Below are 72,089 nucleotides of genomic sequence, written 5' to 3' on the forward strand. Positions count from 1 at the left end.
TTGCTGGACTATTACTTGCTGGGATGATTAATCCAGAGATTGAGTTTAAGTCACACAATGGCAAATTGAGAATTTGAATTCGCTCTGCTTATTAAGAAAAATCTGGAAATAAAAACCTGGTATCTGGCAATAAGAGTGCCTGTGAAACTGTTACATTTCCATTTAAGAGAAACAACTGGTCCCTGCAGTGAATAAGCCCTCAAGCCCTTACTCAGTCTAGTCTACATGTGACTCCAGTTGCATACCAATGTGGTTGACTCTTAACTTTCCTCCCAAGCCAGTCACTGCGCTGTAAGGTTTGCACACAGCACTTGAAGAAGATGACCCATCACCTTCTAGGCAACTTTGCTCATGGACAATAATAAAAATAGTTCATACATGAATTTAACCAATTAGAAAATGGTTCCCGTTTCTGTGTACACAGGCAATGCTTAAGTGAAAGGATATTATAGAATATTGGTCACATATGACAGAATTATTTGACAATTTTTATGAATCAAGGAGTAAGCATATGGAATTTCTCCTTGGGACTCTGTGTCAGATTGAGCTCATTGGTCTGAGTGGGAGAGGGCTTGATGGGCCAAATAGCCTTTCTCCTCATCTCATGCTTTCATGTTTCTATTGCTTTCAGTTGCCAAAGTTAGATCTTTTGAACCCTTTGAGTCTGAAAACAGCAGCATAGTTCAACACAGAGATGTCCTCAGGGACATGGCTAAATATCATCAGTGCCCTTCTGAGAAATGATTCAAAGAAACAAGAAGGCCAACAGGTACACAGTATTTATTAATAACACTCCTTCTCTGTGAGTTCCAATCCCCATCTGTAAATGGACCCACAGCCAAACATCATGTTTTTCAACCACTATTAAATTCGCGATCGGAGGGGATTCATTTTTTAATGCTTAAACGCTACTGCTTCACAGAGCCAAACGTTTCTCAATAATGGCACAATCTTTCATCTAAAATTACAGATTACAAACTTCTTGTGTTCTCTCTATATATAATTGTTCACACCACTAAATATAAAACTCTCTCTTACATCCTGTGACTAACACTGAGTCTGCTAATTCTCTTTCTTTTGCATTCTGGGTAACTTAGCACTTGTCTCACCGTTCTACCAAAAACACTCACAAATTACCCACAGTCATCGCTGTTTTGAAGAGTGCGGGCGTCTCTCTTTATTACACTTCAGCGTGCTGCTTGACTTCCATTCTTATTCCTAACTCCCTCACTTTTAATTTATGCCTCTTGCTGTTGAACCCGTAACTATAGAAACTAATTAAGCAATTTCCCTGAATCGGTTTTGTGACTCCTTTATAATTTCGAAAATATTAATGAGATGATATTCATTTATCTTTTTCTCATAACTTCTCAATCCTTGTGATCATCTGTATCTTCTCAAAGGCAATAACATGAAGTAACTACAGCACTCCACTACCGAGCATTGGAATTGGTTTTAGATAATGATGTTAAACGCCAAATGGAAAAGACTTCAAAACTTTATTTGAATATGCTGCATGGTGAGGTGCACCTCAGGGCCTATTGCACTACCAAACAGCCACTAAGAACATTGGGTAAATCACAGAACTGTTACAGCATGGTAGGATGCCATTCAGCCCATCTTGTCTGTGCCAGCCCTCCGAATGAGCAATGCACCTGGTGCCATTTCTCCACCTTCTCCCCATAACCCTGCACGTTCTTCCTTTTCAGATAATAATCCAATTCTCTGAATTGCATGCTTTGATTGAACCTGCCTCTCTCGGTCATCGCATCCAGATTGTAATCACTCGCTGCGTGAAAACGTTTCTCCTCATGTCTCTATTGCTTCTTTTGCCAATTGCTTTAAATCTGCTCTCTCATTCTCAATCCTTTCACAAGTGGGAACAATTTCTCCCTGTTTACTCTGTCCAGACTCCTCATGATTTTGAATACCTCTATCAAATCTTCTCTCAACCTTCTCTTCTCCAAGAAAAGTCCCAGCTTCTCCAATCTACCTACGCTGCTGAAGTATAATAGCACAGATTTTGAAAAGATTGGAGATTGAACACCAGACAGTCTGTGGGAACCTGGTATAGTACAGGGGTCTGGCACATATTCGGTTAATGTGAGACTGAGTACAGTACTGCCCACACATTGATGTAAAGAGCACATGACCCCCACATAAGGGTCAGTGCGGTGTCAGATAGAGCTGGGTGCAGATCCAAGCATGGAGACAGCTTTGAGCTTGTACTCCTTATATCTTTGTAAATTGTTCTATTAGTTAATAAAGATTTATAGTTAACCCACTAAAGACTATGGGCAGAATTTTGCCCTTGGTGGGCGTGCGGGCCCCACTAGCTCGGCGGCGGGCAGACAGCCGACCCCCTGCAGCCGAAATGGGGCCCGCCGCCATTTTGAGTGGGCGGGCCAATTAAGGCCCACCCAGTGGCCTTCCCGACGGGAAGCGCTATGCTTGGTTGGCGGGCGGACAGCTGATTTCGCCTTCCTAAAAATTTAAAGGGACTGAGATGACGTTGGGGGTTCCTCCCGACGTCATTCCGCGCCATTTTCCCATCAGCGAGCGGGCCCCGCCCCCAAATCGCCGACGGGAAAATCCTGGCCTAGGAATACTTCCTCAAACCTACCGAGATGTAACTAACGCCCCACAATAGGCATCACCAATGAAAATTTCACATTCTGTTGGTGTATCTCCGTGTGTCGTGTTGTAAACCTTCCTCATCCCAGCCTCAGTCTATTGGCACTATGAGAATTTTGTACTCTGCTATTTGAAGGGGTGCATGTCAAACAATGAATTCATGTGTTGTTAAATATCATTGGTACAGCAATCCAAGTTAGCCTTTTTTTTTTAACCACTTGGCTGCTGGCAGATTTCTAGAAAAATGGAGAACCCAGCTGTGTGTTTTAATCTCTTGGGGATAGAAAAGAAAACGTCAGCCGAATCTATCCAAGCCCCAGGGCAGAATTTTTACCTTGTCCGGTGGGCGCAGCGGGCAGGCCTGGGAGCAACCACAAAACCGACAGCTGCCCGCGATTGGGCCCCGACCGTGATTCTGCCTGGGTGGGAGCGGGAGGAGCGTGAGCGCTGAAGTGCGTGCAAGCACGCGTGTGTGTGCACTCAGTGAAAGCTCCCCGAGGGCACAGATCGGTTTCGGGGAGCTGAAGATTTTTTAACATTAAAAATAAAGATTTCAAAAATAACGAAAACGTGCCCCCTCGTGTGATTCTGTCACATAAGCAGGGACCTGTTCGAAATGGAGTTTAAAAAATCTTTTTGTTTCTCGGGCAGGGAAAATTTCACTTTGATTAATTGGTTAATGAGCCTAACGGCCCTTTTAATTGTCAGCAGGCGTCTTGCCCGCGCCCGCCGACTGAAATATCACACGAGTGCACAATGACGTCGGGATGCTTGTTTTCACGCTCGTGTGTGTTGAGCGCACACCCGCATGACGAGCTGAAATTCCTGCCCCCGGTGTAGGGTCGCAGTACCCCTTTTGTTTAGACCTCAAGGGAGCTTTCTTGATTGTGGATAGAGGAGACAGAAGGTAAAAGACCGATTTTCCTCTGCATGATAGTTTTGGTCCATCCTCTCTCGCCGTTCCATTGGTCTCTCTGTTATCTTAATGCGGTCCTCAGCTTGTTTATTTTAAACATGTTGATGTATTGGTTAAGGTATAGCACGACAGAGATAAAATTTGCTAAAGAGAAGGGAAAGCTGGGAGCCTCAAATTGTTTCTGAAAACGTACATCTAGGTTTTAATGAATAGTCCCACCTGCATCATGGCAAATGTTAACTTTTAAAGAGACCCTGTCAAATAAATAGGATGGCTGCCATAATTAGGTTATGTACCAGCAAAGCAGTAAGGCAGATTTTGGATTTGTGCCACAGTTGCAAAAGTGGGCGATGGCGAGTCAATAGCCTGTTTTCCATCCTCCCAAATGGGAATAATAATCAGGAAAGAGGCAAAGCAGCTGCCAACTCACAGCCATTTATTTTAAGCTATTGCACACAGCCGAAATCTACCTCAATGTAATTCTCGTGACCCGCGGTGGCTTGTGAGTTCTCATTGTGCCGGAGTGTTCATCAGACAGAAATATTTGTCAAACACTGTTCAGCGAAGGAGGAAGCTGTTTAATAATTCATCTCAGTTGCTCATTTTAACAGCTTGTTATTTGGGGATGGTTAAAGCAGCCTCACAGAAAAATGTTTGACGAGTTATGGGGATGGAGAGGCACCACAAAGTGTTTTCACTGTTGCAATGCCTACAAGTGATATTGTGATATATTTGATGTGATTTGTTCAATCAGTGTTTTTAACAGCAAGTTATGTTTGGTAAACACTTTAAAATGTAAACAGTATTCCTTTAAAGGCTTACCAATTTCTATTCTCACACATTTTGAACAATCTGAAAGTATTCCATTATAAATCTAGAAAAGTATTTTTTTTCAAAATAGCTCTGTGTGACCATGATCTTTTTACATGAGATCAATTTTTAAATATTAACTAAATGCAGTCATTTGCCCAGATTTCATACACAGACAATTTGTTCTTCTAAATGTATCACAATATCTTGGTCTCCAGCACTTCTGCCTGAGAGAACAAGGAAACCCTAAGAATTTCCTTGCTTTAGTGGTCACTGATGAGGACATTATTATGGCTTGAAATTCTTTTCTTTCAAATTTTCGTCCCTCCAATGGGGCAGGAGATGTGTTCAGTTCCTCATCTTAACTGCGGGACTGACGATCAGGAACAAGTGGAATCTTGTGACAAACAAGGCACTGCCCCTGCCATTGGAGGGGCAGAGGCCATGTTCAGCTGTTCATCCAGAGACAGCAATGCCAACGGGTACCAAATTGCAATGGTTGCTGCTAGGAGTGTGTGGCACCCTTCTTCCTAGCTGTGGGGCAGACTCAATTGACCAGACAGGCCGGCAATTCATTCTGGCCTGATGGGCACATGCAATGAACAACCAATGGGCAAAATCCAGGCTTGGTACTGTTATTCCCAATCAAGTGAAGATGCGTGAACCTGTGCATGCATGGTTGTTGTTGCATTGGTGCCCTTGCTGTAGAACCTGGTAAGTGGCAAAGTAAATCCAAAAGATTCCATCACACCATGAGTCCCAGCATGTTATGGAAGTTATGTTACAATTATACAAAGCTCTGTTTATATGTTATGTAGAGGACTTCATTCAGTTCTGGGCACTGCACCTCAGAACAGATAAATTGGCCCTGGAGGGGTTGCAGTGCAGATTCTCCGGAATGATACTGAGGCCAGAAGGGTTAAATTGTGAGGGCTAGAATAGATTCATATTCTCTTGGGGAAAGGAAATTAAAGGCGACCTAACCGAGGTGTTTAAGATGATTAAAAGATTTGATAGGGTTGATAAGGAAAAACAAATTTCTCTGGTGGGGGGAGGACAGGTCAAGAGACCTAGCCTTAAAATTAGAGTTGGGTAATTCAGGAGTGATGTCAGGAAGCACTTCCTGACACAAAGGGTAGCGGGAATCTGAAACTCTGTTCCCCAAAAAACTATTAAAGCTGGGGCGGGGCGGGGTGGGGTGGGGGGGGTCATTCAAAACTGAGATTGATAGATTTTTGTTGAGTAAGGGTATTAAGGGATAAGGCAGGTAAATGGAGTTAAGATATAGATCAGCCATCACTTAGTTGAATGCAGAGCTGGCTCAAGGGGCTGAATGGCCTCCTCCTGTTATGGCAGCACTCCTGCAATGTAGAGAGGCATTATTTTGTGTCAGAATATTGAGAAAACATTTTTTTCTGCAGACAATCATTTCTGGAGAAATAAACAGCAGCAAACATCTGACTTTAATTAAGGCAAAACATTTTAAACATTATTTTTGAAATCCTTTCAGTCTTGTTAGGAATAATACAATCAAAACCCTTTTCTTTCTGAGTTATATTTCAAGTCAAAACTTCTGTGGCACTTCCAACTAATTTATTAATGTGAATGTTATTACAAAATATATACATTGGGCTAAATACATTTTAATTACGCTGCAGACTGGAGAATCTGATGAATGTCTTCTTAGCTAGATGATCAGAGGTGGAATCCATGTTAAAAAAAGCAGCCAGGTGTATAAATTATGCAGTTATTTATATTTCAGCGTTGAATTAAAGTACAATATTGTACCACAAAATTAAGTATTTTATTTGTGAGGACCAGCACTTTAAAATGGATGCATGAGCAATATTTTTTCCCCAGTTTTTAATTACTGCGTTCTATTAACTAAAGTGTCTACCTACAATGGGCATCAGTGATCATTATATGGGCGGTTTAGTTTATGAGTCTAATGGAGTATTGCAGTTGGAGTTGGGAACTGCGCATGACCATCCAAGTGAAGACGTGATGTATCTGTGAACAGGAAGCCTATTCCTATTATACACAAAGTTTTGCTTCCCCGATCAGCTGTGTTAAGTGTGGCTCAGTTGGTAACTTTTGTTTTATTCATTCACGGGATGTGGGTGCCACTGGCTAGGCCAGCATTTATTGCCCATCCCTAATTGCCCTTGAAATGGTGGTGGTGAGCCCCCTTCTTGACCCGCTGCAGTCCATGTGGTGTAGGTGCACCCACAGTGCTGTTAGCGAGGGAGTTCCAGGATTTTGACCCAGCGACAGTGAAGGAACGCTGATATATTTACAAATCAGGATCATGTATGGCTTGGAGGGGAACTTGCAGGTGGTGGTGTTCCTATGTGTCTGCTGCCCTTGTCCTCCTAGGTGGTAGAGGTCATAGTTTGGAAGTCTCTGAGTTGAAAAGTTGTGGATTCAAGTTCCAATCCAAGATTTGAGCACAAAAATCAAGGCTGATACTCCCGATACAGTACTGAGGGAGTGCTGCACTGTCAGAGGTGCTTTCCTTTGATTAGATATTAAACTGAGGCCTTTACAGTCCTCTCAAGTAAAAGACCCCATGGCACTGCTTCAAGGAATAGCCAGGGGAGTTATCCCTGGTGTCCTGGCCTATATATACTCCTCAATCAATGTCACAAAAACAGATATCTGGTCATTGTCACATTGTTGTTTATGTGAGCTTGCAGTGTGCAAATTGGCAGCTGTGTTTACTACCTTACAACAGTGACTATAATTCAAAAGTACTTCATTGGCTGTAAAGGCAATGAGTGTCCCATAGTTGGAAAATGTCCTATATGAATGTAAGTCTCTTTCTCTTTTAATATTTTGTAAATTGTATTTATGCAACCACACGTATAAACAAAACCAGTTTGAATTTGTAGGGGACTTTAGAAGGTGTCTCTCTGAGTGTGGCAGTGAGAGAAAAGAAGCATAATTTGCAGGGCAAGGACTACAGGCCTAGATGACCAGAAGAGTACCATTTTGGTAAACGTGTTCAGAACTGCTTTACAATTCTCTACTCTATTAATCTTGGGTTAATTTGGTCTCATTAGCCATCTATGTTAGTGCCGCCATAAGTGAGACACTCATAATTCAACTCTTGGGGTTTTTCCTTCAACATCATGAATCTTGTTGCTTGGTTGACCAACAGGAAGTGATATTGTCAGGCGGGAGAAGAAACCTTGTCCAATAAAGTTTCTTTTCTGACCATGCATGCTTCTCTTAACTGAGGCTTGTGAATCCTGCCCCGAGAGCTAGATTATCCAAGCTTCTTGATTTCATGGGCTGCTTATGTAACACCATGGAGCTTCAGAGAACCCATGGAAAGTTTAAAACAAATGCCTCTTGAGTTGCACATGCAGATAGCTCTCTCGAACGTCCATCAGCCCAGAATCCTCCAAGATCTCTGTGCTTCTCTAATTCTGGCCTCTTGCACAATCCTGATTTCCTTCACTCCACTATTGGTGGTCATGCCTTCAGCTGCTTAAGTCCTAGACTCTGGAATTCCCTCTCTAAACCTCTTCATCTTGCTCTCCTCCTTTACTCTATCAAACCTACTTCTTTGACCAAGCTTTTGGTCACTGTCCTAATACTGTATCTCCTTATATGCGGCTTGTGATTTTGTGATAATGACGCTGTGAAGTGCCTTGGGCAGTTTTATTACCTTAAAGGTACTATATTAAAAAAAAGTTGCTATTTTTGCCGTGTCCAATTTCGCGGTTATCTCCCAGTAAGGCAACAGTACGAAAGACAACCCTTTGCAAATCTCTAAGGCTTATAATATTCAGAGAGTAACAGAGCAATCCAGTGAGTAAGCTTCGTGGGCTGGATCGATGGAGTTGATAGGTGGATTTTGGCAAATACATGTGCGTTGGAGCTCCTGAAATCAGGAGCACAAATAGCAGTTAATATTGGCATCCCAGCTGATATGTCAGCATTTTAGGCTCTTCAGTCAACATTTTCAAAGACCCATATATTGTTCCTTCACTGGTCTCCTACTGTGTTTCTCTACACGGATGGTCTTGAGAAAGACATGCTTCATTACTCTAGATATTGGGTTATTTTTGGCCCTGTCCAACACACCATAACTGCGGAAAATGAAGTCTAAGGCTTATCTTGCTGCTGGCAGCATTCTTCTCATTCCCTCCCTACACCCCTCACCAACCAACTGCCTCCTTCAATCCAAAGTGAGCAGGCAACTGATCAGCATTCCAACAAGAACTGATGTTAAAATCTGTATCCACTGGGAATTAAAATTGGTCTTCAGATGTCAGATGCAAATAGGATTCTGTGGAGTATTTTAAAATGTACTTATTTCAAAGATATGCTGAGAGAATATTTAGTTAGGGAAAGGGCTCATCCTTTTCTAACTAACTTAGCTCTCACCTTCCTAAATGACCTTGCTTAGAAAGTTGGAACAGCCAAACTCCATGACTTAGTGTAGGAACACATTTAAGGACCAGTTTTTCCTCTACTGCACCCAAAATTCTGGACAAATGTGGAAACACATTTTCGGGAAACTCGAGTGTGAATTCCAAGTGAGAGTAGACTTTGGTCTTGGATCAACCAACTGAGATATGCTGTTACCAGGCAAAATCTCATCAATATATACATCAAGTCATACTGTCACCCATTTTCTGTCAATAAAAACACCTGATCACCTGGATTATGCTTCATCATTAAAAAAATATTGGATGCTAAACAAAACTGTCCTCTTATTTATTCTTAGCTCTGCGATTTCCAGCTTTTTAAAAATTCTTTTTTGGGATGTGGGTGTCACTGGCAAGGCCAGCATTTGTTGCCCATCCATAATTGCCCTGTATTGAATGATTTGCTTCAGAGGGCAGTTACTGAATGGCTTGCTAGGCCAATTCAGAGGGCAGTTAAGAGTCAACCACATTGCTGTGGGTCTGGAGTCACATGTAGGCCATACCAGGTAAAGGCCACAGATTTGCTTCCCTAGAGGGTATTAGTGAACCAGATGGGTTTTCACAATAATCAATGGTCGCCATTACTGAGAATACCAAATTTTTAAAAATCAAATTTAAATTCTACCAGCTGCCATGGTGGGGTTTGAACCCGTGCCCCCAAGGCATTAGCCTGGCTCTCAGCAGTGATATTACCACTGCCCCTCCCCATTCATATTTAGCTCCTTTATGCCGCTGGCCATCTTGTTGGATGGTGCCAATGTACAGGGTTCATGGATAATTTCCAGTATTGAATGTCAGTATCACTTTACCCTTTTTATGAGAAAAAGCATAGAGAATAAAGCCTTATGGTATCAGGTCTTTAAAAAAAAGTTAATGTGTATAGGGCAATATTAGGATTGTCAGTTAGTATTTTTCTACCGCTTGTGACTATGCATAAAATGGCGGTGCAGGTATTGAGACTTCTTTGGGTGTAATTAATGCTGGCTCATAACCTCCAAAATGGATTTAACTTGATAAATAGTCTATACTAGTGGAAGTACTGAATAGATCAATTCTATGGTGGTGGATCCAATTAACTTCAATCATGCTGCCTGGCGTAACACCATACCACTGCACCTTGCTTGGACCAAGCCTTCAGAATGCCAATAAACTAAAATCATTGTTATTCAAGTCATCTTTTTTAACCATGTACAGAATTTACTATTGCGTGAGGAGGCATCATACATTAGTACTGCATGCTGCAATGTATGCAACAGGCCTCCATGTTTGTAATTGCCTTAAAGTTGGTTTTAACTGATCTATACAAAATTGGCTTCTCTATGAAGACACGTGCAATGATCAATTAATTCCTTTGGCTGACACTTGCATTGAAAAGGACTCATGCAAATGCCAGTGATAGAGAATAATTTATATAGTTCAAGTAGAGCAAAAGAGTATTTTCATGTGCTTTCATGACTTTGCAAAAACATAACATTGTGAACAATGCTTTTGTTATACGTTTACTCTATAGGTAAATAGTGGAAATCACTTAATAAGGTTTACCAAGCAACTATATTCTGTGGAAAATACTGTCCTTCTTATCTAAAAGTTTGAAATGTTTGGTAACAATGTAGTTTGGCCAACCAAGTCTTTGTTTTTTGTTTTTCCCCTTTGAGATTTGGTTTCATTGTAATTGAATTATCTCCTTGCCACTCTTGGGAGGTATTTGATATGTTTAAATCAATCCCAGGCATTTCACGGAATCTTCAAAGTTTTGTTGGCTCGATGTGGCTTCACGATCCAAGCCTTCGCCTCCCTGTGGTTGGGAGGGGGAATACATTCTGCTCAGGGAGGGCTCCTTTGAGAAATTATTTGACCGGGACAAACAACTTGACTTTTTAAAAACTGTAGTCATCTTTGCAGTCTGACTTTTTTTTCCCTGTTTCCCACCTTCATGTGGCCCAATCACTTCGCTTTCATTTGTTGAGGCAGCTAATTTAGATAATTTCAACTAACAGCCGACTGTCGGTGAACTAAGATATTAGAATTTGGGGAAATAGGCATCATTTTTGACTGCGTAGTGCTGTGGGATGCTTGTCTATTGTATCCAAGTTTTGTTTGTCTTTGTTCGTAGAATAGGTGTGATTTCTGAAGACCTGTGGGCTCCAGAGAGGGGAGTGAAATTGGTCTCCGCCAGAAACATGAAATAGGCCCGTAGTGAATCAACAGCCGATTTTTCATTGCATGTGATCCTCTTTCCATGAAGCTCACAGAATAATAGTTCACTCTTTTTGGAGGCTCGTTTCCTAGCCTCACTGGGTTTGAGATTAAAAACCTTCACATTATTTTCCAAGTCAATGGGAAATAAAAACTGGCAGGGTGAAAAATTAACTGCCACTTCACTCTGAGCCCATTTTGCACTCCTGATGTAGGTCAGTTTCGCTCCAATAATGTTTGAATCAATGTTCCCATTAACTTACATGTACCTTGAGTTGTGGATGCCATACAGCCCTCAGTGGTCTGATGCAGACAACAGGACCAAGCATGCAGGCCCCAAAAAAAATCAAACAGGATAAGACAGAAAGTAAGAAATATAGACACAAATAAGACTGAATTTCCCAGGCTTTGAGGGCCAGATTTCCAAGTTTACAGTTTGAATACTTTTGGTCTAAAATATCTTAATAACTGATGACTGAAAATCACCCCCTTAATTCTTATCTCAGTGTTGATCTTGGCGATCAGGCACTCAACTTTAAATCCTGATATGAACATTAAAAATCATCAATATTTTCTATTTTCCCAATATTTATGCAAGCAGAGGTGTTCGAGATCTAAAGTGGTGCTTCTGATATGGTTCCAATTGGTAGCCCTGATGACATGAAATGGCTACAAAATCCTTGCAAACTACCCTTTTACTAAAATCACAAAATACCATCACCCTTTTCTGAAACTGCACCAAGCATTAAGGAAATATCACACACTGTCAAGAAATGTCTGAATACTGTACAATACCCCCCAACCCAATGAAATGGTATAGATTAATTGAAATATGATTCCAGAGAATTAATTCATAGCATCATCCTATCTTAATCTGTCAATGTTGCCTCTGACTTGCTCAAGCTGTGCTGTTGGTATTTTTGTTTCTTTTTGAATATCCTTTCCTCCATTCTGTTGAATCTTGTTAGGGGGACGCTTTATAGGTACTGACCCCCTTTAATACCCCACTCAAATTTTAAAAAAATGATTAACTCTCAGGATATGGGCATCACTGGCAAGGCCAGCATTTACTACCTTTCCCCTTGAAGAGTGGGTGTTGAGGGCCACCTTCTTGAACTGCTGCTATCTGCGCTGAAGGAGTTCAATCAACCATTATTAAAACGGGCAGCTGGACATGAGGGTCAACGGGTTTTCCAACCTTGGGCGGGGGGGGGCTTCATAACCTCACCTGACACTCACACCATTCCTGTTTCCAGGAAAAATCCTTGGATCAGCAGCTGGAATCCTAAATGATGTTTTCCCTCGCTAGAGGAGTAATATTGAGACAAATAGTAATAGACCAACTGCTGATATCAAACTATCACAGTTTATGACGCCCCCTGGCTTCTCTTTATTCTACACACTTGAAAAGGGGCATGTCGAAATTTGCATTTTTAACTTGACAATTTAGTTTGGCTGCCATCTAGGAGAGCCATTCCTATCTTTCAATACATCATCACTAAGTGAGATATAAACAAACACTGAACAGTCTTAGTTGTGGTTGGCCTAAGTGAACAGTAATTCAGGGTTTTGACAACCAGTCCATAATAATTCAAATAACAAAATTTTCCTTGATCCAATACTAATTTCAGTAATTACATTCAAAGTATAACATAAACTCTTTACATCCTGTTATATTGGATCGCTATCTCTTGTTGACCTGATGCTGGGTGGAGGTTCTTAATTCTCCAAGTTAATGTTCTGAAGTGGATGAGAGAAAGGTGACCAAGTCTGGTTTTCACTAGTGAGAATCAGTTGTCTTTTCCAGTTACCAATCCAAAGCTCATCGGTCCATTGATCCACCAGATAGCCAAGTTCACTGACCCTAAACCAATTTTTGGCAGTCATGGAGTAGTAGTTACATGGAAATTTCTAGCCATGTGGATGGACTTATTTTACATCACGCTATTGACTCTCAGTGCTGAAAGGACAGGTGACATCAGCGGTAAAGAGGCACAAAGCCCCTTAGTGTCCTCAATGATTGAATTTCGTTTTTCTCCATTCTTTTTCCAATCCATTATGACACATGAGTTAGATGCAGTTCTTTTATGAAGGAGAACATACACAAAGTGTGTCATAGACGAGAGAAGCTATCCCTGTACACTTTCAGGTTGGAGCTTAGAGAAATGTGGCATAATTACATCCTTTGGGCAAATTCTTCAGCAGTGGAGGATTTTGATGAAAGCTTTTCTGAATTCTACATTGAAGGTCGTGTAAATGATTGGGTTCACAGCGCTATTGACATATCCCAGCCAGGTGACAGCACTGTACATTGCTGGAGAGATCAAGCATTTTGTGCAGTGCATATTGAGGATATGGGTGATGAAGAATGGCAACCAACATATAACAAAGACACCTAGAAACAAGAGGAGCAGAGATTAGTATTCAACATCGATGGCAAAATACATTTGAAATCTGATTACATCTTTGAGGAAACTTTTCGGATTCAACAATTCTAATGCTCTTCTGGTTGGTCTCCCACCTTCCACTCTAAAGCTCAGCCAAAACTCTAATGCCCATTTCTGGCATGCACTAAGTTCTGTTTAGCCATCACCTCCCCGTGTTTCCCTGGATTGCATGACTTCCTGGTCTATTGATGCCTCAGATTTAATGGCCAGGATTTTCTGGTCCTGCCCGTGACAGGAATCACCATGGGCAGGGTGGAAAATCTGGAGAGGCAGCCGAAAGTCCACTGGCTTTGGGCAAGAATTTCAGCAGGACTGGAAAATCTTAACCATAGTTTTCATTCTTGTGTTCAAATTCATCCATTGCCTCACCCCTCCCTATTTCTGTAATCAATTCCAGCTCTACAACCCACCGAGAACTCTTTGTTGCACCGATTCTGGCCTCTTGTGCATTCCCAGTTTCCTTCACCCAGTCACTAGCAGCAACGTCTTTAGAATCTAGGTTTTAAGCTCTGGAATTTTATCCTTGAACCTCTCCACTTATTCTTCCAAGGGCACTTTTTTTTTGTTCATTCACAGAATATGGGCTTCGCTGGCTGGGCCAGCATTTATTGCCCAGCCCTAGTTGCCCTTGAGAAGGTGGCGATGAGCTGCCTCCTTGAACCGCTGTAGTGTAGGTACACCCACAGTGCTGTTAGGGAGGGAGTTCCAGGATTTTGACCCAGCAACAGTGAAGGAATGGCAATATATTTCCAAGTCAGGATGTTGAGTGGCTTGGAGGGGAACTTCCAGGTGATGGTGTTCCTATGTGTCTGCTGTCCTTGTCCTTCTAGATGGTAGTGGTCGTGGGTTATATGATGTCTCATATGATGTTTCTTACACCCAAAGTTATTAAATTTTAATATTGCACAAGGATTTTCTAAACACCCAGTATAATGTTATATATTTAATTGAATCAGATTGAGCACATACAGGGACAGGTTATTGAAAGAGAAGTTAGAAGGATGGATAGAAGGAAAAAGATAAAGGGGAAGGAAAAGACCACCTGAAGAATTGGAGATTGTATGGACAGTTAAAAAGAGAAGCACACACCGGAAAGGTTTGGAGAAGACAGAATAGACCCAGTAGCTGCCTTAGGCAACTACTAAAGATACTCAGTATACACTCAATTACAGGGTTCCTTGAAAGGTAAATAGTGAGTATAGCCTATGTGCCTTAATATACCCTCACTACACACCTGACTATGTAGCACATCCTGAATTTAGCCATGATCTATAAGCAGGAGAACTTTGGTGAGATCTTTGGTTAGGACAAAAAGCAAATGCTTTCTTAAGCTCAGGTTTCTGATTTTCAATATAAAAACTCATTTTGTGTTTTTGTCCAATGAATCAGAATGCTGATTTGATCTTTTTGTCGACAAGGCTTAGAGTTTTTTCTTTCTCTGAAAAATATTATAATTGTATTGATTTTTACCTCTAAATATGTCAGAAGTATGGAACAAATTGTAACGCAGATAATTTAATATCTGCAGCTTTTTGCTTGGTGAGACAATATGAATCTGCTCATTCAATTTTTATTATGTGGCTGAATGAATGGAATCTCTTTATAGTCATGAATAAACGTCATTTATATTTGATCACGTCTAGCTGACACCTGAGTCCAGTTGAACTAGGGAGACTGTGCAGAGGAAGTAAGGGCATAAACACAGTGCACTGTATACATTAGAATCATTGGCACGTAATGGAATGTTACAGTGCCAAATCTTCGGTGTGTCAGTTAGCCCATTGAGCCTATTGTTTAGCCATAGCTACTTGAAGAAAGACCTCTGCTTTAATAGAGACCTTACACATCCTCAGGATGTTACAAAATACTTCTTGACCATTGAATTACTTTTGAAATGTAGGCACTGTTGAAAGAGACAGCAGCCCATTTGTAAGGTGCCACAAACAGTGAGGTATATGGCTGGTTAATCTGTTTTAGTGACAATGGCTGAGGGATAAATATTGGCCAGGGCACCATGGAGAACTCTCACGAGGCAAGCCTGAGTATGTTGAGCTAAGCTCATATGTATAGAGAGGGCTGAGGAGTGACCTAATAGAGGTCTCTAATATTATGAAAGGGTTTGACAGGGTCGACACGAACGTGGACATAATTGCCCTGGAGAGAGTACAGAGGAGATTTACAAGAATGTTACCAAGGCTTGAAAATTGCAGCTATGAGGAAAGATTGGGTAGGCTAGGGTTGTTTTCCTTGGAATTGAGGAGGCTGAGGTGTGACCTGATTGAGGTGTACAAGATTATGAGGGGTTTAGATAGAGTAGACAGAGATGCCCTGTTTCCCTAGCAGAGAGGTCAATTACCAGGGGTCACAGATTTAAGGTGATTGGTTGAAGTGTTAGAGGGGACATGAGGAAAAATTTCATTGGTAGTGGGTGTCTGGAATTCGCTGTCTGGTTTGGTGGTGGAGGCAGAAACCCTCAACTCATTTAAAAGGTACCTGGACCTGCACCTGAAGTGTTGTAACCTGCAAGGCTACGGACCAGGTGCTGTAAAGCGAGATTAAAATGGGCAGCTGGTTTTTAAAATTCTTTTATCGGTCGGTGCGGACATGACGGGCTGAATGGCCTCTTTCTGTGCTGTAACTTTTCTATGGTTCTAAGGTTCTAAGGTTTCCACTTTTTAAGGTGTTCAAAACTGAGGGTCATAAATGTAAATTAGTCACTAATAAGGAATTCAGGATAAATTTCTTTGCCCAGACAGTGATTAGAATGTATAACTTGCTACCACCAAAAATATTAAGGTGAATAGTTCGGATGCTGCTAAAGGGGAACTAGATTAGCACATGAAGGAGAAGGAAAATAGAAGGATGTTCTGATTGGGCTAGCTGAAGTTGGTTGGGAGAAGGCTTGTTCATCACGGAGCATTAACACCTGTATAGACTTGTTGGGCTAAATAGCCTTTCTCTGTAGTGCCGTTTCTATGTAACTGTATGCAAATACAACTTCTTTCTATAACTGACTTAGCTTGAACTTTTAGGGCAGAACCTTCGGGTCAGCGAGCGGGGGCAGGCCCCACTTGCCGATGCATAAAATAACGCGCTGTGATGCCACCACACGTCATTCAGATATTCAGATTGGCGGGCGCGCACCAGAGTCGGCTACCCGCCCGCCAAACTGTCAAAGGCCTATGAAGGCCATTTAAATATCAATTAAAATACTTAACTGAGCTGCCCGTCCAACCTTAAGGTTGTCGGGCAGGCGAAGAGCCCAGGCGGCCTTTGCATTTATCATGAAACATCATCCGTGGGCGGGATGAGGTTTCATGAAGGTTTTTAAAGTAAACTTTTTAAATAAAATTTATTGACATGTCCCAGCTCTCGTGACACTGTCGCATGAGGGGACATGTCTTAAAATTTTTTTTTGGTCTTTATTAAAATTTTTAAAAATCAAACTGATCTCCCTGAGGCAGCTCTGTGCCTTCCGGGTGCGCGTCACGCTGGGTGGGCCTTAATTGGCCCCGCCCACGCAAAATGGCGGCGCGCAGATGATAGTGGGTGGTGATCAGCTGCACGCCCACCCATGCCCACTCCCGCCCAACCCCCCACCAACAGGGAAAAAATTCTCCCCTTAGGCTGTGATCCCTCAATTTCGATTCCTCTATTAATTGTAAAAGCTATTTCCTAATTTCCCTATCAACTTTCTTCATTATTTTAACACCTCGATCAAATGATCCTTTAGCCTCCTCATCCCTAGCGAGTGATTAGAGCTGAGATCTATCATTGAAGCAGTATTGCTGGACCTATGCCACATTTTGTAATAAGATAGTTTGGTTAAGAGGTAATGGGACTTTTTTTTTTAAAGCTGTTAGTTTTAAACTTGTCCATATAAGCCGCAACATTAGCTGGGTACAAAGTCAACTTCAACATTGTTCTTTAGGCCAAACTCCGACAAAAAAACCCTCAACTGTTTAATTTTATACATTTGCCACATTGTGCCACTTCTGATTGAGATTGTCAACTTGGTCTCAAATTATGAGCACCTTCTAGGAGGTGGGTGCTTGGTTTAGGCTTTCCAAACTCATTTTGCATTAGACCCTTACAGCGAGGAGGGAGAGGTCACCGTGACCTGGATATTGATGGTAGGAATTCGCCTGTAGTAAATGCTATGGATTCTTTCCTCTCCATAGTCAGCCAAGAGTGGCATTGACCAGAGGTGAAGCATCTCGCCATTCCAATTTAGAAGTGCAACAACTTACCAGTGGGGCAAATGGTCAGTAAGGGAAATGAGAGAACACACTTGCGGCAGCCCTCAGTTACAGAAATGAGTGAAGCAAGGGCAGTACTAACCGAGGACAATGGCCAACATCTGAGTTGCCTTTTTCTCCTTTTGCTGGGACAGCTTCCTTTTGCTCAAGCTCTTGAGTGAAGTTCTTGTTTTGCCATTTGGCAACGACTGGATTTCGAAAGCTTTGGGTGCTTTGGTTATGTCTTTGGGGTGTCCGTTCTTCTCACCTTTTACCGGGCTGCCGCCAGGTGACGGCATGCAAGAGCTGGCGCCTTGCTTGGAGGGAGTTGGCACAGTCAGCTGGCGGTTGACCATCTTGTGCTTGGGCTTCTCCAGCGGGGGGCTGGCAGATGACATCATCTCCATCTCCAGGTCGTCTTGGTGGTTGACCGCTTCCTGGACCAGGATCAAATATCCCAAAACAAAACCAAATAAATATGCAATGTGCATGTTAGGCCACTGAAAATCAATGCCAGTAAGAATGGACCCTGTGAGGACATTGAATAGTAAACTTACACAAAGATAAGACATCAGTTGTTTTAAAATTAGTAACAGCAGTAGGCTATTAAACCCTTTGAGGTTATATCACCATTCAATTAGATAATGGCTGATCTATACCTCAGCTGCAAATCCCTTAAAACCCCACCTAATAAAAATCTATTAACCTCAGTCCAGAAAGCACTAACTGGAGGGGGTGGTGGGGGGGGAATGTTTCAGATTTCTACTTTGGTGAAAAAATACTTTCTAAATTCCCTCCTAAATGGCCCAGTTCTAATTTTAAGTGAATATCCCCTTATTCTTGATCTGCCCTCCAGGGGAAATATTTTCTCCTCGTGTATCCCATTGAGTTGTTTTAACATTTTGAATGCGTTAGTTAGATCACCCCTCAATCTTCTATATTCAAGGAAATACAAACTTAGTCTACGCAATGTTTTCTCATAACCTGATCCCCTAAGACCTGGTAATCAATCTGGTGAATCTGCACTGCACTCTCTCCACGACTGATACATCTTTCTGGAGGGCAGGATTGCCAACTCGATAGGTTTGCCTGAGGGTCCCTGGACTAGAAGATGACTTTCACTAGAACTGCTGCTAGTAACCCGGGGCAGTAAAGTAGAACATAGGTTGGTGCCTGTGTTCTTTCTTCACCCACTCATGTGCTGGCTCCGAGTTCTAGGAACCTCCCACAGGACATCTGCTAGACTATAAGGAAATTAACTAAACTGCAGGTTAACACTTTGCAAATGTCACATCATCAGATGTCACAAGATTAAACACCACATGACTAAAACCTCCAGGAACAGCTTCAACTAGAGTTGGCAACCCTACCTGGGATACAGTGCCCAAAACTCAAGGCGACACTCCAGATGTGGTCTGGTCAAAGCTCTTTATTACTAAATTATCAATTAAAAAACAACTTCTTCATTTCTTCAGTTTCTTGATGATCTATATACTTTTTATCTCCTCTCCTGTATCCAGTAACTAGGTTGCATTGGCTCAGGACCCTATACCTCTTCAGTATCTCACCCAAATGCTAATTTTCATGTATGATCCTGGACAGTAAATGTTTGCGAGCTATTCGACTGTGGAGGCCTTTGTAGTCAAAGCCCGTGCCATCCACAGCCACTTCTCAGTCGCTGGATAATGATTGAGGTATAGAGGACATAAAATAATTTCTTTCAGTAGCAGCTGAACTATTCTGAAACAGCATTCCTACATCCCTCAAAAACTATTGTTTTCTTTTAAGAAGTAGTAATGATTCGATTGAACTTTATCTTTCCTGACAGTTTTCTGACCTCAGGACAAAGGGCAGGGTTTTACAAGCAGCTGCCAGCCTACAGAAACTCCATCCACAAATGACCTTGAGATGTAACTAAACAGACCACGTCACCACAGGGTGTACACGAACAGCAGAACTGAAGGGAAATGCCACATTGGACAGCGTTGTTTGCAGCTAAAACATCAGAAGCAGGCTGCAGAGGTCTGACCATGCGTGAGCAACAACAAGGAGATTAGCTAGTAGGGCGCTAAACGGAAGAGCAAAGGAAATCCTCAAAAAGCACGACAATGGGCAGAGGTTCAAACTGGTGAATGGCAAGTTTTAGGCTGAACTCAGGAACCTTACGCCAAACAAACTGTGATCACACTTGGAAGGGAGATTTGGGTAAAATATTGGAGGCAAAACATCTCACTAGCTAATGGGATGCTTTGATGGGGCTGCTGTGTGTTATTTTGGATGGATGGATTAGCTAGGGGAGCTGGATTATTTGATCAGTGTTTCTTCATGCAGTCCTATGACGGGACTTTAATGTACTGACATTGAGCAGTGTTTAAAAAAAAAAAAAAAAAATTCTTTGAGCCACTCTTCAAATCCAATTCTCCCAGGACTTTCTTCAGACCTGCTACCCACTAAACAAGGGCAGAATGTAATCTGCCCAGCAATGACTTGTGCATAAAATATTCATGTTCAGAATCTGAAAAAGAAAATTGCTTTCAGAGGGCTGAGGGGTTTCAGTTATCCAGAGAGACTGAAGAAGCTGGGGATGTTCTCCTTCAGGCAGGGAAGGTGCTTGCGGGTGATAGAACCATAGAACCATAGAACACTACAGCACAGAAAACAGGCCATTCGACCCTTCTAGTCTGTGCCGAAATATTATTCCGCTAGTCCCATTGACCTGCACCTAGTCCATAACCCTCCAGACCTCTCCCATCCACGTATCTATCTGATTTAATCGAGACGTTCAAAAGTCAGCAGTGCTTTCGGTAGAGTAGAGGGGGAGAAACTGTTTCCACCGGCAGGAGGGCTGGCAACTAGAGGACACAGATTTTAAGATAATTGGCAAAAAGAACCAGAAGGGAGATGAGGAGAAATGTGCTTCTGCGGAGAGTTTTTGTGATCTGGAATGTGCTGCCTGAGAGGGCAGTGAAAGTCAATTCAATAGTAATTTTCAAAAGAGAATTGGATATATACTTGAAAGGGAAAAAAAAATTGCAGGGCTATAGGGAAAAATCAGTGGAGTGGGACTAATTGGATAGTTATTTCTGAAAGCTGGCACAGGCATGATGGGCTGAATGGCCTCCTTCTGTGCTGTATGGTTCTATCATCTACTTTTGGAGCATTATGCTTAACAAAGAGTTCAGGTACAGTTCCATTTTTACAATAATTCTAGATGTACAATGACACTTGTAATAATCTGATGTGTAATATACCTTTAAGAAAGTATTGTAGTGTAAGGTCACATGATCTTAATGCCCAATAACAGAGTAGTGGGGGCTACCTCTATGTGAAAGAGTCTTGAGTTAGTCACTGATGAGTGAAGACAGAGTTTTATGTCATGAGCACACAAGTGTAGCTACCAAGTTTATTTTATAAATAAACAGCGTGTGTTTGTTCTAACAACGATCTCCTGATGTTCTCTGTCTCTGTACCAAGTCGGTCACTCTGAAACAAACGTTTAACCCAGATCCTTTAGCCCCAACAAACGAAAAGCACTGGATCCAACAACACCACAGTTGCTGGAAATCCTGGGACACCAAAATTAACTTTTGTTGATGAGGAGAAGAAAGGTTATCCAGCCTGTGCTTACCTAATAACCTTAAAACTTGGCTCCAAATAAGTGCACACTGAGCTCCTTTATAGGCGATATTTAGGTGACCCACAGTCAATGTCCACTTAAGGGTGTAACTTGGGTTTCCCATTATGGGTTGCACTGGTCTGCTATTAGTAGCTGGGATATAACTGCAACAAGTCAACAAGGTAATAGAATTATTGAGACTCACCACTTTCTTCTTATTAACTGGGAAGCTACCGTTTGATTTCACGATTACCGTGCACAGCTTCACATCCTCCGGGTGGGTACATTTATCCTAAATGTACAAATAGAACGTTTATTCCAGCAATGAAAGAATTCCGAGTATTTTTTTTTTCCCCATTTTGAACTATTTCCTGCACATTCCGCCAGCTAATTAGTAAGTTACTTCAACATCATATAAACATTAAAATACAAAATCCTCCTTAAAGTGATGGGAAATTGGTTACATTTACTAAAATGGGTGACAGGTCCTCAAAGTGGCTCATGGGAGTGCATCACTGTTGCCTAGGCAAACTGGGCAGCAATTTCTTTGAAAAGTAATAGCCCAGAAAGAGGAAATTAGATGAATGATCAGGTTATCTGTTTCCGGTAAAGCTGGTTGGGGGAGGAACTTTACCTAAGCAACTAGGACAAATCTCTGACCATCAAATATTGCCACGAGGTCCTTTTAACAGACAATAGATCCATTGGGAACATGGATGCAGCACTTTGGCTTAATATCCTGTCTAAATGATGTTACTTCCAGCATCATAGCGCTCCCTCAATAACGTAGTGGAGCCTTAACCCTGATGATGTGCCTAATTCCCTGGCATGAGCATGAGCCCAGAAATGTCCATTTGATGTACAAGGAAATTTGACAGATGTGCAATGGTCACCATGCCACGACAAATTTACCTTTAGCGGCGCCCGGATTTCCGACTCAAACCTGCTACTTCTCTTCGTGTTCACCCGCTTCCTCCTTTTCCGCAACACTACGTAAATTTGGACATACACCAGCAGTGTGACGATGAAGGGGATGTAAAACGAGAAAATGGACGAGTAGACAACAAAGTCGGGATTGATAATGGTGCAGATGGCATCGTCCCTGGTGTCTGTAATTTAGAAATGATTGAAAGATTACTCCCACTGTCACTAAATAGAACTGTTGCATAATATTGCTCTAAGTTTGGCTCATTTGTGACAAATGTAACATCAGAGACTACTGTTGTTAGGCTTCCATTATATTCCATGTTGGCTTTGACCAACAGTCACATCTGCTCAGTGCTCCTCCTTTCAATAATTTCAGAAGCAAAATTGGCTTGTCAACATATCTCTTGGGTGGAATCACTGTAGATTTGCACTAAGTGTGGTAGTGGGCGGGTCAAATGACGTTTTACCCGCTGGCTGCGATGGGGAGGTTTTCACGCCGTATCGTCCCAAACCCACCACATTACTCATGCATTCCCAGGAAATATGCCATTTCCATGGCAGGCTCTCATTCTGCCCGCCACGCCATCACCTCACCGCTTCAACACACTGGGCACCGTATTTGAAGTCCAGCCACATGCACACATCTCAGTGCTTCCAGCCCAGGACTGCTGCAGGGAAGATGTCCACGAAAGGCAAAAAGACTGCAGCTCCCAGGTTTAGTAACGTGTCACTGGAATGCCATTTGGATGCCGTGGAGGCCCCTTGGGAAGTCCTCTACCCCAACCTTGGCCACAGATGGGCAGCGGTGTGATCAACTAGGCTTGTAAGGCGATGGCAGCTGTGGCCAGTGCCAATGGAAGAGGACAGCCACCCAGTGCCACAAGAGGATGAATGATCTTTGTTCTGCCAGGGTAAGTCACTCTTCTCACACTCTCAACTCACACACTCACAAACCCATCACACATCCACAGGGATCTCACTCATTGCCAGTTCAAGAGACATCACCATTCACTCTCTCACACACCTTCATTGTCTTCATCCAGTCCATGGGACCATTTAACACTCACACAGGCCAGGTATACTTAGCATCTAGATGTCCTGCTTGCATTCTCTCCATCTCTATTCATGCAGGTTAAGCTGGCACACAGCAACAGGGAGAGGTCACAGGCCGATGGAGGAATGCCTGAAATCAAGGTGCTCACGGACTTTGAAAACAGCCATGCAGCTGGCCGGAGAGGATCTGGACCGGACCTGTGCTGATGGTGAGGTCGGCGCTGCTGTACCTAGTGAGAGTTCAGCAGTGCTACATCCATTAGACAACCATGCTGTGAGTGATGTGTCTTGTTTCACAGGCCATTGCCATGCGCTAATTATCCCCCTTTGCTTCTGCAGGCACATCTGGGAAATAGCTGACAGAGTCCTTGACCAAGGGCCTCCAATCAAACCCCGAAGAAACCTCTGAAGAGGAATCTGAAGGCACCCTCCCTGAAGTCCCATCGCAATGCTCACCCACACCCTCCAACAGCGCAGAGGCACACACCTCGGTGGGACCTAGCTTTAGAATAGATTCAGGATCACAATCTGGTGAGCACATCACACTGTCTCATCCACAGCAGGCAGCAGCAGTGACTTCCCAGGTGTCCAGCACTTGGAGGACTGCTGGAGGCCGGAAATTTGCTGAGTCTGAGTCAGATGATGAGCCTCTGGCCTTGGTCATGTCTCAGTTGCTGGAGCTGCAAAGGCAAGCTCAGGAACACCAGGAGGGGCTGTTCTCTGCACTCCTCAGATTGCAAGGCGCAATGGAGGAGACCGTCCACCTTCAGGCTGAGGTGACAGCGCCGGATTGCCAAGGTCAACACTGGTAGGATGGCGGCCGCCATGGAGACCTTGGTCCAGGACTTCGCTCCTGCACTGCTGCGCGGGCTCAACTCCATCGCTGATGCCATAGTTGGCCTCCAACAGTGTGTACATGAGAGGAGTGCTGGGCAGTTCGATCTCACTACCCCTTCTCCTCAAGGAGTCAGCTTGGGGACCTTGGGCACCCATAGAGAGGAGGATCAGCAGGTGGTTCCCCCTCTCCCCCGGGGCCATCCATTCAGGTGACTCCAGGAGTGTCCGGCCCATCCGAGTCCCCTCTTCCCGTGACCTCAGCAGCTCCAGCTCCACAGGCCGAGGAGGGAGCCACTGCCACACAGCAGGACTCCGAAAGCAGGCCAGGGCCCTTCAGGTCTTGGCCCTCCAGAGGACACCCGCCAAGGGCATCACAGACAGGGCGTGGCGGTCAGCAGGCTGCCTCCACCTCCAGTGTGGATGTCCGGGGAGCACCAAGGCTTAGTGGCAGTCATCTTCAGGAATGAAAGGTGGTGTCTATAGACCCTGGGTGTCACTAAGCGCTGACCAGCGACAACTCGCTTTTTTAGCTCTTCTGTGATGTGTGCAGCCGCCCCCTTCTTCCTGAGAGTGCTGCCCCTCTCTCTGCACAGACAGGCACCTCAGTCACTCCCTCCTCTGTTGTCTTCGCTCTCTGTACACCACAAGAGATGTAGCTAGTTCACCAGGCTCCATGATCCTGATACACTCCTCCTGCAGGATGAAAGGGAGAGACACGTGGTCAGCATGGCTGTACTAAGAACCTGTCCTGGTTAAGTGTGACAGCCCCTTAACGCTTCCCAGAGAGTGCTGGCCACCACTTGGATGGCCAGAGATTAGTGCGCTGCATGGCTGCCCGAAACCCCACCAACTCCGCCCCACTCCACCCCACCAATTGGTGGCAGCTTTTCCCTTTGGACTGTATGCTGTACTCTCACCTCAGGCGCACTCATTCTCCTAACCCGTGCTGCAAGGCTGCACTGTTAGCTTGAATCATGGGGGACACTGGTCCAAACTGGGATGATAACCTTGCAAGGGGCTGTGAGCACCTCCACCAGTGACTGCTCCATGGTCAGCTTTAGCAAGGAGATTGTACACCGTGTGCAGTCATCCAATGTTCTGCAGTCCACTAAAACACTCATTAGTTTGCAGTCTGTGCCTGAGGGGTGAAAAGCTCTGGAGCACTAGGTAGCACTTTCATGTCTCTGCGTTTCTTGACTGGGCAGATAAACTAGAAACCCGACTCAAATCATATCAATGTGGCTGTGCCTGAACTGGATCAGTTGCAGAGGAATGGTCACTTTATATCAGGTGTCCCCAGTGAATGGCCGCTTCCCTCACCCACCCCCCACCCCACCCCCTGGATGCTTATGCACCATATTCAACCACAGGGCAGCCCTAGCCCACCCCTCCTCCCCAATGCACCTCAACTGCAGGGCTACCCTTGCCCCCACCCCCCAGCGCACCTCAACTACGGGGCTGCCCTGGCCCCACCCCACCAACGCACCTCAACTACGGAGCTGCCCTCGGCCCTCCCCACCAACGCGCCTCAAGCTTGAAGTCCAACTGGTGAGCGCTGTGCAACATTACTGGGCACTCACCTCTGAGTTCCCCTCAAAATGCAGCCCGCCAAGTGCACACCTTTTATTTGCTGCTCTGAAACACGTCGGTGAGAAGGCGGACGATCCAGCGGCGTGGGTGGGGTGGGGGGGTGGAATGATTCTGGTGGGCAGGCCTAATAATGATATGCAGATGTATTAAAATGATGTATTTCCAATGTCCGATGGCGGGAAACGTGAACGTATGATCGCAAATTGGTTTCACGCCGTCGTGAAACCGATAGCACCATATTGTCCGCTCACGCCACTGAACACACCTGACGCCAGCGGGCACGGAAAATCCTGGCCCTTGTCTATTGTTGTAAAATGATCAACAATTCCCCTCGTGGAAGACTTGCATTTACATAGCATCTTTTGCAACCTCAGCATGCCCGGAGTACTTTGTCGTCAATGAAGTATTTTTGTAGACACTGTTATAGTGTAGGATACGTGACAGCAAATGTGATGGCGATTAAATAATTGACTTTTTTTGGTGTTGGTAGAGGGGTAAATATTGGCCAGGATACTGCAGAGAACTCCCCTACTCTTCTTTGAAATGTTGCCATGAGATATTTATAAGGGCATATAGGGACTTGGTTGAAAGTCTCATCTGAAAGATGGCACCTCTGCCAGTGTAGCACTCCCTCACTGGGGTGTCAGCTTGGATATTGTGTTTGAATTTCTGGAGTGAGAATTGAACCCACAACTTCTGACTCAGCAGCGATAGTGTGCTTCTCACTGAGCCATGGCTGACACTACATTAGGGACTGGAGAATTGAAACTGGCATCATACCATCTTGTAGCATGGTGAACTGATACATTGGCATCTTGTGTCACTGGACTGCCCCTTGGGGTTTAATTTTCATTCATAGATAAGTATTTTACACAACATTAGTAGTTTATTTTATATGGGCTAATAACTGTGTAAAAATATCCTCATAAGGGCTTTAATGCAAACGTGTTGGTCAGTTTGCTATCAGGGAGATTTAAACCCTCAAAAAGAAAAGAAATTCAACTGAGGGAGCCTTAAGTAGCACGTAATATTCCAACCTCATCATAAATGGAACAAGTGAAATTACCTGACTAAAATCAATTCTTTCTTGGAGTTATAGATTTTTTTTGTTTCTTTCTAAGAAGTGCTTGACCTCCCATTTAGCAACTGCCCCCAATTACTAGTTCAAAAGATTTTAAAAATTCATTCTTAGTATAAGGGCTTCACCAACAAGGCAGCATTTATTGCCCATCCCTAATGGCCCTTGAGAGGGTGGCGGTGAGCGGTGTTCCTGAACCGCTGCAGACCATGTGGCCAAGGTATTCCCATAGTGCTGCTATTTTGGGATTTTGACTCAGTGCCAATGAAGAATGGTGATATATTTTCAAGTTGGGATTAGGCACGACTTGGTAGGGAACTTGGAGTGGTGAAGGTCGTGGGCCTGGAAGATGCTGTTGAAGGACCCTTGGTGAGTTGCTGCAGTGCATTTTGTAGATGGTACACACTTTAGCCATGGTTTGTGAGCATATGTGAAAAGTATGTGTGTATGTGGGTGCATGTGTGTGGGTGTGTGTGGGTGGATGCATGCGTGTTTTTTGTGTGTGGGGATTTTATAGCCGCATAGAAATCATAGTATAGAAGGAGGCCTTTCAGCCCATTGCACCAGTGCCAATGCTGGCTCTTCAACTGGTGATCTATAATCCAATCTCATTTCTCCCCCTTACTCTTCTTCAGTTTAACTTCTTCCTGTTCAAATACTTAAAAAGATTCTTCAAATCACTCCTAGCTGCACTTTAGAAGATGAACATCTAACTGTACTTCCAGTAGGAACAGACTGACACATCAAAATAGGAAAATAAGGACATTTGTTTTTCAATTAAAATCATGTTGCTACCTGAGTCATTCAGTCCAAATAATAACGGGCAGGATATGGCAAAGGACAAGGCCCAGACAATGGAAATCATCACGGTGACCCTTCGCTTGGAGCTGTACCGCGTATTATAAAGCATCGGCATGGCAACAGCAGTATACCTGCACAGTGAGACAGGACAAGGGGATTGTTAAGGAAACGGCTAAACCATCATGTACAATAATTCTTTGTACCCTACTCTCTGCTCCATTTTGCTTGTGCACTTTTACATCAAAAGCTTTTCACATCTAAATGTTTAACTACTTGGAATTTAAGTTTTACATGACATTCCAATTATAACGTAGTAATGAGATAAAAACAAAGTCATTCTCGACTTACAAAGAAAGAGAGGGATATAGAGAAAGCAAAAGGTAGACACACATGAAGACAGAAGTTGAGGCACACAAGCAGGGGTGATTTACCATAATCTACAAAGGACCACAGACATCTCTCTCCATTAGAGAGACAGAATTGGTTATATATATAGCTGGAGGGGCAGCACTCCGCATCAAGTGTGGGGTGAAGTAAGGGAAGAGGCCTCCATGAACTACCACAGTCAATATAGGGATTGAACCCATGCCATTGGCATCATACAGCATCATACTCTCGTCATCCAGCCAAGTGAACTAACTGTCACAGGAAGACAGTCACAGGCATACACATACAGATCGAGAGAGAAGCAGGGCGAGACAGACAGACAGACATATCGAAAAATGTACATCTTGACAAATCCAGGGCTGGATTTCCACTTTCACCTCCTGGGCATTAATCTGTTTGAGTAGATCACCCAACTGTTGAAGAACCTGCCAGATTTAGTATCACAAAATCACAGAATTGCTAAGGTGTAGGAGGAGGCCATTCAGTCTATCTTGTCTGCATCGGCTCTCTGAGCATTTTAACTTAGTGCCAATCTCCTGCCTTTTCCCCGTAATCCTGCACATTGTTTCTATTTAAATAATTATCCAATGTCCTCTTGAGTGCCTCAATTGAACCTGCCTCCACTACACTTCCAGGCAGTGCATTCCAAACCCTAACCACTCGCTGTGTGAAAAAGTTTTTTCTCACCTTGAATTTGCTTCTTTTGCTTTAAAACTGTGCCCTCTGGTTCTCGATCTATTTATGAGCGGAACAGTTTCTCCCTATCTACTCTGTCCAGACCCCTCATGATTTGAAAACTTCTATCAAGTCTCCTCTTAGCCTTCTCCTCTCCAAGGAAAACAGTCCTAAATTCTCCAACCTTTCCTCATAACTGAAGTGTCTCATCCATGGAACCATTCTCATAAACCTCTTCTGCACTCTCTCCAGTGCGTTCACATCCTTCCTATAGTGTGGCGCCCAGAACTGTACACAATACTCCAGCTGAGTTCTAACCAGTGTCTTATATAAATTCATCATGACCTCCCCGCTCTTGTACTCTATGCCCCTATTAATACAGCCTAGAATATGCTTTAGAAACAGCTCTCTCCACCTGTCCTGCTATCCACATAGTTCTCTGCCTCACAGATGCACCTCAGTGACTCCAGCCACTGCTCAAGCTCTGAAACACGGAGCTCAAGCTTGTGCAGCCGGTGACACTTCCTGCACATGGGGCTCGTCTGGGTCACGAGAAGTGTCCACGATTCCCCACATGCCACAGGGTGGGCCTTCTGTTTGGCTGAGCTGTCCTGCTATGCCTTCACCTTAAACTTTTAAATCACTTTTTTTCTTCAACTTTAGTTACTTTTACTTACTTTAATTTACTTTAACCTTACTCTTGTACAATTAGCTATAAACTGAAGATTAGTAGAAAGTAGAAATTCTTCGCCCATTCTCACAAATCAGTTCCCTCTCCTGTGCTTATAATTTCTTATTGTCCCTGTGCTTGTTTAGAAATTTACGTTTCTGTAGTCGTGCTGTATTCAATCTCCCGGCTGTCTCTCCACTCTCGCTGTTTTATCTCCTGAACACTCGCTGTTTTATCTCCCGAACTCTCGCTGTTTTATCTCCCAAACTCTCGCTGTTTTATCTCCCGAACTCTTGCTGTTTTATCTCCTGAACCCTCGCTGTTTTATCTCCTGAACCCTCGCTGTTTTATCTCCCGAACTCTCGCTGTTTTATCTCCTGAACTCTCGTTGTTTTATCTCCCAAACTCTCGCTGTTTTATCTCCTGAACCCTCGGTGTTTTATCTCCTGAACTCTCGCTGTTTTATCTCCCAAACCCTCGCTGTTTTATCTCCTGAACTCTCGCTGTTTTATCTCCTGAACCCTCGCTGTTTTATCTCCCAAACTCTCGCTGTTTTATCTCACGAACTCTCGCTGTTTTATCTCCTGAACTCTCGCTGTTTTATCTCCCAAACTCTCGCTGTTTTATCTCCTGAACTCTCGCTGTTTTATCTCCCAAACTCTCGCTGTTTTATCTCCCAAACTCTCGCTGTTTTATCTCCCGAACTCTCGCTGTTATATCTCCTAAACCCTCACTGTTTTATCTCCCGAACTCTCGCTGTTTTATCTCCTAAACCCTCACTGTTTTATCTCCCAAACTCCACCATCTGCATGTTATTTTAAACAGATAAAATGAGTAAATCTGTAATACATTAAATTTGCTAACTATATTGTGGCAGTTTGAGAATTTGAATTGAATTTCTAAAATCTGTAAATAAAAAGGAAAACTGGCATGGACAATAGTGACCAAGAAACTGTTGGATTATCACAATTTCACCAGCGTCCTTTAGGGAAGGAAACTTGCCATCTGTACCCGATCAACGCTATACATGACTCCAGTTCCACACCATTGTGGTTGACCCTTAAATCATTTATTCTTTCATGGGATGTGGGTGTCACTGGCAAGGCCAGCATTTGTTGCCTGTCCCTAATTTCCCCTTGAACTGAGTGGCTTGTTAGGCCCTTTCAGTCAACCACATTGCTGGAGTCACATGTAGGCCAGACCAGGTAAGGACAGCAGAGTTCCTTCCCTAAAGGACATTAGCGAGCCAGATGGGTTTTTACAACAATCAATGATACCTGTTGTCATGGTCACCATTACAGCTTTATATTCTAGATTTATTCACTGAGCTTAAATCCCGCCAGCTGCCATAGTGGGATTTGAACCCATGCCTCCAGGGCATTAGCCTGGGCTTTTGGGTTACCACTACACCACCATCTCCCCCAAAGTGCCCTGTGAAGTGTCCTATCAAACCTTTCAGTTCTATCAAACCATTACCAGCAGGTTAAGAGTATCACCTTCTCAGGGCAACTCGCGACAGGTAATAAATTCTGGCTTTGCCAGTGACACCAGCACCTTGAGAATGACGGGAAGATATGAACCCCTATTTGGAAGCCACCCACACAGTCGTACCTGCAGCTGCCCACATCGGCCAACAGGTGGGGCTGGGATATGTTGTTGGAAGCTGCAGATCCCAATCCTAAACCTGCAATTGCAGAGTTACATTGTAAATGCATACTTTACCTGTCAATGCTAATGGCACAAAGGTTAAGGATACTCGCTGTGCACATCATGACATCAAGAGTCACGAAAATATCACAATGGATCCTGCTGAATCTCCACTCTCCCACCACCTTGGAACATAAAAATATCTCAACGTAAATGGAACAGTTGCATAAATTAAAGATATTTCAATTTATATCACATCTCATAACATTATGGTACTTTGCATGATAAAAGTGTAACTCTTGCTGCTATGTTGGCGAACACAGCAGCCATTTCTGCCCTGACAATGCCCTTCACACAGCCATGAGTCAAATCTGTTTAGGTAGTGCTGTCGCTCTTCAAATAACACCACAGGATCGTTAAGCACTTGAATTAGTCGACAGGGATCTCGGTTTAATGCCTTTTGAAAAAAACATCTTCTCCAGCAGCGAGGAGCCCCCTCCATAAAAAGAAAGACTTGCATTTCTATAGCATCCTTTATGACTTCAGGATGTCCTGACCGCTTTACAGCCAATTAAGCGGTTTCGTAGTGCTGTCATTGCTGAAACGTAGGAAACATAGCAGCTAATAGGTGCACAGCAAGATCCCACAAAATGAATAAGATATTGATTAGATACTCTGTTTTTATGGTGTTGTTTGAGGGATAAATTATGGCCAGGATACTGGAGTGAATTCCCTTCCTCTACTCCAAAATAGTGACAGGGGATTTTTACATTGCGCTAGGAGGGCAAACAGAACCTCGGTTTAACATCTAATCTGAAAAACCGTGCCTCCGACAGTGCAGCACTCCTTCAGCATACTGCATGGAGCATCAACCTGGATTTTGTGCTCAAGTTTCTGCAATGGGCCTATGAACCCACAACCTTCTGACTCAGAGGTGAGAATGCCCCCACTGGCCTACAGCTGACACTGTAATGACATCGATGGACCGAATGGCCTACTGCTGCTCCTACGTCTTATGGTCCTATTATAGCACTGGAGTGTCTGTCTGGTTTATGAAGTCAAACCATGGTATTAGGCAGAGGTGACTTTGAACCTACAATCTGCTGATCCAAGGCAGACACAAATTGGCATGAGCTGATTGAGCAAAGGCATCATTAAATTGAAAACTCTTTGTCTTGAAAGAAAGGTGTAAGACTAGAATCCTCAGCACTCAGCCTAAACATTTTAGTGACAAGCGCTGGGTGACAAATTGCATTGGAACGTGGCCCTTTCAGCTGCGAGACTCTGTGGTTGCTGAGGGACCTACCATAAAATCTAATGTATAAATCATCCCTTCCTTTATGTTTTGTGCCCTTCATGTTTATGGAGAAGAGAGAGAGGTAAAATCGGTTTTCAGTTTACACACCAGGGGGTCATTTTGACTTCTGAAATGGTCAGTGCGGTATCGGACTTTCATTAAACATCTCTTCTGCTTCTCATTTGAATTGAAGTTACTGGGAGAGATGCAAAACAGGCAGCTGATCCGATATCACTTGTTGCAAATTGTTGTCCAAAGTCAAGGCTCTTTTATGAGAGCTGAGTTCAGTCAATTGCATGAAGAATGTGACTGTGAGCAACTTAGAATGATAGGATCAATTGTAAAACCCACCACACCCAGTGGATAAGCCTCATTAGCCCATCCATGCTCCCAGTGAGCTTGGCTCTCTGCTGGTAGCATATGGGGTCTTAGGAGGTTCCATAAATTCTGTTGGAGTTGATATTCCTGTCACAGATTTTTTCCCTCCTACTCACAGTGTCATTTGTAAATGTTATTTAATTCAGTTTCTCCTTCCACATAAATGAAGGAATCCCTGTGGATCAACTTGCTGTATAGTTGCTTTATCTTGTGTTAAGATATCGTGCTTATGTGTAGGATCTCAAAGTCAGTTAGTGCATTATCTCTCTTACCTGTCACTGTTGTCTTAGCTTTGCTCTTTCTCTCTTCTCTCTCCCTCTCTCTTTCCCTCTCCACTTCCCAGACAAAGATTCAGGTGGAAAACAGCGAGAGGAAGCAGACAATTGGCCAAGGTCCAGGAGGAGGAGGCCCCGTCGGGGGTAAAGGGGTGAGCCTGGGTGCAACTGAGGCCCAGAGGGGGAGGTCTAAAAATGGCCAGAAAACGGCGATGGTGGTTGGGGTGGGGGTGGGGTGGTTGGTGAGGGGGTTGGGTAGGGGGTGGTGAGGATTCGAAGGGATGGTGGGAACAAGCGGATGAAAAAGTATTTTAAACAATCCTGTTGTAAAAATTCAAAAGTATACAAAAATAGAAAACTGAACTGAACTGAAGCTGAGGAGACCAAATGTACATGGTTCACAAAGAAAAATTAAATTAATAGAAGTGACAGAGAAGTGTGACTAATTTAGGGAACAGCAGTGTGACTGTGACAGGAAGTGCATGCAGATGCAAATTTTTACGTAAGCTGATAACCATATAGGTGGTTTCCTGATTGGGTCATTGCTGCAGCCAATGCCTCGATAATTTCTCCCCTAGCTTCCTTCATTACCCAAGAATGTTCATCATCCAGCTCAGTGGATTTGTGAATCCTCAGTGTCCTTTTAAATTCTCAAGTGCCTTCTTCCTCCTCGTTCTTACTCAGGTAGTCTCAGGTTGCTCAATGGTGATACTAAGATGCCAAAATGGGACTGCTCCAATAGCCAAAGCTACCATTCCCCTGCTCTGTGAACCCAAAATTCACACCAACAAAAAAATGAGATACGATAAAGTCAAATGCCACCTCGCACGCAAGCAGCAAATCATAGTAATAGCACACGTCTCACATACTTGTGTGATTGTGTCGATATTTCTCCGTTTGTGAGAAGTCAAGGACAGACATTTAAATTGCTTTTCTCCAGTTAAATGTAGGTCATTCTCAATACTTTGTAAAACCAGCAAAGTTCTGAGAATCATTGGACTCACCACATTTTGGAAATGTAAAACCAGCTAGAAATGATCTGCACAAATCTGATCTCATTCCAGCTGCCTCAAAACAATATGTTCACTTCTCTGTGCAGTGTGTGTCAAAGAGCTGGGGTGGGATGTGTCACTGTGGCGAAAGAACTGGGGTGGGATGTGTCACTGTGGCGAAAGAACTGGGGTGGGGTGCGTCACTATGGTGTGTGCACGGGAAGGATTGTTGAAATATTCTCAAATGTTCCCAAACAATATGAAAGCCAGCCACAAAGCCTAAGAAAAGGTTTTCTTAAAGAGGTGGGATTCATTTTGCAAAAACGGAAGCTAGGCTAGGAGGTAGCCTACCAGTGTGTTGTGCTTGTGTACATGACAAGTTCAGGATATTGGCCCAACTCCTGGGAGAGCGAAGAAGGGCCAAGCATCTTCATCAGAGACTCAGACAGTGAGATACAAGAGAGAAAATTAGTGTGGTACAATGAGCAAGACACAATTCTTAAAGAAGTAGGAAAGTGTAGAGGGTACAGTTTTTTTTCAAAGTGCTCCTCAATTTCTCTATGGAAAATAAACATACATTGGAGTCCAATTGATTGATTAATTTGGACAGACTCCAAGAAGGTGACTAAATCTGATGGTGGCACTGAGCAGCGCTGGTAACAGACATTCCGGTCAAATTAGAATTTAGTCAGGAGGTCGTGAGTTCAAGTCCCACTCCAGAGACTTGAGCACATAATATTGTCTGACACTTCCAATGTAGTACTGAGGGAGTGCTGCATGGTCATGGGTGTTATGTTTCAAATGAGATGTTAAACTGATTTTGTCAGCCTGCATGGAAGATTCCATTGTCTCGAGGATGAGCGGAGGGGTGTTGTCCTTGGTGCTCTGGCCAATAGTAATCTTTCAGTCAACATCGCTAAAACAAACTATCTGATCACTTATTTGATTGGTGTTCATGGGAGCTTATAGTTCACAAATTGGCTGCTGCATTCCCTACGTTACACCAGTGACTTGCTTCAAAAGTAAAACACTTTGGGATATCCGCAAATATTGAAAAGTGCCATATAAATGCAAGTTCTTTTGTGCTTTTTTAAATTCCAGGCTTATTTGAAATGTAACTATGAACATTGTTTCCATGGGCTTTATTTGAAAGCAGTCATTCCTTGAATCACCGATTTGAGTTGTACGTGGGGTGAGAAGTTAGAGTATTGATTGATAAACAAGTGTGGTCCTGTCAGTACACCATGCTAAAATACCTTTCGACAAAGATCTACTGCATTTCAAGGCAGACCACTGAATGAATGTTATTGTTACAAAGTTATTGCTAAAATAGTTCTTTTAAGTTCAATTCACATTTAACCACAGTGCCTTGCCAATCCTGCTCAGCTGTTAAAGAAACTCATGAGCCGTACTGAGAATATTCTTCCGACACTATTTGAAAACAAAAGACAAATATTTCTTCCTCCATCACAGCACCAACTGATTAGTACAATGATGCAAGCTTAAGCTTAAATAGATTTAGTAGTGATCCTTATATCCGCCTCAACACTATAGGTGATTCCATTGGATATAGAAATGTCTGGTCTAACACATCTGCCACACTTAAAAGTGTCACGTACGCACCTTTGAGTGAGGTAAATACATTCACAAAACAGCAACAGACAGGGAAAAGGGACAATTCGCAAAGTGAAGGAACTTCTTAAAAAAAAAACTAATGGCCACAAACCGTCTTGCTGGGCCCAGCATTTGTTGCCCATCTCTAGTTGCCCTTGAGAAGGTGGTGGTGAGCCGCCTTCATGAACAACTGCAATCCATGTGGTGTAGGTACACCCACAGCGCTGTTAGGAAGGGAGTTCCAGGATTTTTGATGATGAAGGAACTGTGGTATATTTTATAGTTTCACACGATTGCTTGAGACTTAGAGAGGAACTTGGATGTGGTGATGTTCATATTCTCCAATGGGACAAGGCAGAGATTTACATGCAACTGCTAATTTACAGCCAAATTTGCTTCAGCCGTAACAATTAGGCCTTGTTGACCTTGGACTATTTACATGCAGAATAATATATTGTTTGTTGTATGGTATAATCCCCTATCTTTATGAACAGCCTATCATCTGACCTAGTGAAAGCAACATCATGGAGGTACCATCTAGTTGATTTAAAAACAATTGTTGATGTTTTAATTTTAAAAAGTTTTTATAGTTCTCTGACTGCGACTTGCTAAACATAGATCAGTAACCTCAGATTGGATGTTAAAATTATATTCTACTAGATTGTTCAAATAAATAATTGAATGAAAGTTTGCCCAGTGTTTTCACCAATATTCTTCTTTCAATCAACACCACCAAATTAGCAATTGTCACTTATTGTTTGAGATGTAATTGGCTTAGATTGGTTGACACATGTGTCTTCCTAAAAAGCCATTGAATTCTAGAAATAATCCACTGTTTGATACGCTTTGAGGTGTTTCAGTGACATGATAAGGCGTTATATAAATGCAGGCATTCTTTTCTTTCTTATTTTTCATACTGTCACCATAGTGACATCAATGGCAAGGTTGCATGTCAGAGTAGCAAACGAGGCTATGACGAGTTCAGAGCTGGTGTAAAATCATTGAACCTCAGGATGTCCAGATGGGATGTCACCCCTTCATTAACATCACAGATTGAGGATTCATGACAAAGCAAACACATTGGGCCGGATTTTCATCATCAAAATGTGAAGGTGGGTAGGGAAATTTCCTGACTCAGCAGACCGGGCTGCATATGAATGTCCTTGCACCCACTAGTTTCGGTCCTCTGAGCTGGGGATGGGATCAATTTGGGCCTGCTGACCCCAGAAGCGGTTCGGATGTAGCACTGGCATTGAGGCAGGCTGGTTGAAATGCCCTCCTCGGTTCTCTGGGACTTGGTCCCAGTTCTATCAAAGGCTGTTAAGCCCTGTGGCCCTCACCCTTCATGTTCCCCCACACCACCCCCCCCACACCCCCACCAAATCTCATACCCCCTTCAGGCCCACAAACCCCTTCCATGGCCCCCTGCATCCTCCATGCCCACTCATGCAGTATGCAGTGTAGAATCATTGAGCCACGTATTAACAATGGCAAGCCACCCATTCAAAAATTTGTTTTCAAAACATCTGCTGCCCTTACAATGTACAGACATTGGAAAAAACAGTTCAAAGAAAGAATAACATTATAACCTCATAAAGATGCCAACCAAAGCAAGCACTCCATGTCCACCTACGAAAACAGACCCTTTTTGAGCTAATCTATTAGTGACTCTTGGAACTCAGCTAAGCGTTCACAATGAGGCCACCTGTGAACTGTATCAACAGAAACATTGTATGGAGAAGGCATGTTGGGGGTGGGGGGAATAGGGTGAATTTAAGCATACCTTTCAAAAGGTTCCCAAATCCAGGCTATGTTTCACAACACCTCTGAGGAGCCATGAACCGAGTGCCATTGAGAAGCAGGCCTGAGTTCAAGAAAATTGCAGGGGGGTTGGTATTGGATGCAAAGATTGCCGGCACCAAAAATGGGAGTTAGGAACCTGGGAATCGGATCCGGCCCGCCATTTTTAAAAGCCCCTGGAGTCGACCCAACTCCGGCCCATTATATCACAGTTATGTAAATTTCTTTCCTTTGACAGGCATTGAAGGTGGGCTTTGAACAACAACAACAAAACCCTATTTCTCACCCTTCATTGAACTTTGCAGGTCTTAATTTGCTGAAGTTCAGGATGATCAGATTTCGCCTGCTTTCAAATATAATGTTTCTTCTTTCTGGAACAATTAAGTGTGAAGGTAAAGGAAAATATTTGTTTGGGAAATGTGGTTTTGCATGAGAGGTTCTCAGTGAGTGTTTTGACATGGGTTGGATTATCTGATGTTGAATTAGTTGAATTTCAATTAACAATTTTCACAGCATTTTGATAGATTGGATAAAGCAAGAGTGACTTACAGTGCACTAATTGAAACTGGTTTTATGTTACAGAAAGCCTGAAAAGAATAAAATTAATTCGTTCTGATTGGAACATTTCCATAACAAAATCTTCATGTTCTGATAGTTCCCTTATGCAGATGGCTCTGTATGTTTACTGTGCAATCTTATTTCCCATTTTAAATTCCAGAACTACCTCTCCATGAAGCAGTTCTGTAACATACTGAGGCTCCTGGAACTATGGAAACCTCTGCATTTACATGGTGACAATTGAGAAACGTGCCTTCTAGCACAGGCACCGTTAAGAATCGCACTTTTTAAAAAATGAATTGTGCCATGGACCTCGGCCCTGCCCCCTCACACCCTCCTCCATCCACCCCACTGCCTTCCCTCCTCCAACTACTGTACCCCAATGTTGAAAGGAAAATCTGCACAAGCCAGGAATGTTGAAATTGCAATTCAAGCGTGTGTGAGCAGTTGGAATACGGCAAAGAAAAGCAAATTAGCAACTCGATCATCAACTCTGCCAACTAGAGCGCTGAAGAGATACAGAAAGGTAATTTTAAATGGGTCATCACATCACCAGCTATGCCATTATGTTCTCTCCTAGTAGTTCACCAATTCAGTAAATTGTTTTGCAAGGCAATCTATCAAGGACATTTCTTCTTTAACAGAGCTATTTACTGAGCAGTTCCTTGATATGACCTTCAGCACACTGGTGCCCCAGAGGTCACGTCAAAGACAGTGGTAATTATCTGGAAATCAAAGACATTTAATGACTTTCTTATTCTCAGTACACTTCACTGAACATACAGCGAAGCTGGAAAGGTTTTTAGAAATTATAAGTTGCTCTTCAGAGCTCAACGTTTAAAAAGCAAGTGAAATCCTTTGAATCTCACGCCAGATTTTAATTTTGTCTTCTGATACCATTCTTTGTTGAGTTGTTATTACAAATTGCAACTGAACCTGTCTAACTAACTAATCTAAAGCCTCGGTCTGCATTACAACACGCCTTCTGCAATTAGTGACTCTCTATGACAGGAGCTTCAGGCCTCTGAGCATTTGGGGCTGCAACTCTGGACTTTAATTACACCGTGTCATTTTCCATGAGACTTCACTTTAATATGGATTTATCAAGGAAGACGGTGAGGGAGGGAAGGCCAGGGAGTACTTATAACGTACAGAATGTGTGTCCTAGAGCTAAGAAGGATCAAGAAAAAAAAAACAGTAAAGGAATCTTTGACCTAGTAGATAACACTTGTATTTTAACCCCTTGGAACAATTCCCTGACTTTGCCTCAGTATACGTCAGCTGGTTGCATATTATTTCCTGACATGCTTGCATACAACGTTACAGAATGACATAGAATTTACTAATCAGAAACATGTAAGCTGGGCCAATTGGTCTATGTCCATGTTTATATTCCACATGAGCCTCCTCCCACCTACATCATCTCACCCGATCAGCATATCCTTGTATTCCTTTCTTCTCATGTGTTCCCTTTAAATGCATTTTTGCTATTCACCTCAACCACTCCTTGTGGTTACAAGTTCCATATTCACACGACTTCTCTAAGAAAGTTTCTCCTGAATTTCTTAATAGATTTATTAGTGACCACCTTATACTTATGGTCCCTAGTTTTGGACCTCCCCACAAGTTCCCCCACTACGCCAGCTGGTGGAATTCAAATTCTGATAATAAATCTGGAATACCAAGCTAGTCACAGCAATGGTGACCATGGCAACTATCGTGGATTGTTGTAAAAACCCATCTGATTCACGAATGCCCTTTAGGGAAGGAAATCTGCCATCCTTACATGTGACTCCAGACCCACAGCAATGTGGTTGACTCTTAACTACTCTCTGAAATGGCCGAGCAAGCCACTCAGTTCAAGGACAATTAGGGATGGACGACAAATGCTGGCTTTGCCAGCGACAGCCACATCCCATGAAAGAATTTTTAAAATTCACAATGTAGGTTAGACCAGTCTTGGAGCAGTGTGCACAGTACTGCTCTCCATATTACAACAAAGGATATTGAGGCACTGGAGAAGATGCAAAAAAGATCTCTACATCTACCCTACCGAACCCTTTCATAATTTTAATTTATCAGGTCACCCCTTTCCTCAAGAAAAGATCCCCCATCTGTTCAATCTTTTCTTACAGATATCACCATAGTTCTGGCACCGTCTTAATAAATCTTTTTAGCATCTTCTCCAGTGCCTCAATATCCTTTGTTGTAATATGGAGAGCAGTACTGTGCACACTGCGAAGACTAGTCTAACGTACATTGTTAATAAATGTAACACAACTTCTCCGCTGTTCAAATCCATTCCTTGACAACCTTCCCTACGAGTGTTGCAACCTTCCTAAATAACAACAATAACTTCAATTTATATAGCACCTTTAACATAATAAAACATCTTGAAGATGCTTCACATGAACAAAATTTGACATGAGCCATGTAAGGAAATATTAGGACAGATGGCCATAAGCTTGGTTAAAGAGGTAGGTTTTAAGGAGCATCCTAAAGGAGGAAAAAAAGGTGGAGAGGTTTAGGGAGACAATTCCAGAGATTAGGACCTTGGCAACTGAAAGCACGTCCGCCGATGATGGCGTGATTAAAATTGGGGATGCTTAAGAGGCTAGAATTAGAGGAATGCAGATATCCCAGAGGGTTACATATGAACAAGGAGCAGGAGAAGGTCATTCAGCCCTTTGAGCCTGCTCTGCCATTTAATAATATCATGGCTGATCTGATTGTAATCTGAAATCTGCATCCCACCTACCGCCGATAAGCTATCACCCCCTTGCTTACCAAGAATCTATCCACCTCTGCCTTAAAAATATTCAAAGGCTCTGCTTCCACCACCTTTTCAGGAAGAGAGTTCCAAAGACTCACGACCCTCTAAGTCAAAAACATTGCCTCATCTCTGTTTTAATGGGCGACCCCTTATTTTTAAACAGTGACCCCTAGTTCTAGATTCTCCCACAACAGGAAACATCCTCTCCACATCCACCCTGTCAAGACTCCTCAGGATCTTATATGTTTCAATCAAGTCATCTCTCACTCTTCTAAACTCCAGCAGATACCAACCTAGTCTGCCCAACCTTTCCTCTTAAGACAATCCACCCATTCCAGGTATTAGTTTGGTAAACCTTCTATGAACTGCTTCTAACGCATTTACATCCTTCCTTAAATAAGGTCACCAATACTGTACACAGTACTACAAATTGGTCTCACCAATGCCCTGTACAACTGAAGCATAACCTCCCTACTTTTGCATTCAATTTCCCTCACAATAAATGATAACATCCTATTAGCTTTTCTAATTACTTGCTGTACATGTGGTTCATGCACTAGGACACCCAGCTCCCTCTGCAGCTCAAAGCTCTGCAATCTCTCACCATTTAGATAATATGCTCCCCTTTTATTCTTCCTGCCAAATTGGACAATTTCACATTTTCCCACATTAAACTGCATCTGCCAGATCTTTGTCCACTCACTTAACCTACCTACATCTGTTTATAGCCTCCTTATATCCTCTTCACAACTTACTTTCCTACCTATCTTTGTGTCATCAGCAAATTTGGCAACCATCCCTTCAGTCCCTTCATCCAAGTCATTTATATAAATAGGAAACAGTTGAGGTCCCAACACTGATCCCTGTGGCAAGCCACTCGTTACATCTTGCCAACCTGAAAAAGATCCATTTATGCTTACTCTTTGCTTCCTGTTAGTCCAGGCAATCTTCTATCCATGCCAATATGTTACCACTATGAGCTTTTATTTTCTACAATAACCTTTGATGTGGCACTTCATCAAATGCCTTCTGGAAATCTAAGTACAGTACATCCACTGGCTCCCCTTTATCCACAGTATATGTTACTTCCTCAAAGAACTGCAAAATGTTGGTTAAACACAATTTCCGTTTCACAAAATCATGTTGACTCTGCCTGATGACCTTGAGCTTATCTAAATGCCCTCCTATAACTTCTTTAATAGCAGCTTCAAACATTTTCCCTATGACAGATGCTAAGCTAACTGGCCTGTAGTTTCCGGCTTTCTGTCTCCCTTTTTGAATAATAGAGTTACTTTTGCTATCTTCCAATCTAATGGGACCTTCCCCGGATCTAGGGACTTTTGGAAAATTCAAACCAATGCATCAACAATCTCACTAGACACTACTTTTAAGACCCTAGGATGAAATCCATCAAGACCGGGCTCTTGTCAGCCCACAGCTCCAACAATTTACTCAGTACCACTTCTCTGCTTTCCTGACTTCCTTCCCCACTACCATTTCCTGGTGTATAGCTGCTTCTAGGATGTTACCTGTGTCTTCTATAGTGAAAACTGATGCAAAATACCTGTTCAATTCACCTGCCATCTCCTTGTTTTCCAATTATCAATTCTCCAGACTCACTTTCTATAGGACAAACACTCACTATGTTAACTGTTTTCTTGTTTAAATATTTATAAAAAACTCTTACTATCTGTTTTTATATTTTTGGCTAGCTTTCTCTCATACTCTAATTTTCCTTTTTTTTAGTCATTCTTTGCTGTTCCTTATATTCTGTCCAATCTTCTGGCCTTCCACCTGTCTTTGCATGATTATATGCTTTTTCTTTAAGTTTGATACTACCTTTAACTTTTCTAGTTAACCACGGATGGTTTGTCCGTCTCTTGGACTTTTTCTTACTTATTGGAATGTATCTATTCTGTGCATTCTGAAACATCCCCTTAAATATTAGCCACTGCATCTCTATTGACCTATCCCTTAAACTAATTTGCCAATTCACTTTCACCAGCTCAGCTTTCATGCCCTCATGATTGTCCTTATTCAAGTTTAAAAACTCAGTCTCAGACCCACTCCTCTCTCCCTCAAACTGAATGTAAAATGCCATCATATTATGGTTGTGTAGCTGGCAGAGATTACAGAGATAGGGACGGGTGAGGCCATGAAGGGATTTAAAAACCAAGGATGATTTTTTTTAATATCAAGACATTGCTTAATTGGGAGCCAGTGTAGGTCAATGAGCACAGAGGTGATGGGTAACTGGGACTAAGTGAGGGTTAGGGTACAGGCAGCAGAGTTTTGGATGATCTCAGGTTTACAGAGGGTAGAATGCAGGAGGCTGGACTGGAGTGCATTGGAATAGTTAAGTCTAGAGGAAACAAAAGCTAGGATGAGCTGAGGCAAGGATGGAGTCAGGTGATGTTACAGAGTTGGAAATAGACCCTTTTGAGTTTGCTGGTCCTTCAGGACTAATTGTAGAAAGCCCTTTGAGGGTCAACTAATTCAGAACAGACTTCGCATTGAACTTCTAATCTCTGGACTGCATTGCAATAGATCTCAGCCCAACACTTACCTAGTTGTGTGAGCTTTCTCATATATTCTTGCTTAAATCTTTGTTAACATCTATCCTGCTTTAGACTTTGACCGCTGTGGATCATGATGGTGGAAAACATTTTGCATGATGCACATGAGAGCCATTTTATTTCTCTCTAAGCATTTATGAAGGAGGCCTTTGTGGTGCAGTGGGTAGTGTCCCTGCCTCTAACCAGAGGCAGGTTCAAGTCCCACCCTAGGACTTGATAGGCAAGGAAGCTGCATTCATAATATGGCAAAACAGGTTGTGTATCACATTGCAAATCCTTCCAACACACACCAAGGTGATAAGAGTGGGAGAGATTCCTGGTTAGCCATATGATGGAAAGAAAGTTGGAGCCTCTACCATCACTATCAATAGTTGCAGACTACAACATGCATGTATATGTGCATGTTGTCACAGCAACTCAGCCTCCATGAGTGAACTGTAGTACATCAAACATCAATGCCGCCATTTTGTTAAAGGCACATGCACATTGAAACCTACTGCTGCTGAACTGGACCAAACATGTGTCCTTTGTTTCCTTTTACTTTAGACTGCTTCAAATTTGACCTCTCATTTGTTTTCCATCGACATTTTGATTGTCTTTGGAAAGGTACAAAAGAAGGAACTATTTTGCCAGCTGCCAATTTTTCAGCGCACAAAGGGTTAATGCTTAGAGTGAGGTACCACCTGGATCATTCTGTTCCTGTGCTTTATAATAGGATATAAATGTTCAGACAAGATTATAAACAAATGTTGGAATGAAAGGGAGAGAGAGAAAATCTATCTGTGAAGTCAATAATCAAACAATTTTATACACAATCTCTGCACCTATTAATTGGGATAGCATTTTATGACAGGAAGTATTCAAGCGGCAAGATGAAGCACCATAATTTGTTAAAACCAAGGTAACCTTGTTTGAAACTCTTGTCTTTTGAAACACAGTTGAATCCATTAGTGGTTGATGAAACTATCAGATGTAAATCTGCTCATTTTTCCCAGTGAGAATGTAGAAAGATCAAAGATCCATCACTCAGGAAACAGTAAGCTCACTACCCACATCATGCTGTGAAAAATGTGATTCAAGTGTAGATTCTGAGCCTTTTTCTTTTGTCAAATGTCTTCTGCACGTCTAGTGCTGTACAATTTAAGTAATAATTCAGAGGCCCTGATATGTGATTATTGTAACAGGCTTTTTTTCTGACACTCAGCCACCATCTCCTGCTATCAGAATGATCTATTCAGCCGTTTTATCAATTCAGGAGCAACTGGTTTGGTTATCTTGAAGATGCCAGCTCGCCCTCAGAAGCACACTGTTACAGAAATTAACATGAGCAGAGCTAAAGATAAATTGCCCGGTTGAAGTCATTTGGAATGATAAAAAAACACTTTCACAATCATTTGTCGGGTTTAATCTCAACCTATTTATCCTGCTTTCTGCTCCGTGTTGGATGAATGTACTAATAACAAGTATTAATTAGTACTGTCAATGCACACGTGCCCTATAAAGGTAGGACAGGGAGGTGTCAGCTGTGGCTCAGTTCATAGCACTCTCGCCTTTGAATCAGAGGGTTGTGGGTTCATGTCCCACTCCTGGAAACCAAGAACTGTGATTGTACTTGAAAGAGTTGCAATCTGTGACTGTTGATAACTTAAAAGAGTTTCTAAGATAAAGGCAGGACAGTGTGGAAAGGGTTGAGTAAGTTGGAGAACCTTCCTCTGCCTCTTTTTCAAGATCTGGCTAGGATGACAATTCACAGGTCCAGCCTGAGGACATCTTCTCTCCATGTGACCTAGTCTGTGCCCACGTGACCCTGGAGAGGCTTGAGACCTGTGTGGACCCCACAAAATATAGAGCATCTGACAGACACATACAGCAACATGATGATTCTGTTTTATCAGTTTCCTTTTGGTTTCCATTTCAAATTTTCAAATTGTTGCACCTCCTTGAAACAAAATGGCATGCGGCATACAATTGTTGTTGTTGCAATAGATCTTGCCTAATTCTCACCCTCGTTGTGGGATGAAAGTCCCATGGGTTCTATGAGGAACAGGAGATGCAAGTAAAAGTGAGCACGATTATATCTTTCGCCTCATCTTTTGAGAGGTCAGTTGCTGGATCGTGGGCTTGTTCTTATGAGGCCAGTTGGGCACCCAAGACGAACTCACCCAACGTCAGCCCAGGACACATCGAGCCAATTACACTTAACGCCCCAAACAATGAGCTTCCTCATCCAGCTATGCTCCTTTCTCTCTGGCTGATGTGTTTGATTGGGAGGCTGGAGCCTACTTGACATTGAAAAACTGCATCAAGGCCTGCGTGAGCTGAAAGTTTATAAACCCACTTAACCCAGTGAGCAGGGCCTTTCTCGAACCTGCCAACGGTCTAAGCATTATGCTCGATAAATCAGGTTTACTGACATAAAATGGTTGTTTGCATTTAAGAGGCGATAGTAAATCATGAAAACTGACCATTAAACTAATGGGCGGATTTGGTTTGTGGCAGGACCTTGGTAGTTATATTTTTTCAGGTTCTGGCATACATCAGTTGTCAGGAGGTGCATCAGGACAAAACCTCCTTTGTAGGCACAATTTGATGGTCTGGTGGTTTTGTTTCTGGACTATAATCCAGATTCACGACTAGTCTTCAGGAGAATATAAGTTGAAATGCCCATCCTGAGAATTTTAATAAAGAATAAAAGCAGGCAGAGTGTAACTCTGCTGCTGTGGAATTCTCGCCCATTTTATACTGCCATTCAAGGTGAATTTCTATCACCCACATGCTCTCTATTCCCCCGCTAGTGCAAGACTTTATAGTTCCCTCTTTATTAGAGCTTTTAATTCGGTTTTAGAATTCGCACCCTCGTTTCCAAATCCCCTATCTGTCAGAGATCTCTAGACTCCTCCAATCATGGCCACTTGCACATCCCTGATTTACTGCACCCCGCCATTGACTATAGCTTTCAGCTGACTTAAGTTCTGGAATTCCCTCTCTAAACTTCAATCGCAGCCTCCCTCACCTCTTTAAAAATGCTCCTTAAAACATGCCTCCCCTGTCCGAATTTCACCTCATGTGGCTTGGTGTCAGATTTTCTTTGATAATCGCTCCTGTGAAACATCTGGGGATGTTTCACTATGTTGAAGGTGCTATATAAATGTAGTTTGTTGTTGTTAGTTGTGCTTTTGTTAAGATATTTAACTCTTTTGCGAAGGGATTCAGCCTGGATATACCTGGAATAGACACCAACAAAGCATGGATGCATACAACATCATCACTGATGACTTCCAATTGTTTTCAACACAATCATTGGCCACCCTACTCTGTGCTGTGAGGGAAGTAAAGTGACCTCATGTCCTTGTAATTTGTAATCCTGAGAAGTTGCAACTGTGTCCTGGATGGTGTTATGACTCATTTACTGTTGAGTAAATTAACAATGTTTGTAATCCTGAGACATAATTTCATTCTTGAATGTAATGGGATGCATCTAGCCAACTACCCATGTATATTGAAAGCAGTATATGAAGATTTATCACTGCAGGTGCCCGCTAATGTCTTTGCGGAATTGAACCAGCATCATTAAGACAAATATGTTCTCTTGTTTGCTATATATTTTACAAATATTGCCAGTCAAATCCTACTCAAAATATTTATTAAACTGTAAAAAAAAATCATTGCATCCTGTTTCTATATGAGCCATAGACACAGCTACTGTGAATCAGTGAAGCTCTGAGTTTCCAATTTTTTCAATGAGCTTATCCCTTAGATGCTGTTCTTAATGGTTCCCTACATTACAATGGTGACAACACTTCAAAAGTACTTCATTAGCTAAGAAAGCGCTTTGGACCATCCTGAGGTCATGAAAGGTGCTACATAAATGCAAGTTTTTCTTTCTTTCTAAATGTTGTTCAGATCAATTTGACTGAAAATACAATTTTTCCAGCTCTTTTACTGCATGGTGTTCCCTTCAGTTGTACCCCAAAAATGTATTACCATCAGAATGTGCAGCACAAAGACAGGCCATTCAGCCTGATTAGTCCATACCGGTGTTTCTGCTCCACATGAACCACCAGGTCCTGGAAATGCTCCACACCAACCTCCAGCTACCCCCTCTTCATCTCATTTTATCAACATATCCTTCCTAAAAGGTTACCCTAAACTTATCATTTGAACGTAACACTGGGAATTTATATGGCAGGGAATGGAAACTGATTTTTATAAAACTGGCACAAATTTAAGACAATTGGCAAAAAAAAAATCCGGTGGCAGATGAGGAGAATTTCTTTTATGCAATGAGTTGCGGACTGGCGTGGTGGAAGGTAGATTCAGTTGCGACTTTCAAAAGGGAATTGGTTGTATACTTGGAAAGGAAAGATTTGCAGGGCTATTGGGAAGGAATAGGAGAGTGGGCCTAATTGCAGCTCTTTCAAAAGAGGCAGCACGGGCCAAATGGCCTCCTCGGCTGTAAGGTTCTATAAAGGGGAATCCTGTGGCAACTCGGGGAATTGAGAGATCTAATGCAGTTCCAAGAAGCCAAGTAGAGTTTTATTTGGCACAAAGGCACTTTCCTTGGCACTTTCAAACTAGGCAATTTTTGCTCTTGATCCCAGGGGACGCGTACGCAACCTATCACTTTACAAACTTTTATTTATTGGCAATCAACTCCTACAAATGCTTTTGTGTCCAAAACCCATAAAGTGAATATATATCAACTAGCATTATTTAATGTAAAGAATACAGGCGCCAGTCTCTCAATAACACAAATAAAAACAAAAAATGCTGGACAGACCCAGCAGGTCGGGCAGCATAAAAGCAAAAAAAACTGCGGATGCTGGAAATCCAAAACAAAAATAAAAATACCTGGAAAAGCTCAGCAGATCTGACAGCATCTGTGGAGAGGAACACAGTTAACGTTTTGAGTCCGTATGACTCTTCAACAGATCTAAGGAAAAATAAGAAAAGAGGGTTAGGTCTGGAAGCATGCGTGGAGAGAGAAACGGAGTTAAAGTTTCAAGTCCGGATGACACTTCTTCGGGGCTAAAGAGAAGTAGAAATCTGATGGATTTTATATTGTTTAAGAGGGGGTGGAGCAGGTGGAGCAAAATAGAAGGTCAGGGATGGGTGGGTGCTAAGGAGAGATTGACAAAGTTGTCATGGACACAAAACAAAGGGAGTGTTACCGGCAGTGCTAAAGACTAAAGGAGGTGCTAATAATGGCATAAGATAGCAGAATGTGTTAATAGCAGAACAAGGGTCAGCGCTCTGTGAAAGCATAATATAGAAACCAGTGACAGATGGCCATGTGGGGGTGGGGGTTGGGGAAAAAGGATAAATAAAGAATAAATAACTATTAAAATAAAAAAAAACAAAAAATGGATTAAAAAAAGGGGTAAAGATGGAGTTCATGGTCTGAAGTTGGAGGCATCTGAAGGGATTTTGTGCTTTCACAGAGCGCTGACCCTTGTTCTGCCATTAACATTTTCTGCCCTTACCTTTATGCCACTATCAGCACCTTCTTTAGTCTTTACTGCTACCATTAATACTCCCTTTGCCTTGTGTCTATGACATCTTTGTCAATCTCCCTTTAGCTTCCATCTATCCCTGACCTTGCTCCACCTGTTCCACCTCCTCTTAAACAGTATAAAATCGATCACATTTCTACTTCTCTTTAGCTCTGAAGAGGATTCATATGGATTCGAAACATTAGCTCTGTTTCTCTCTCCACAGATGCTGCCAGACCGGCTGAGTTTTTCCAGCATTTTTTGTTTTTATTTCAGATTTCCAGCATCTGCAGCATTTTGCTTTCATCTGTAGTAATATCCCTTAGAGAACTGGCCTATATTACAGATATTGCTTCAGGTGTTTTGGAATACTGATAAAGAAACTCAAGTCAAGGTAAGGTAATATGCAGAGAAAGCCAAGGACCAAGCCTTCTAGGTCACAGTTGGTTAAGGGAAATTAACCTTGATTGGCCAGTGAAATTTCAAAAGAAGGCAGGAAGAGTTCCTGAGTTGAGAAAGGAACAAAGCAGGGTACTTCAGAATGAACCTGAAGAGTGAAAGGGCCCTGACAGGATGCGAAAGAGTGTGTAGCCATTCAGCAACCTGAGGAAATGAAGACTGTCTTAAACAGCAGCTTGGAAGAACAGCAGAAGAGACTAAAGGAGACTCTGCTGAATTACAGGATTCAAGATGAAGCAAGTGAGCTTCACAAAGGAAAGGAAAACCTGTTGAAAGACCTTCACTCACACTACAAGGATCCCTCAGGTCAAAGTTTGTACCTCTGCAAATTATGAAGAGAAGCAGACTGAATCTAACGTCACTCTGAACAAATTGAAGAACCAAAGATAAAAGCAAAATACTGCGGATGTTGGAAATCTGAAACAAAAAACAGAAAATGCTGGAAAAACTCAGCAGGTCTAATAGTACCTGTGGAGAGCTCTGAAGGAGAGTCATATGGACGGACTCAAAACATTAACTCGGTTTTTCTCTCCACAGATGCTGTTAGACCTGCTGAGTTTTTCCAGAATTTTCTGTTTTTATTTGAAACTGAAGAACCAGTTGGCAGAGAAGAAGCAGCAATGTTCAGGGCTCCAGGAGGAAGCCAACAGATACAAGGAGGAGACATAAGAGCTGAAGAATCAGATGAGTGAAACAAAACATACATTGGAAGGAAAAGTCGTGGAACTTTCCAAAATGCAAGTAGGTGATGAGGCCCTGGGTAGCTCAACTGCTGAACAGAGCCAAGTTGAGATTTTGCCTGAGAGAAATCTGGCTGACTGTGAAGTCAAAACAAAGGATGACACTAAACTCTCTGGTAGACAGAAGAAGACAAGATGGGAGATTGTTCAGAAAAGACAATGGACAACCCCCCACACTACTACAGGTTCAACGCCTTCAGAGTTACTTTTGAAGCAACGCCTCCAAACAAGATTAAGCCTGACACTTCCCAATTTGGAGGGGAAAGTGGAAAAAAGTCAAGGGAATCAAAAAGCGACTCATGATTTGCACAATCATGAGCAAGAATTTACTGTTGGTGAAGCAGTATACGTATGCAACTTTGGTGGTGGATCGAGTTGGTTACCTGGCGTAATAGTTTTTGTGACAGGACCCTTGTTGTATCACTCAGAAGTGGAGGGCGGATCATCCGCAAACACATGGATCATTTGAGAAGAAGGGAGATACCCCAACAAAATGATGTTCCACCTGTAACCATTGAAGAGCCCGTGGTCCCTGTTGAAATTGTTCAACCAAGGATAGGCATACCAGATATCCCTGTCGGAGTAGGTATCACTGTACTGCCTGTGCCTAAAGAGGTCCCTGATGTTGCTGTGGTTCCAGATATTGTGGATCCTGTAAGAGATTCGAAAGCCGTAGAGCTACGACATTCCACCTGGATCAGGAAACCACCTGAGAGACTGAACTTATAATTCCATGACCTGTGTATATATTTGTAATGTCATGATGGTAGATGTTCTTGTAAATACAAACTGACAAACTGTACAAAAAATTTAAAGAGGGAGGAACATAGTGACTGTAGTTTTAAGAGTACTTGTGTTGTATGGTATCACGTGACAGTTTGAACGAATCAGCTCTAATTGCAGGGAACCTTAGAGTGGGAGTTCTTCTTCTGGCTGTGGAGCTTGATGGAAGCATGTAACTGCTGCTGCAGCCTGTAAATAAAGTCTGATGTTTCTAATGAGAAACCTGTCTAGAAAATCAAGTCCATAACACTCACCCATCGGCAAATTGGGAATTTGTGAAACAGTACATGCAATCATGCTTTCTTATTCCTTAATGGTGATGGATGAAGCAGCATGGTTAGTAACTTCTGAGATTTATCATTGGGCATTCCTGCCCACTGGCACCATGACTTTGGAGATCCATTCTCTTGGACTTCTGCGAAAAACCTTTCTTTTGCATCTCTACACAAAAATAAACAATTTTGGATAAAGGCAAGAACCTTACCTCTACATAGACAACCCATGGCATTACCAACGTGGCCACAAGAAGGTCTGCCACTGCTAAGCTGACAATGAGATAGTTGGTGGTGGTCTGGAGGGCCTTTTCTCTGGATACTGCTATGCACACCAGCACATTGCCAAACACAATCACAAAGATGAGGAGAGTCAGGAGCATGGCATAATAGTTGTAACGATATTTCTGCTCTGCCTCTGTGCCATTGATCAGTCCAGTCCAGTTTCCTTCGTAGGTCTCATTGAACATAATCATGCTAAAAGGATCCATGGATGATGAGTAGATTCACCCTGTGGCCTGGAATGGAAATGGGAGAGTCAATTCAGTACAATGTGGACCAGGGAGGCAATGCAACCAGCTGAAGGTGAAGCAAAGTCAGAAACGTAAAACTCCAGTATTATGATTTTACTTTTGGAAGAGAATAGGTCCATTTTCAAAATGTGATGTGATTATGTTTAATCACAGCAGCTGAAAAATGGCTGGTTCTCTCAAGAAGACAATTGATTTTTTTTTTCCCTCTCTCTTTTCCTTCAACGCTATTGAAATGATAAAGCCACAAAGGAGCTGTTCTTGGAACCTGTGGTGAATAACAATTAGTTTACGTGCAGTGGTCACAGCTTTCTCTCTCACATCATTGTGCCTATAGGGTCATGAGACATCATTATTATTGACCAGTCTAATAGTCTCTTTTAGTGACACCAGCAAATTGCCAAAGACAGTCACAAAGATGAGAAGAGTGAACATCATGGCATAATAGTTAATTAACAACATCTTCATTGGAAACAAATCTGGTACCAATTGATCAATCTTCCTCAGAGGCCATACTTGTCACACAGCAGTTGGTGCTTGGTTAAGGATAAGGGACTCTAATGGAGCACAATAGGTAAGTTTTTATTCTGGATCAGGTGTGAATTTGGCCTGAGAATAATTTGGCCCTTGCAACAGGAAGTGGAGACCGCTTTCATTCTCCAGCACAGGCATTTTTCACCTTTATGAATACATTGTTCACAAATAAAATAAAGATAAAAAAGAAAAACTTGCATTTATATATTGTCTTTCATGACTATGGAATGTCCCAAAGTGTTTACAGCCAATTACATACCTTTAAAGTGTAATCCCTGTTGTAATGTAGGAAAAACAGCTGTCAATTTTCACACAGCAAGCTCTTGCGAATAGCATGTGATAATAACTAGATAACTTGTTTCTGTGATGCCAGCACACCAGGGATCACTCCCCTGCACTTCTTCCAAATAATGCCATGGGATCTTTTACATCCACCTGAGAGGGTAGACAGGGCCTCAGTTTAATATCTCACCCAAAAGACAGCACCTCTGACAGTGCAGCACTCTCCCCACACTGCACAGGAGTGTCGGCTTTGATTTTTGTGCTCAAGTCTCTGGCATAAGACGTCCGCTACAACCTTCTGATTCAGAGGCGAGAGTGCTACCAATCGAGCTACAGCTGACAGTAAGAGTCGAGCACAAGTTGAATTGAAATATAAACCAAATGGCCCGATCAATCACTGAATGCATGAGTATAATACAGAATTCAGAGAGGACAATGTTGACAGTTATAACTCATTGTTAGTATTTTGTAGCTTGTGTTTGACTCCTCAATGCAAAAAAATGGCCATATTGTTTATGAAGCCCTTATTTGAGAGCAAATAATATTGGTGAAAGAAAGAGCTGGTATTGATTTGTTTGGTATCACATATAAGTCTCACATATTTCTTGCACAAATTATGAATTCCTTCAGTACAAAAAAGAATTTGCATTTATATAGCAGCTTTCATGACCACCAGATATTCCAAAGCACTTTACAGCCAAGGAAGTAGTCACTGTTGTAATATGGAAAATGCAACAGCTAATTTGCAGACAGCAAACTCCCATAAACAGCAATGTGATGATGATGAAATAATTTTTTTTGTGATGTTAATTGAGAGTTAAACATCGGCCAGAACACAGGGTGAACTCCCCTGCTCTTCTTTAAAATAATGCTGTGGGATCTTTTACATCCACATGGTGTGGCAGATGGGTTTAACATTTCATTTGAGAAATGGCATCCCTGACAGTGCAGCACTCCTCAGTACTGCACCGTAATCTTGGCCTTGATTTCCTGGATTGAGACTTGGACCCACAACCCTCTGCCTCAAGAGGTGAGTGTGCTACCAACTGAGCCACAGTTGACACACAAAGATGTGTAGATCTCATGTATTGCGCCCAAAGCATAAAATTCAAAATTCAGCTTTGTGTGTTCTGCACAGTATTCCCTGTTGGTTATTTTTCTAATGCTTTTCTTGGGTAATATCACTGCAGTAGGTGATCCATCTGTTGGAGGGAGGTGAAAATGTGGGTGGGAAGATATTCATGGCACATATATGGATGTATAAATGTATATCGTACTCTCTTTCATTCTCCTCTTCCTGTAAAACCTTCACATTTGTATTAAGACATTAATCCAAACTTACCCAAACCTCAGGATGAAGGTCACGTCTATAAGGGTTTCAGGAATATGGCAGTGCTGTGGTCATATTACTGGATCAGTAATCCAGATTAATGATCTGGAGACATGAAGTCAAATACCAACATAACAGATGGGGAATTTAAATTCAATTAATTAAATAATGATTAAAATGCTGGCTATGAAACCACCAGATTATCAAAAATCCATTTGGTCCATTGATCCCCTTTCCAGAAGGAAATTGTTGTCCTTACCCATGCGAGACTTCAGTCCCACAGCATTGTGGTTGACTCATAACTGCTCTCGAAGTGACCGAGCAAAGCACTCAGTTGTATTGAAGAAGGCAGTTCATTACCACCTTCTCAAGTGCAATTAGGGTCAGCCAATAAATGCTGGCCTTGCCAGTGTTGCAAGCGTTCGTGAATAGATGAAAAGAAACATCAGCACCACTATTGGCAATTCCTCCACATTAACTCCTATTAAGAAATTACAAAACAGGAATAAACTCAACTCAAATCCAATCGCAGGATGGATTGTAGCATATGCTTTTGTTCAGATTTCATTTTTATCCAGATTCACAACATCCACTTGTTACCAAATACCTCATGCCTCTTGTAAGGGTGATGTGTGGGCCTTGCTACCTCTCCAACTGAAGTGATGGTGAGCAGGGTTGTCTGCATAAAGGAACTTCCTGCACCTTTAGTTGTCTACAATGCAAGAAATACGTGAAACAGGGAACACACTGAAATATTTAAAAGAAATAAGTGACATCTCCCTCTGATGTGGCAATGTTGAATTATTTCTTCTGCCTGCAGCCTATGGTCCTTCATACAGAAAGATATAATGCCTAAATTTATGAACTCTGGAGCACCATCTGTGCCGCTGCACATTCAGTGATTGGAGACATGCTCTGTGCCTCCTGAAGATGGCCATTGGAGTCTAAATGGACTTCTACTTTCACGTTCCCATGGGGACCAAGTGTTCACTTTTCCCTCTGAAATGAAACCTGATGGCAGTACAACTAATAACCAATGGATATTTGTAACAGGGCCTAGCCTAGTTTTGTTTTTTATATTTTTTTGCTATATTTTCCATTTTTCTCCCACGAAGATGCTGATAATCAACCTTCTGACACCTTGTGTAGGTAACCATTCTTCATGTACAGACCTTGATAACAAGTGTTGGCTGTTTGGCAATGGTGGGCAGTTTGATCACACTCTTTCCTGGCATTCACCCCATAAGCTCTCCTGCAGAAGCTTTGAAAGTGAAAATCCTGGCTAACGTCTCTCCTACCCAGCTCAGGAGCTCATTAACTGATGCCTTGGCCAATATCAGCTAATTCTTCACAGATCTGGAACTGAACCTGGGCTTTCTAGTCTGCTTGGGCTGTGCTATGTGTTGCTTATGAGGCAGCAGGGGACTTATACACAATCATCTCTGCCCAAGCCCTGGTTGAGAAAAGCACCTGTCTGTCTGGGTCCAGCATCCGATCTTCGATTTCCAAACATTGAAATTAAGATCATTAAAGCAAAATGATTTGAGGAAACAACTGCAACTGGCATGAAAAGGTGAAGTGAGCCTCAGAATAGTAACAAAGGAACACAGGACTTAGGAGCAGGCTGTTCAGTCCTTCGAGCAAGCTCCGCCTTTCAATAAGATCATGGTTAACATCATTGTGGCCTCAACTCCACTTTCCTGTCTGCCCCCCCATAACCCTTGACTCCCTTGTCTATCAAAAATCTCTAACTCTGCCTTGAATAAATTCAATGGCCCAGCTTCCACTGCTTTCTGGGGAGAGAATTCCATATACTCATGGCCCATTGGGAGAAAATATTCCTCCTCATCTCAATCTTAAAAGGGATACCTCTTATTCTTAAACAGTGTCCCTTAGTCCTAGTCTCCCCAAAAGTGGAATTTTCCGGGTATCCATCCTATCAAGTCCCCTCAGGAACTTATACGATTCAATAAGGTCACCTCTCAAGCTTTTAAACTCCAATGGGTATAGGCCCAACCTATTCCTTCTTGGGAAAAGCCCTTCATCCCAGGAATGAGTTGAGTGAGCTTTCTCTGAACTGCTTCTAACACAATTATATCCTTTTTCAAATAAAGAGACCAAAACTACACACTAATCCAGATGTGGTCTCACCAAGGCCGTGAACATCTGCTGTAAAACTTTCCTACTTTTATATTCCATTCTCCTTGCAATAAACGGCAACAATGCCATTAGGGAAGGGCAATGAATGCTGGCCTAGCCAGCGATGGCCACACCCTGTGAAAGAATTAAAAAAAAACATTTGCCTTCCTTGCTGTACCTACACATTAACTTTTTGTGATTCATGTACCAGGACATCCAGACCCCTCTGTACCACCAAGTTCTGCAATCTTTCTCCATTTAAATAGTATACTGCTTTTCAATTCTTCCTGCCAAAGTGGACAAGTTCACATTTACCCACATTATACTCCATCTGCCAAACTTTTCCCCACTCACTTAACCTGTCTATATCCCTTTGCAGACTCTCCATTTCATAAGACCATAAGACCATAAGACATAGGAGCAGAAATTAGGCCATTCGGCCCATCAGGTCTGCTCCGCCATTCAATCATGGCTGATAGGCTTCTCAACCCCATTCTCCCGCCTTCTCCCCGTAACCTTTGATCCCCTTACCAATCAAGAACCTATCTATCTCGGTCTTAAATACACTCAATAACCTGGCCTCCACAGCCTTCTGTGGCAATGAATTCCATAGATTCACCACTCTCTAGCTAAAGAAGTTTCTCCTCATCTCTGTTCTAAAAGGTCTTCCCTTTACTCTGAGGCTGTGCCCTCGGGTCCTAGTCTCTCCTACTAATGCAAACATCTTCCCTACGTCCACTCTATCCAGGCCTTCCAGTATTCTGTAAGTTTCAATCAGATCCCCCCTCATCCTTCTAAACTCCATCAAGTATAGACTCAGAGTCCTCAAATGTTCCTCATATGTTAAGCCTTTCATTCCTGGGATCGTTCTCGTGAACCTCCTCTGGACCCTCTCCAGGGCCAGAACATCCTTCCTGAGATACAGGGCCCAAAATTGCTCACAATATTCTAAATGTGGTCTGACCAGAGCCTTATAAAGCCTCAGCAGCACATCCCTGCTTTTATATTCTAGTCCTCTCGAAATAAATGCCAACATTGCATTTGCCTTCCTAACTACCGACTCAACCTGCAAGTTAACCTTAAGAGAATCCTGGACTAGGACTCCCAAGTCCCTTTGCACTCCAGATTTCTGAATTCTCTCCCCATTTAGAAAATAGTCTATACCTCTATTCTTACTACCAAAGTGCATGACCTCACACTTCCCCAAGTTGTATTCCATCTGCCACTTCTTTGCCCATTCTCCTAACCTGTCCAAATCCTTCTGCAGCCTCCCTGCCTCCTCAATACTACCTGTCCCTCCACCTATCTTTGTATCATCTGCAAACTTAGCCAGGATGTCCTCAGTTCCTTTATCTAGATCATTAATGTATAAAGTGAAAAGTTGTGGTCCCAACGCTGACCCCTGCAGAACTCCACTAGTCACCGGCCGCCATCCTGAGAAGGACCTCCTTATCCCCACTCTCTGCCTCCTGCCAGACAGCCAATCTTCTATCCATGCTAGTACCTTGCCTCTAATACCATGGGCTCTTATCTTACTGAGCAGCCTCCTGTGCGGCACCTTGTCAAAGGCCTTCTGGAAGTCCAAGTAGATAACATCCATTGGCTTTCCTTTGTCTAACCTACTCGTTACCTCCTCAAAGAATTCTAACAGATTTGTCAGGCATGACCTCCACCTTGATGAAACCATGCTGACTTTACCCGATTTTACCATGCACTTCCAAGTATTCTGAAATCTCATCCTTAATAATGGACTCTAAAATCTTACCAACGACCGAGGTCAGGCTAATCGGCCTGTAATTTCCCGCCTTTTGCCTCACTCCCTTCTTAAACAGGGGCGTTACATTAGCGATTTTCCAGTCCTCTGGGACCCTCCCTGACTCCAGTGATTCCTGAATGATCACCACTAACGCCTCCACTATCTCTTCTGCTATCTCCTCCAGAACTCTGGGGTGTAATCCATCTGGTCCAGGTGATTTATCCACCTTCAGACCTTTCAGTTTTCCTAGCACCTTATTCTTGGTAATGGCCACCATACTCACCTCTGCCCCCCCCCCGACTCCCTTGAACTTTGGGGATGTTACTCGTGTCTTCCACTGTGAAGACTGACGCAAAGTACCTATTCAGTTCCTCCGCCATTTCTTTGTTCCCCACTACTACTTCTCCAGCGTCATTTTCCAGCAGCCCAATGTCCACTTTAGCCTCTCTCTTAATGGGAGAACGGACGAGGCTTTGAACCAGGCTGAGAGGCAGTCCAGGCCTTCCAAACATAAAGACAATGGCGAAAAGGAAGAACTATTTATAAAAGGGCCAGCAGAAAGATCAAGGCCAGAGTACTGGAAGTGAACATTGTGGAGGACACCACATAAAAGAGAAGGAAGCATGTCCAGTGTGAGGAAAGCAGTGCTCCAACTACAAGAAACGGAATCACTCTTCACGCAAGTGTTTTGCCGGAAAGAAGAAAATCAAGCCCAATAAAGATGGAGAGATGTCAGATGATAATTCTGATGAATCACTCTATAGTAGACCAGGTTGGCACTGTCAAGTCTCAAGGTAAAAATGGCTTGTGACTATTGGAATGATGACTGCAGAAGGAGAGCATTAAGTTAATGCGAAATGTCAGAAAGACACTTGGAGTTATGTGCAACATCATAAGCTCCTCAGGCTTGTGTGAAGTTGCTCAAGGTGCTGACTCAAAATGAATTCATCAAAAGTAAAGTTGGGGCTAAAGGTTGGAAAAATGCTCACCGCCAGAGAGCTCGATGCAATTGGGAAGAAAAAAGATCTACAGTTCCATATAGTGTGCACAAAGCAAAATCCCCTCATCTCAGCTGAAACAAGTCAAAAGCTTGCACTGGTGCCCCTCCTAGACCAGAAGAGGATTGCAGTGTTTTGCATGGCACCAAGCCATTGACTGCTGCAAAGATCCTGACACATTACAAAGATGTTTTCAGAGGTCTTGGATGTCTTCCTGGTGAATGTCATATTGAAGTAAATGAGAGTGTGAGACCAACTCAACATCTTCTGAGAAGAGTTCCAGCTGCTCTCAAGTCCAGCCTGAAAAACAGGGCAGAGGAACTTCAAAAGATGGGAGTAATCAAGAAAGTGACAACTCATACAGATTGGATTAGCACCATGGTAACAGTGGAAAAACCTGGAAAGCTGTGAGTGTGCATAGATCCAAAGAAGCCATTGTTACACACCCCATGGAGCACATAATCAAGGCAGACACTCCCACTGTTGCATTGAGGAAGTGCTGCTCTCCCTGAAGTGCTATTTTTTGGATGAGATGTAAAACTGAGGCCCTTTCAGGTGGATGCAAAATCTGACACCATTCAAGGATGGGCAGGGGACCTCCACCTGATATCCTGATCAATACTTATCCCATGTAGCCCTCACTGAACATCAGTAAAGTAGAATATCTGGTCATTATTAAATTGCTGTTTGTGGGACCCTATGCACAAATTGGCTGCTGCCTTTCTCTACATCACTTTAAAAAGCACTTAGTTGGGTGTTAGTTGGGCTTTGGGATGCCAGCTGAGGTCATGAAAGAGGATGTATTCTTGTTGGCATAATATTGCTAAATGGAAACAATGCTGTTGCTCTATCTGTGTGTGTGTGTGTTTGTAAATCTATCTGTATCTCAGTTCCTTTGGTGTGCAATATCCCAGGGCAAATTGTTTGTGACTCTGCTACCAGTCCAGAGCCTCACAATGGGGAAGTGGATTGATTATGTGTCCAGGTCAGCTCACTGAATTTCCAGTTGTTAATTATGATGACCAGAAAATTGGAAATGACGCATTCTGGCACCCTGGCACCTGTACATGACTTTCTAATGCCTTCTCCCCATTGAGTAACACTCTGCACAGGAAGTTGTGTCTCAGAACATTAATGCAGAAAGTCCAATCATTTGCTTATTAATAGCATGCAGGTTTTTATCACAACAAATCTCTGGTTTATCACTTCCAGCACTGCAGAATTAACCACTCCCCCACCCCATTCTCATTCATTCTATAACTTGATCCTAGAAGGTTTATGAAAATAATCACAGAATTAATGTTAGGACAGATTTCTCTTTGTCTTCCTCTATTTGTTGTGCAGAACGTACTTCATACCCTCCTTACAGCCAAGATTTCACAGTGCAGTGAATTGCAGACTGAGATTCCCATTTCATGATTTTAAAACCAGTGCCTTCTCACTGATTTTAAGAGCCTGGGTGTTTTTTTTCATGTGTTTTACATTTTCTATTTTTAGCTTCATAAACCAGGAGAATCTTGGCGGAAAATTGGAACCCAAAAAACTCGGGTAAATTCAGAGAAGATCAATTTTGGTTTGAACATCACTAAATCTCCTGGAAATAAGCAAGAGACCAACAAAGCATAATTGGGTTAAATGACATTGCAAAATCACTTACACAGCTCACATACACCACTTTTATGAGCCTCGATAGCATTTCCAAGGTAATACAATATAAGTTTTCATGATCATAAAATTCTGTCAAGTTGCTTTAGCTGTAAATAGATTGATGGCAATGTGAATAGTTTCTGGTTGGGAAATGTTGAGGATACTTCACTACCATAGTACCATGAAGTGTAAATAGTATTAAAGTCTGGTTTAAACACAAAGCAGTTGGTGCTAAAGCTTAATTTTACAGTACATTCTTTCAGCTGTATTTTGAGATCATTATGCTAGGGAGTCAAAGGATATATGTATGAGGCAAGAAGATAGAGTTTAGGTAGAAGATCAGCCATGATCTTATTGGATGGCAGAACAGGTTTGATGGGGTCATAAGGCCTACTCCTGTTCCTATTTCTTACTTTCTTAGTGCAGTGTATCGCTGTAGTAATTATCAAGCATGCACTCTAACAACTGGGTTTATATAGGGCCTTTAACATAGAAAAACATTTCGCAGAGAACAGCAAGCTCAAAATGGACACCAAGCCAGAGATAATAGGAGGGGCCAGCAAAAAAAGAAATGGTCAAAGAGCTTGATTTTAAGAAAGGTCTTAAAGACAGACAGGGAGGTGGGGACCATGTCAGGAGCAAATCACAGGTGAGATGTGTGAGGATCTCCCAATCTGATATTTGGTAAACAAACTTCGTTTCGAGGATTCTTTTCTAAGTTTGATGGTAAATTGTTTTACTGCTCCATTGCTCAGAAATAATTTGTGTATTTACCAGTGGAAGTAGATGTATGAGCACCTCACAAAAGAAACATTCTCTTATCTTCCAGCGCTGTGGTATAATTATAAAGGTGTAGCACAGAGAGCGAGTGGGTTGATCAGAAATTGCAGAGGGGCATGCTGTGGATTGTTCACTCGTTCATCTTTTTTAAGTTAAAGTTCCCCCAGTGTTCCAGGTCAAAAAGTTTCATCACAATTGTGCTGTTAGAATGGTAAGACAACTTCAGAGGGCAGAGTACAACCACTGAAAAATCAGCCTCTGACGGAACAAGGGAAAAGGAAATTACAGAGAATAACATAGAACCAAAACACCAAAACAGGCCAGTTTCCCCCACTGGTCTATGCCAGTGTTTATGTTCCACATGAACCTCTCCAAATCCTCTTTCTCTAATGCTAACCTTCTACTTACTCCTCACTCAGCCACTAATCTAGCTTCTCCTTAAATATATTATGTTATTTTATGTGCTTTTTGAAATTTATTTTGGGATAGGGGTGATATTCGCCCATACCTAGTTGCCCGGGATGTTAACAGGCAACCACAGACTGGAGTCCCCTGTGGGACAAGTTGGAGTGGCTGGTTCCCTTTGCCTAGAAAGGCATGAATGAGCCAGTTGGGTTTTAACAATATGCTGACAGCTTTCATATGGGTTTTTCTGGTGCCATCACTGGTCGATTACCACAATATAGTAAATTCAATATAGTATAGCAAATTTAAAAATCTACCGTAGAATAGTAAAATCTGAATTGACATAAGAACAAAAGGAATGGGAGTGGGAGTGGGCCATTTGGTGCCTCGAGCCTGCTCCACCTTTCAATAAGTTCTTAGCTGAACTTTTACATCAACTTTAATTTTCCACCTCATCTCTATACCCTTAGTGCCCAAAAATCAATTGATCTAATTGTGGAATATACTCAACAACTGAGCATTCACAGCCTTTGTGTTAGAGAATTCCAAAGACTCTCAATCCTTAAAGTGAGTAAATTTCACCATATCCCAGTTGTGAGTGGCCAAACCTTTATCTGGGGACTATTGTTAATTGTATATTAATAGTATTCAATTATACCCAGGTGGGAGGCATAAATTGGGATTTCAGTTAAGCACATATAAAGAGGCACCTGGGTAGCTCCTTATTACTATAGTGGTTAGTATTACTGCCCATAATGTGGTAGACTCAGGATCAATTCCCTGATACTCTTTCGAGTTATCAACAGTCACAGATTGCAACTCTTTTGAGTACAATCACAGTTCTTGGTTTCCAGGAGTGGGACATGAACCCACAACCCTCTGATTCAAAGGCAAGGGTGCTATGAACTGAGCCACAGCTGACACCTCCATCAATTCCCTGATGGAGAACAGGGAAGGGTTGTTGTCTAAATGGTTACTTGCAGTAAGAGGAAGTTTGCTTTATATGCCTGAAGCCTTCTGCAACTGGTGGGGGCTGGAGTGGAACATCAGCCCCAAAAATGAAATTTTAATTTGATTAGTTAAGTTTCCTTTAAAGTTTTGTCTTCTATTACAGTTCCCCTTGAGGGGCTGTCAATTTAATTAGTTCACTAGTTTATTTTTGTTCCATTTACTCAAGTATAAAAAGACACTTATTGAAAACAGGGGGTGGTTGAGTTAGGAGGTGTTTACATAGAATTGTTACAGTGTAGAAGGAGGCCATTCAGCCCATTGTGTCTGCACTGGCTTTCTGAGCATTTCACCTAGTGCCAGTCCCCTGCCTTCTCCAAGTAACCCTGCAGATTTGTTTCTTTTCAAATGATTTTCTAATTCCCTCTTGAATGTCTTGATTGAAGCTGCCTCCACCACACCCTCAAGCAGTGCAATATTTGGAATAGTTCATTGTTTAAATAACTATAAGCAAGTAAAGATTGGCTCCAGTATTATCCTTTAACTGGATATCTTGAAGATAACACTGTCCCCTAATTCTAGACTCTCTGGTTTCTCAGCATCTACCTTCTTGGGCCTTCTCAGCATTTTATTTTAATTTTAACAATTTATTTTATGGGGTGTGAGTGTTGCTGGCTAGGCCAGCATTTATTGCCTGTCCATAATTGCCCCTGAGAAGGTGGTGGTGAGCTGCCTTATTGAACAGCTGCAGTTCCTGTGGTGTAGATACACCCACAGTGCTGTTAGGAAAGGAGTTCTGGGATTTGACCCAGTGACAGTGAAGTAACGGTGATATATTTCCAAGTCAGGATGGTGAGTGACTTGGAGGGGAACTTCCAGGTGGTGGTGTTCCCATCTGTCTGCTGCCCTTGTCCTTCTAGATGGCAGTGGTCGTGGGTTTGGAAGGTGCTGCCTAAGGAGCCTTGTTGAGTTCCTGCAGTGCATTTTGTAGATGGTACACACTGCTGCTACTGTTCGTCGGTGGTGGAGGGAGTAAATGTTTGTCGAAGTGGTGCCGATCAAGTGGGCTGCTTTGCCGTGGATGGAGTCAAGCCCCTTGAGTGTTGTTGGAGCTGCACTCATCCAGGCAGTTCCAATGAGATCACCTCTCATTCTTATAAATTCCAGACAATTCCTTTGCAACTTAATCTCTCCCCATTGGACTTCCCTCTCAGTCCAGGAATCAATCTAGTGAACCTTTGTGGCACCCCTTCTAAGGCAACTACAACCTTTCAATAAGGAGACCAAAGCTGGAAACAGTAATTCAGACACAGTTTTAAAGCCCTTTATAACTTCAGAAAGGCTACCTTACTCATATACTCTAACCCTCTTGCAATAAAGGCTAGAATACCATTTACCTTCCTAATCACTTGTACTTTCTTTGGCCGGGATTTTCTGGCCTTGCCTCAGCGGGTTCCTCCACGGCAGACACAGCGAGCCAGCCAAAAAGCCATTGGTTTCGGCGGGCCGGAAGGTCCCACCAGCAGGAGGGGCTGGAAAATTCCAGCCTTTATTTTGTGTACAAGGGCCCCCAATCACTCTGAATAACATTATTTACTACTCTCACCATTTTAAAAAAAAATGCCTTTTCATTCTTCCTACCAAAGTGGCAAATTTCATATTTCCCCACATTATACTCCAACTGACAATTTCTCACTCAATCACTTAACCAATTTTGGTACCTTTGCAGCCTCTTTAGCCAGGGTTTTCCGGCCCTTCCGTGGTGGAACCTGCTGCGGGAGATTAACGGGCCAGCCAAAAGTCCATTGACTTTCAGCGGCGTTATGACCATATCTTAATTGCTGAGTAAACCAAACCCCAGAGGGAAACTTGGCTTATGAGCTATACTCTTTTTTTTATATTCTGAAAATGAGAAGAAAGCATACTGATCTTAGCAGCAAGAAGTCCAGTAACACGTCTGGGATTTTAAAAATTAAATCTTATCTAAAAATGCAAATGTTAGATCCAACCTGTTTACTTGTACATCAAACCCATCATAATATCTTATTACAAATGTGCACCTAACTCCTCTATCCTTTCATGTCTTAATAAGATTGAGATCTTTTAAACTCTTTGCAATTGAGAAGATGGAAGGACAACCTGTCCTTAGTAACTTTTTTCCCCAGATTAATTAAATTATTTACACACAGAGACACACACTCACACACAGCCTTTTTCACAGAATAATACAATATTCCCAAAATATATTTTTTAAAAACATCCATTCTCACAGTGGGACCGGACAATCCCAGTGGCGTGCAGGCCGGAAAATCCCGTCCTGTGTCTTCCTCACAGCTTAACTTTTGCCCTAGCTTTGTATTATCAACAAACTTGGATTTATTACACTCAGGTACTTCATCAAAGTCATTGACAAAGATTGTAACTAGCTGAGGCCTAGGCACTGATCCTTATGGTATTTCACTAATTAGACCCTGCTATACTGAAAATGACCTGTTTGTCCCTCTATAATACTCCACATCTACAATCCCCCATATAATTGAGTATATGATCTCAGACTAGCTGATATGGGAAGTTGCTAACCAAAGGCCAGGTACTTTCCCATAAAAAAGGAGGGAACAATTGAAGAGAGAATTGAATCTCTTGCAACCTGAGTAAGCAGCTTTAAAGTGCCATGTTTCCTTTTTGAGTGATTTGGAGATGGGGCGAATAACATTTTAAAATGGTCCTGTGGGCACTGGTCTCAGGTTAGGTGGTAATAGCAGCAGTGATATTGATTATCATTGCTACTAGATTTGTATTCTCACTCTTGATTTTTTATCTAGAGAAAAACCAGCATGCATTGGGATAAGGAGAGGACTATGCCCAACTGTGATCCTCCTCACAATTACTTCTTGACATTTAATATCTAACAGAAAAACATCAAATGATTGCTTGCTCTGTCTACTGTGTCGCAGCATGAGCGATAGCTACTGTGGGGAAAAAAACAGAATTACTGCATACTCTCCTAAGTTCTGTGAGAGAAATATTAATTGTAGCAGGATACAATGCCACTGTGATCTTTTTGAACAAATATAACAATCCCCATGAATCAAAGTAATGACATTACAAGATTCACCAGCGACTGTATATTTGGCTATGCGCTTTGGAAAGAAATGACTGCTGTGGACTCTCTCTGCCACATTCTGACATACATATATCAAAGATAATTTCATTTGACAATTTTAGAAATGTTCTCGCTAACTCTTCAGTCTTTGAAATTTCTACAAATGCCTTTACTGTAAAATTTATATATTAGTTTCCCATGTCTACTCCACCCACCTTAACTACAACACTCTTTGCTTGGCATTTAAGTCACACAAGTATCTGTACTTTCAAGTGCCAAATTCTAGCACGCAATATGATTTTTCCTCTCCACTATTTCTGCACAAACACTGCTGTAAACAATTGGAAAACATTGTTTTGGAGAGGTTTTATTGCAAGCAGCCTCAACCTTTCTGGTTTCTTATTTTACATTTCCAAAGGGATCACTGGAACATTAATTGGAGGCATAAATGGAGAAATTAAATGGTTAACTGATGAAAAACGCACCATCACTAACTGAGCAGTGTTTTTGAGCCCATTTCCCTAATTCACTTTTTCCACAAGTTAAGACGAAGGGCCACAGCAAACACAGTAAAGGTTTGATTGATATGACCGAACATGAAAGAAACCTATATTTTGGAATTGCATTAGCAATTGCCCTTTTGATATGCTTCCTTCCATCTACTTGATTGCAAAGAATTTAAAAGATCTCAATCTTATTTCAAGTGGTAACAAGACCAACTACAATTGTACATAATTGGCCAATCTCCCTCAGAGAGCCCAAAATGATACATTTTTCCTCCTGCGGAGCCTAAAATAACATCTGTAAGTGTCATATTGATATTTAGCTGAATAGTTGAGATTAATGTTAAGTGAAGTATATTTGAAGGTCACTGCCGGGCAGTCTCAAACTACACCTTAACTCGGAGATATGCTGAGCACTGAATACACAGTTAGATGTGTTGTATCTCATCCTTGCTCCTCTAAAGCCAATGGGAAGGAAGAGTGGTGATGGAGAGTGAATGCATAGAAACACAGGTGCAATTTGTCTATCTCCTCTCAATGTATTTTCTGATCATAACCTACACTGTGAACCACATGCTATCAATTAAACTGTACCGAGAACTAAAACAAAGGTCTGACCCAGTTACGAGGAACAGTGATTAATTTGAACATTTATTAAACAGGCAAGCAACAACCTCATTAATCACATTTACAAACTCATTTAGTTGTCTAATCATCATACATTATTACATGTTAATGCTTACATTGTTTTTCACTGATTGCTTTGATCATTTTCAAGAGGTTGCTGTACATAATGAAAGAACTGTCAATGTCAGATGTGTTGTTTACCATCCAAATAAGATACAAAGCTTTCTGTGCCGATCTTTTTTTAAATTGGGAAACCTCAGTGAAAGGTTAAGTAAGGCCAATGGTGGAAGATACAAAAGTCAAAAAAAGAGTGGGAGAGAAGATAGCAAGAAAAAAGAGGCAAGGTCAAGTGATGCCAAGCTTGGAAAGCTAAAGAATGAAGATTGTAAGTGTTGAGTTGTGTTAATGGCTCTATCACAGCATTCCATTCACATTTGTACGGTGTCTTTAAGGCAATAAAATGTTCCAAGGCACTTCACAGGACCGTATCCAGACCAAAATTGACGTGAACCAAAGAAGGAGATGCTAAAACCAAATGCTTGATAAAAGAGATACGTTTTAAGCAGTATTTTAAAGGAGGAGAGAGTGCTAGAGAAGCGAAGATGCCCAAGAAGGTTTGAGACATACTTCAGCTTAGTTTGTTAAGGCAGGCATATTTCCCATATTACTCCCTGACATTTCAAGAACAAGAGAAGCCAGCCAGACAATGGGAGGAAAGGTGCAGAGCAACCTTTGGAGATTGTGATGAGGGGGTGGAATTGGAGAGTTGAGCTGCACACCAAAGTTGTGGTAAAGTTTCAGAAGCACATCAAACAGCTAAGCAGGGAATGGACAATGGTTTGAACCCAGTTGCAGTTTGGGTGCCATAATTTGAGTTATTTATCCAATTATAGAACAGAAGTGTAATAAGATTGCAAAAAAAGTAAGAGAAAATGATATTAAGAATGATTTAAAGTGTCTGTACAGCAATACACACAGTGTCTGTCATTAAACAGGGGAACTGGAGGTGATAATACGTCAAAGAATCAGGGTTACTGAGAAAGGGGTACAGAAGAATCAAGACAGTGAATTAATCATTGCAGGGTTTAACATATCTGGCAATGGTAGAGCGGGAAAAATGAAGGTGGAATATCTGTACTTATTCGGGATAACAATGGCATTACAAAAAACTAATGCAGCCATAAGTAAGACAGAAATAGAATCCATATGGATAAAGATGAGATTAAAAATGAAGGATCAATCACATTAATAAGGATAGTGTATAGGTCACTTAATTTTTTTTTTTAATCGCTCATGGGATGTGGCCAGGCAAACATTTGTTGCCTATCTCTAGTTGCCTTTGAGAAGGTGGTGGTGAGCCACCTTCTTGAACCGCTGCAGTCCATGTGGTTATAGATACACCCACAGTGCTGTTAGGGAGGGAGTTTCAGGATTTTGACCCAGTGACAGTGGAGGAACAGCAATATAGTTCCAAGTCAGGGTGGAGTATGACTTGGAGGTGAACTTGCAGGTGGTGGTGTTCCCATGCATCTGCTGCCCTTGTCTTTCTAGGTGGAGGTTATGGGTTTGGAAGGTGCTGTCAAAGAAGCCTTGGTGAGTTGCTGCAAAACATCTTGTAGATGGTACACACTGCTGCCACTTTGCGTCTGTGATGAGTGAATATTTATTGCTGTGGATGGGGTTCCAGTCAAGCAAGCTGCTTTGTCCTGGATGGTGTCCAGCTTCTTGAGTGCTGTTGGAGCTGTACTCATCCAGGCAAGTGGAGAGTGTCCCATCACACTCCTGACTTGTGCCATGTAGATGGTGGACATGCTTTGGGGAGCCAGGAGGTGAGTTACTCTCTGCAGAATTCCCAGCCTCTGACCTGCTCTTGTAGCCATGGTATTTATATGGCTGAACCATTTCAGTTTCTGGTCATAGGTGACCCCCAGGATATTGATAGTGCGAGATTCAGTGATGGTAATGACATTGAATTTCAAAAGGAGATAGTTAGATTCTCTCTTGTTGGAAATGATGGTTGCCTGGTGCTTGTGTGGCACAAATGTTACTTATCACTTATCAGCCAAAGCCTGAATATTGCCCAGGTCTTGCTGCATGTGGACACGGTTACTTCAGCATCTGAGGATAATGAAGAGTTAACAAAGTGAGTGTTGGTCCTATAGTAAGTGAGTCTAGGGAATTTGAAAATAAGGAGATGGCAGATGAAGTGGTGGGTATTTTGCATTGGTCTTCAGTATAGGGGATATAAGTAACATCCAGAAATAGCTGTAAATCAGGTATTGGAAGGGAGGGAGGAACTCAAGAAAATTATAATCACCAGGGAAGTGGCACTTGGCAAATAGTTGGAGCTGCGGGCTGACAAGTTCCCAGTCCTGATGAGCTTCATTCTAGGGTTTTTAAAAGAAGTGGCTAGTGAGATAGTTGATGCATTGGTTTTAATTTTCCAAAATCCCCTAGATTCAGGGAAGGTTCCATTCAATTGGAAAATAGTGAATGTATCTCCTTTATTCAAAAAACGAGGGAGATAGAAAGCAGGAAACTACAGGCAAGATAGGTTAACATCTGTCATAGGGAAAATGTTAGAAGCTATTATTAAAGACATTATAGCAGAGCACTTAGAAAAATTCAAGTTAATCAGGCAGAGTCAACATGCTTTTGTGAAAGGGAAATCATGTTTAACCAATTTATTGGAGTTGTTTGAAGAAGTAACACATGCTGTGGATAGAGGGGAACCAATGGATGTACTGTACTTAGATCTCCAGAAAACATTTGATAAGGTGCCACATCAACGGCTATTGTGGAAAATAAAAGCTCATGGCATAAGGGGTAACATATTGACATGGATAGAAGATTGGCTAGCTAAAAGGAAACAGTAGACATAAATGGGTCATTTTCTGGTTGGCATGATGTAACGAGTGGTGTGCCACAGGGATCAGTGCTGGGGCTCAATGTTTTACAATTTATATAAATGACTTGGATGAAGGGACAGAAGGTATGGTTGCTAAATTTGCTGCTTTGTTTGGACCTCATAGGCAGGAAAGTAAGTTGTGAAGAGGGCTTAAGGAGGCTACAAAGGGATATGGATATGTTAAGTGAGTGAGCGAAGGTCTCGCAAATGGAGTATAATGTGGGAAAATGTGAAATTGTCCATTTTGGCAGGAGGAATAAAAAAGCATATTATCTGAATGGTGAGAGATTGAAGAGCCCTGAGATGCAGATGGAACTGGGTGTCCTAGTGCATGAATCATAAAAGGTTAGTATGCAGGTACAGCAAGTATTTTTTTTTTTAATTCATTCACGGGATGTGGGCTTCACTGGCTGGGCCAGCATTTATTGCCCATCCCTAGTTGCCCTTGAAAGCTAATAGAATGTTATTGTTTATTGCGAGGGGAACTGAATACAGAGGTTATTGTTTCAGTTATACAAAACATTGCTGAGACCACATCTGGAGTACTGTGTACAGTATTGGTCACTTTATTTTAAGAAGGATGTAAATGCATTGGAAGCAGTTAAGAGAAGCTTTACTAGACTAATGCCTGGAATGGGTGGGTTATCTTATGAGGAAAAGTTGGGCAGACTAGACTTGTATCTGGAGTTTAGAAGAATAAGAGGTGACTTGATTGAAACATATAAGATCCTGAGGCGTCTTGACAGGGTGGATGTGGAACAAATGTTTCCTCTTGTGGGAGAATTTAGTACTCGGTTGTTGTTTAAAAATAAGGGACCTCTCATTGAGGAGACATTTTTTCTCTCAGAGGGTTGTGAGTCTTTGGAACCCTCTTCCTGAAAAGGAGGTGGGAGTTTGAATGTTTTTAAGGCAGAGCTAGATAGACTTTTGATAAGCAAGGGGGTGAAAGGTTACCAGGGTTAGGTGGGAATGTGGAGTTGAGGTTACAATCAGATCAGCCATGATCTTATTGAATGGCAGAGAAAGCCCGTGGGGCCAAGTGGCCCTACGCCTGCTCTGAATTCGTTTGTTGTATGCTTTTAAGAGTCATGAATGGTGCTCAACTTGTGCAATCATTTGCGAAATTCCCACTTCTGACCTTAGGAGGGAAGGTCATTGATGATACAGCTGAAGATGGTTGGGCCTAGGACATTACCCCGAGGAGCTCCTGCAGCAATGTCCTGGGATTGAGATGATTAACCTCCATCAACCATAACCATCTTCCTTTGTGCTAGGTATGACTCCAACCAGTGGAGAGTTTTTCCCCTGATTCTCATTGACTTCAATTTTGCTAGGGCTCCTTGATGCCATACTCGGTCAAATATTGCCTTGATGCCAAGGGCAGTCACTCTCACTTCATCTCTTAAGTTCAGATCTTTTGTTCATGTTTGAACCAAGGCTGTAATGAGGTCAGGAGCTGAGTGGCCCTGGCGGAACCCAAACTGAGCGTCAATGTCTTTTGCAATGATGTGCTGGGCTCCCCCATCATTGAGGATGGGGTTTTTTGTGGAGCTTCCTCCTAATAGTTAGTTGTTTAATTGTCAACCACCATTCAAGGCTGGATATGGCAGGACTGCAGAGCTTAGATCTGATCCGTTAGTTGTGAGATTGCTTATCTCTGTCTATTGCATGTTGCTCATACTGTTTGGCAAGCAAGTAATCCTGTGCTGTAGCTTCACCAAGTTGACACATCATTTTAAGTATACCTTGTGCTGCTCCTGGGATAGCCTCCTGCACTCTTCATTGAACCAGGGTTGATCCCCTGGCTTGATGGTAATGGTAGTGGGGGGATATGCCGGGCAATGAGGTTACAGATTGTGGTTGAGTACAATTCTGCTGCTGCTGATGGCCCACAGTACCTCGTGGATGCCCAGTCTTGACTTGCTAGATCTGTTCAAACTCTATCCCACTTAGTACGGTAGTAGTGCCACATAACATGATGGCAGGTATCCTCAATGTGAAGATGGGGCTTTTGTCTCCACAAGGACTGTTTGGTGGTTACTCCTACTGATACTGTCGTGGACAGATGCATCTGCGGCAGGCAGGCTGGTGAGGGTGAGGTCAAGTATGTTTTTCCCTCTTGGTTCCCTCACCACCTGCCGCAGACCCAGTCTACCAGCTACGTCCTTTAGGACTCGACCAGCTCGGTCAGTAGTTGTGCTACCGAGCCACTCCTGGTGATGGACATTGAAGTCCTCCACCCAGAGTAAATTCTATGCCCTTGCCACTCCCAGTGCTTCCTCCAAGTGGTGTTCAACATTTAAGGAGTACTGATTCATCAGCCGAGGGGGAATGGTAGGTGGTAACCAGCAGGAGGTTTCGTTGCCCATGTCTGACCTGATGCCATGAGACTTCATTGGGCACAGAGCCGGTGTTGAGAACTCCCAGGGCAACTCCCTCCCGACTGTATACCACTGTACTGCTACCACTGGTGGGTTTTTCCTGTCAGTCGGACAGGACATACCCAGGGATGGAGATGGAGGTGTCTGGAATGTGATCTGTAAGGTATAATTCCATGAGTATGACTATGTCAGGCTGTTGGTTGTCTAGTCTGTGGGAAAGCTCTCCTGATTTTGGCACAAGTCCCCAG

At 42.5% G+C, this 72,089-nt stretch overlaps 1 protein-coding gene across 1 annotated transcript; it reads right to left on the minus strand.

Annotated features, from left to right (window-relative positions):
* Positions 1-13,015: 13,015 nt before the first annotated feature.
* LOC144691005 (D(2) dopamine receptor A-like) lies at positions 13,016-51,461 on the minus strand. Its single transcript, XM_078558977.1, has 6 exons — positions 51,183-51,461; positions 31,037-31,146; positions 27,577-27,713; positions 22,209-22,405; positions 17,784-18,117; positions 13,016-13,390 (listed from the first exon to the last, which is right to left on the minus strand). The coding sequence occupies exons 1-6, from the start codon at positions 51,459-51,461 to the stop codon at positions 13,194-13,196; spliced, it is 1,254 nt and encodes a 417-aa protein (XP_078415103.1). The 3' UTR covers positions 13,016-13,193.
* Positions 51,462-72,089: the final 20,628 nt, after the last annotated feature.

Source organism: Cetorhinus maximus, chromosome 2 (assembly GCF_964194155.1).
Source record: "Cetorhinus maximus chromosome 2, sCetMax3.hap1.1, whole genome shotgun sequence".
Classification (NCBI taxonomy): Eukaryota; Metazoa; Chordata; class Chondrichthyes; order Lamniformes; family Cetorhinidae; genus Cetorhinus; species Cetorhinus maximus.

What these genes read in the sequence shown, in the direction of transcription:
- LOC144691005 (XM_078558977.1), bottom strand. Translation starts at nt 51,461, where the DNA reads ATGGATCCTTTTAGCATGATTATGTTCAATGAGACCTACGAAGGAAAC. An exon ending in TGTGCCATTAGCATTGACAG is followed by an intron (nt 27,714 to 31,036) that starts GTAAAGTATGCA and finishes CTCACTGTGCAG; the next exon opens with GTATACTGCTGTTGCCATGC. An exon ending in ATTTGGACTGAATGACTCAG is followed by an intron (nt 22,406 to 27,576) that starts GTAGCAACATGA and finishes TCTAAATTACAG; the next exon opens with ACACCAGGGACGATGCCATC.